This window comes from Musa acuminata, chromosome BXJ2-8, assembly GCF_036884655.1.
Source record: "Musa acuminata AAA Group cultivar baxijiao chromosome BXJ2-8, Cavendish_Baxijiao_AAA, whole genome shotgun sequence".
NCBI classification, from domain to species: Eukaryota; Viridiplantae; Streptophyta; class Magnoliopsida; order Zingiberales; family Musaceae; genus Musa; species Musa acuminata.
In genome coordinates this window covers 29,324,333-29,396,421 of record NC_088345.1, presented here as the reverse complement: position 1 = coordinate 29,396,421, position 72,089 = coordinate 29,324,333, and the positions used below count along the sequence as shown (strand labels likewise).

Sequence of the window (72,089 nt, the reverse complement as noted above, 5' to 3'; positions counted from 1 at the left end):
GGGTTGAGAGAGAAAGAGTTCTCCGGGAGAATCCGATTAGAGCGAGACTCGAGTAGAAACCGTATGGGTCTGACAGCACCATGCTCGATATACGGTCTCTGGGATATTAGATGGATGAGGGACTATAGGTACATGGTAACTGAGGATAGACAGGTCCAATGGATTGGATTCCCCTGTATCGTCTGGGGACTACGGCGTAGTGGCCTAGTACTTCCGTAGTCGATGAGTCGAGTGAATTATTACAGAGATAATAATTCACTGAGTTAGAAGGAGTTCTGACAGGTATGACTCACGGCCAGCTCGATATTGGGCCTAGAGGGTCACACACATATGGTAGGCATTGCGATGAGTAGAGGTTCGGATATGAGATATCCGACGGAGCCCTTGTCTTATTGGATGCAGATCCAATACCCACTAGGGAAAGGACCCATTAGGGTTTTGACACGGGATCTCTATAAATAGGAGGGATTCACAGCCTCATAGGCTAGAGTCTTTGCTTGCCCTTCCTATTCTCCTCTCCCTCTCCACCTCAGAGTAGGCCTGGAGTTTTGAGGAGGAGCGTCGTCGCAACCCTGCTGTGTGGATCACCGCTAGAGAGGAGGACGCTTGACCTCCTTCACCCTATCCTAAGGATCTGCAAGGAAACAGGGATATACGATCTCCCTAGGTAACACAATCAATATACGCAGTTTTGTGTTTTGCGGATTTTTGCGCACCAATCTTCGCACGACGACGAACATTTTTTTGGGAATCGGGGATATTTGTTTTCTTGTTCTTCCGCTGCGCATATGATGTCGCCCCCCAATGATTTCCCAACACATATCACCCACAAATCAACGGCCAAACAAAAATTGTAAATAGGTGCTTGGAGACAGCCCAAAGCCACCCACCAAACTATCCAAGGAGAACTCCAGACCTAGCCAAGTGCCATTATTGATCGACGGATCGTGACTCGACGATGACGACCCACTACTAAAGTGCTAATACAGTGGGTGAACCTACCAACAGAAGATGCCACTTGGGAGAACTATGATGACTTGAAGATCAAATTCCCAAAATTCATAAATCGTTAGCCTTGAGGACAAGGCTGATTTGAAGAGGGTGGGTCTGTTAGGACTCTAGCTAGGAGAGTCCTAATTGAGAGAGATATTCATATAAAACTGTTAGGACTCTAGCTAGGAGAGTCCTAATTGAGAGGGACATTTATGTAAAACCTACATAAGTTGACCCCTATTAAAGAGGCCCGCTAGGGTTAGGAGGTTATTTCTTATAGAAGAATAAGGAGTTGTAAAGGAATAGGAGTCTTGAGTAGGAGTCCTATTAGGAGTTGGTTAGAAGTAGAAGTCTTGAGTATGAGTCATATTAGGAGTTAGGGTTTAGAAGCCCTATAAATAGTCATGTATTCCTCCTCTTTTCATAAGCAATAGATGAATCTTTTCTGCAGCCTTTGAGCAGCAACTTGGAGGGAGGAACCCCTATAGAGTTCCAAGGAGGCCGATCCCCTAAAGAGATCAATCCCAAGTTTAGAATCTGCAAGGGTTCTAACAAAAAAGTTTGCAAAAAACTCACTAGCTTGCATAATGCAAAACTTATTAGCTTGCTTCATATAACACTTGTTAAATTTTCTAACTTACAAATTGCATAATGATAAAACTGGAAATTATGTTTATTATGCAATGATTTGAACTTATATCTCAAACACTTGATAGTTAGTGTTGAATCTCGTATTTTGATGATGAAACCAATTGATAATTCTGTTTATGTTTTAATCTGCATTTTGAGTGACACAGGATGCTTTGATCAGGAAGAGAGAATAAAAGCAGGAAAAATCATGTTGTGCCGAAGGAACATGTTAGAAGATTGCACGTCGGGCCGATGGATCGGTCGACGTATTGACAGAAGGCTTCGGGTCGTGGACTCGGGCATCAGGCCAAGAAGAGTGGGTATTGTGCTAAGGATATCGGAGTTGTGGAGTCAACTGGCCGATTGGGCAATAGGTCGCAGGAGAGGATGATGCGCCGAAGAATCGGACGGAGCGTCGAGGGACCAATGACATGCCGGACAACTTGGTTAATTACTTAGGATTAATTGTCTCGATCGAAGTTTTGTTTTACATATACAGGATTAACTATGATGGAAAAAAGACATGCAGCAGGAGTTACGCCGAGGTCAAGACTATGATCACGTTGGGAGTTTGAGAGTTCGACGGAAGTCTGGACGGTCGTCAGAGGTTCTACGGGAACAAATCCGAGAAGTCTAGGAGCTTGCCAAAAGAAGCTCATCAAAACTCGCCAAGTGGATCGTTGCAAGTCTAGGAGTTTGCCGAAAGTCCGCAGGAGCATCACCGAGGGTTCATCGGATAATCGACGAAAGTTCGCCGGAAGCTCACCGGAAGAAGCAATTGACGCACTAGAGTAAGTTGCAATAAATGTCTTAAGAAATATCGTAGTTAGCACAATGATTAAGTTGGAAATGGGAGGTGTTCCTATTAACTTAATCTTGGGTCAATTGGGCCCTTGATAGACCCAAATTGGGCTGAATGGATCAGTCTATTCGGACCTAGATTTCTTAGTTAGTGGTGGCACCGCTTGGGTCGGTGGTGGCACCGCCCAGGGCTCAGTCTCCGAGCTAAGCTGGGCGGTGCAACCGCCCCTGACAAGCGGTGGAACTGCCTGAGCTCTGACTCTGAGCTCTGCCAAGTGGTGTAACCACCCCAGTCAGGCAGTGGCATCGCTTGGGCTCAATCTCCGAGCGAGACTAGGCAGTGCAACCGCCCTTGTCAGGCGGTGGCACCGCCCAGAGGCTCAATCTCCAAGCTCTGCCAAGCGGTGCAACCGCCCCTGATAGGAGGTGGCACCGCCTAGAGGCTCAGTCTCCGAGCTCTGCCAGGCGGTGCAACCGCCAGACCCCGGAATTCCAGGAGATAATAGTTTTGAGCTCGGAATTCAAACTAGTTTGGGGCCTATAAATACCTCACCCTTTCAGCAATGAAAGGGTAACCAAAGAAACCGAAAATCCAATCTTACTCTGTGATTTTTAGAGCTCAAAAGTGTTGTATGAGTTAAAAGTTCTCCTTCCTCTTTTCTTCCAAATTTTGATCTGTCAAGAAAGGAAAGAAAATTCTGTAAGGGTTGTCTCCTAAGCCCGTCAAAAGGAGTGAAACTGTAAAAGGGTGGTTGGCCTTCGCCTATTGAAGGAAGGCCTCTAATGGACGTTAGTGACCTCGTCGGAGGAGGAAGCCAAAAGTGGATGTAGGTTAAGATTGACCGAACCACTCTAAAATTGCGGTGCTCTCTAGTTTACATTTATTCTTGCTGCTTATCTTACTGCAAACCTCCATATATGCTTTACTTCCTCTTTACTTTTGCTGCACTCCTTTCCGAACTCGCTTTCGAGTTAAGTTTCTGAAAACGATTTTACGTCGAAAACGATTTCATCGTACGAATGCAGTTTTAAACGTTGAAAGTTTTCTGCTGCACTAATTCACCCCCCCTCCCCCCTCATAGTGCTCTTGATCCTAACAATTGGTATCAGAGCCTAGTATTTCTCATTTCGGATTTACACTTGAGAGAAATGGCTCTTCATGGCTTTCAAGAGGGCTTATCAGTTGTTCGTCCACCGTTGTTTAATGGATTGGACTACACTCATTGGAAAACTCGAATGAGAGTTTTCTTGATTTCTATGAATTTGGATTTATGGAATATTGTTGAAAACGGTTTTTAACTTCCCTCTAAACCGATGAACGAATGGTCAGATTTGGAGAAGAAGTATTTTTCTTTAAACGCAAAGGCTATGAATGCCTTATTTTGTGCTTTGGACAAAAATAAGTTCAATCGGTTTCTTTGTGTGAAACGACTTTCGATATTTGGCGCATTCTTGAAATCACACACGAAGGCACAAGTAGTGTAAAAGATTCTAAAATAAATTTTTTGATGCATGATTTCGAGCTTTTTCGAATGAAGCCGAGCGAAACCATTGTTGACATGTACACCCATTTTACGGATGTCATCAATGGTTTAAAAGCTCTTGGCAAATGTTTCTCGAATTTTGAACTTGTTAGTAAAGTTTTACGATCACTTTCTAAAGCTTGGGAATTAAAAGTAACGGCAATACAAGAAACAAAAGATTTAAATATTTTTCCACTTGAAGAACTTATCAGTTCATTGATGACATATGAAATGATGCGCAATGCACATGATGAACAAAACAACCTTCCAAAGAACATGAAGGATTTGAGACATAGAATATTTGAAAACCACTCGAGCATAAGCTCAAGTGATGGTGAACTTAAACTACAAATGAAACAAAAATTAAAAAGTAAAAAGAACGGAACTACTTGCTTTGAACGCAAGAAGAAGAACAAAAATTGGGATGAATCGAGCTCCTCCGAAGATGAGGAGAAAATCAAGAATGGCGAGGTGGCAAACTACGCCTTAACGACATTCAACGATGAGGTAATCAGAATGCCTTTAATTTATTTCGAAATTACATGATATTTTTCATGATGCATTTTCCTTTTTTATTTAGTTTAGAATTAATTTTCTTGAAAATTACATATTTAAAAATAAAAATATAAAAATTATGATCATAATTTTGAAAATGATAATGAAAATTGCATGTTTAATGAAAATGCAAAAATAAAATTGGATCATGCTTACCTTTCTAATGATTTTAAAAATAATCATGAAAATTACATATCTTATAAAAATACAATAAAATGTAATGATGATCTATGTTTTTCTTAAGAAAAAAAAATGTGTATCTTGATTATTTCCGATTTTTATTAAAACCATGCTTGATGTCTTAATGAAAATATTAAGAAGTTTAATATCATGCTAAGAAGTAATAATGTGTATCACGTTGATTTCCATTGTTATTTCTCGATTTTGATTAAATAAAATCATGTTTGATTTGAAGAAATGCATAATGATGTAATATTAAATATTTTGATTGATAATTTTATGCATGAGATTTTAAGTTATACATTATGATAAGCATTTGTTATTTTCATGAGTGTATTTGAAAAACTATGGCAAAAATATGCCCGAATGCATGAACTTGTTAAGATTATTTTTCGGACTTTATTGATTCAATGATCAAATCACTTAATTGCCATGATGATTTTACACTATTACATGCCTTAATAACATGTTGGAAATTATGTGTTTTGGATACAAAAATTTTCATGATCATGAGCATGTTTTATCTTCATGATTGAACTTGAAAATCTATAGCAAAACCTTGTCCGATTGCATGAAAGTGTTAAATTTCATTTTCGGATCTTCTTAATCCTAACAATCGGATTTTCTCGATACATTATTCTCTTTCGGACTTAATAAACAAATGTCATATCGAGTTTGATTCATACCATTGATTTTTGAAATATAGAATCAACTAGCAAATGCATCTCTCATAGACTTATCATGTGAAAAATATCTTTCGAGAAATGGATTTGATGATTCCTTCTTATATCTTTAGAGAAATAGTTTTACGTGCAAGGATTTGATTCACACACATATCTTGATCCTTGTAAAACTGAAGTATGCTTTAATATCTTATCAATTTTAACTTCATTCAAGTAAGCTCACAAGTGACTTTCCTCCATGCAAAAAGATAATAACAAATAAAGAGGAAGAAGTAATGAAAGCTATCTCCATGTCATGTTTTTCTTGAGATGTTGGTATAATTGATATCCTATCACTCATTGTTGAAAAATGACATAAACCTAGTTATGGCATGAATCATTACCGCACTTACGTTTAAAATTTGTTTATATTGTTCTCCTTTTTGTTGAACAAAGGGGGAGAAATATATGAATTGATACTATTAGTATCATATTTGAATTTGAATTATGTTAAGATATCAAGAACTTGCATCATAATTTTACTTGCTGATATCTTGCCATGTGATGAAATGCTATGATTTGTTACTAAAATGATTCATGCAATACTTATGCCTTTTATTATGATGTATGTGATGTATTACATATGATGTGAATCATGATTAAAATTGCCTTAATTTGAATTCAAGGTTCATCTCAATTATGAAATTTTGAAATAAGAATGATTACTCACCTTTGTCATAATTTGAGAATTGATATAAGGGTCTTCTCTTCTTTTTGACAATGGCAAAGGGGGAGTAAGAATTTCTAGCGTAGACATCATGAAAAGAGGCAAACTAGCTAGCTTGCACAATTCAAGATGAAAGCAAAAAATTGTACTTCTCAAAAGAGAAGAAATTGCTATCTTGAACATCACCGATAATTGCTAGCTTGAAATCTCAAGAAGAAGCAAAACATGCTAACATGCACATTTAGCAAACTTGCATATTTCAAGAAGCAAGAGTTGCTTTCTTGAACATATCTAAATTGCTAGTTTCCATGTTCTAAAATGTTGTAACATTGCTAGCTTGCATGATGTAGAACTTGCTATCTTGAACATTACCAAAATTGCTATCTTGTATGCTGTAAAACTTGCATATCTAAAACTTGATAGCTTGAATGTTCTAAGCATGATGTAACACTTGCTAAATTTTCTAACTTCAAAACTACATGATGATAAAACTTGATATTATGTTTTTCATGTAATAAGTTGAATTAATACTACAAACACAAGAATAGTTGGACTTCTCCTTTTTGTTGATGACAAAGGGAGAGAAGTATGATGTTATGCATAAGTTTATGCATAAGTTCATGATGACGTGTTGCAAGTATTCATGATGAATATTGCAATGACTTGAATTCAGTTTGAATTCAAGGTTCTATCAATATGGCATATTGATAGGGGGAGTTTGTTTAAACCCTAGGAGTTAAGTTTAACTCCGTCATCAATTGGTTGTCATCATCAAAAAGGGGGAGATTGTTGAATCTCGTATTTTGATGATGAAACCAATTGATAATTGTGTTTATGTTTTAATCTGTGTTTTCAGTGACAGGGGATGCTTCGATCAGGATGAGATAATAAAAGCAAGAAAAATCATGTTATACCGAAGGAACATGTCAAAAGATTGGACGTCGGGCCGGTGGATCGGTTGACGTATCGATAGAAGGCTTCGGGCCATGGACTCAGGCATCGGGCCAAGAAGAGTGTGTATTGTGCCAAGGATATCGAAGTTGTAGAGTCAATTGGCCGATTGGGCAATAGGCCGCAGGAGAGGACGATGCGCCGAAGAATCGAACAAAGCATCGAGGGACCAATGACATGCCGGACAACTTGGTTAATTGCTTAGGATTAATTGTCTTGATCGAAGTTTTGTTTTACATGTACAGGATTAACTACGATGGAAGAAAGACATACAGTAGGAGTTGCGCCGGAGTCAAGACTATGATCACGTTGGGAGTTTCAGAGTTCGACGGAAGTCCGGACGGTCGTCGAAGGTTCTGCGAGAACAAATCCGAGAAGTCCAAGAGCTTACCAAAAGAAGCTCATCGGAACTCGCCAAGTGGATCGTCGTAAGTCCAGGAGTTTGCCGGAAGTCCGCAGGAGCATCACCGAGGGTTCATCGGATGATCGACGGAAGTTCGCCGGAAGAAGCGATTGACGCACCGGAGCAAGTTGTAGTAAATGTCTTAAGAAATATCGTAGTTAGCACGATGATTAAGTTAGAAATAGGAGGTGATCCCATTAGCTTAATCTTGGGGCAATTGGGCCCTTGACAGACCCAAATTGGGCCAAACGGATCAGTCCATTCGGACCTAGATTTCTTGGCCAGCGGTGGCACCACTTGGGTCGGCGGTGGCACCACCCAGGGCTCAGTCTCCGAGCTAGGCTGGGCGGTGCAACCGCTCATGACAAGCGGTGGAACCGCTTGAGCTCGATCTCCGAGCTCTACCAAGCGGTGCAACCGCCCCAGTCAAGCGATGGCACCGCCTGAGCTCAGTCTCCGAGCGAGACAAGCGGTGCAACTGCCCTTGTTAGGCAGTGGCACTGCCCAGAGGCTCAGTCTCTGAGCTTTGCCAAGCAGTGCAACTGCCCCTAACAGGAGGTGGCACCGCCCAAAGGCTCAATCTCCGAGCTCTGCCAGGCAGTGCAATCGCCAGACCCCGGAATTCCGGGAGATGATAATTTTGAGCTCGGAATTCAAACTGGTTTGGGGCCTATAAATACCCCACCCTTTCAGCAATGAAAGGGTAACTAAAGAAACCAAAAATCCAATCTTACTCTGTGATTTTTAGAGCTCAAAAGTGTTGTATGAGTTAAAAGTTCTCCTTCCTCTTTTCTTCCAAATTTTGATCTATCAAGAGAGGAAAGAAAATTCTGTAAGGGTTGTCTCCTAAGCCCGTCAAAAGGAGTGAAACCATAAAAAGATGGTTGGCCTTCGCCTATTGAAGGAAGGCCTCTAGTGGACGTTGGTGACCTCGTCGGAGGAGGAAGCCAAAAGTGGATGTAGGTCAAGATTGACCGAACCACTCTAAAATTGTGGTGCTCTCTAGTTTGCATTTATTCTTGCTGCTTATCTTACTGCAAACCTCCATATATGCTTTACTTCCTCTTTACTTTTGCTGCACTCCTTTACGAACTCGCTTTCAAGTTAAGTTTCTGAAAACGATTTTACGTCGAAAACGATTTCATCGTACGAATGCAGTTTTAAACGTTGAAAGATTTGCAACCGCCCTAGTCAAGCGATGGCACCGCCTGAGCTCAGTCTCCGAGCGAGACAAGCGGTGCAACTGCCCTTGTTAGGCAGTGGCACTGCCCAGAGGCTCAGTCTCTGAGCTTTGCCAAGCAGTGCAACTGCCCCTAACAGGAGGTGGCACCGCCCAAAGGCTCAATCTCCGAGCTCTGCCAGGCAGTGCAATCGCCAGACCCCGGAATTCCGGGAGATGACAATTTTGAGCTCAGAATTCAAACTGGTTTGGGGCCTATAAATACCCCACCCTTTCAGCAATGAAAGGGTAACTAAAGAAACCAAAAATCCAATCTTACTCTGTGATTTTTAGAGCTCAAAAGTGTTGTATGAGTTAAAAGTTCTCCTTCCTCTTTTCTTCCAAATTTTGATCTATCAAGAGAGGAAAGAAAATTCTGTAAGGGTTGTCTCCTAAGCCCGTCAAAAGGAGTGAAACCATAAAAAGATGGTTGGCCTTCGCCTATTGAAGGAAGGCCTCTAGTGGACGTTGGTGACCTCGTCGGAGGAGGAAGCCAAAAGTGGATGTAGGTCAAGATTGACCGAACCACTCTAAAATTGTGGTGCTCTCTAGTTTGCATTTATTCTTGCTGCTTATCTTACTGCAAACCTCCATATATGCTTTACTTCCTCTTTACTTTTGCTGCACTCCTTTACGAACTCGCTTTCAAGTTAAGTTTCTGAAAACGATTTTACGTCGAAAACGATTTCATCGTACGAATGCAGTTTTAAACGTTGAAAGATTTGCAACCGCCCTAGTCAAGCGATGGCACCGCCTGAGCTCAGTCTCCGAGCGAGACAAGCGGTGCAACTGCCCTTGTTAGGCAGTGGCACTGCCCAGAGGCTCAGTCTCTGAGCTTTGCCAAGCAGTGCAATTGCCCCTAACAGGAGGTGGCACCGCCCAAAGGCTCAATCTCCGAGCTCTGCCAGGCAGTGCAATCGCCAGACCCCGGAATTCCAGGAGATGACTATTTTGAGCTCGGAATTCAAACTGGTTTGGGGCCTATAAATACCCCACCCTTTCAGCAATGAAAGGGTAACTAAAGAAACCAAAAATCCAATCTTACTCTGTGATTTTTAGAGCTCAAAAGTGTTGTATGAGTTAAAAGTTCTCCTTCCTCTTTTCTTCCAAATTTTGATCTATCAAGAGAGGAAAGAAAATTCTGTAAGGGTTGTCTCCTAAGCCCGTCAAAAGGAGTGAAACCATAAAAAGATGGTTGGCCTTCGCCTATTGAAGGAAGGCCTCTAGTGGACGTTGGTGACCTCGTCGGAGGAGGAAGCCAAAAGTGGATGTAGGTCAAGATTGACCGAACCACTCTAAAATTGTGGTGCTCTCTAGTTTGCATTTATTCTTGCTGCTTATCTTACTGCAAACCTCCATATATGCTTTACTTCCTCTTTACTTTTGCTGCACTCCTTTACGAACTCGCTTTCGAGTTAAGTTTCTGAAAACGATTTTACGTCGAAAACGATTTCATCGTACGAATGCAGTTTTAAACGTTGAAAGATTTTCGCTGCCCCCCCCCCCCCTCTTAGTGCTCTTGATCCTAACAGTTGGAACTTCACCCTTTTTGTTGATGACAAAGGGGGAGAAGCATGATCATGTTATGCATGATGACATGTTGTAAATATTCATGATAAAATTTGTAATAAATTGAATTCAGCTTGAATTCAAGGTTCTATCAATATGCCATATTGATAGGGGAGTTTATTTAAACTTCCGTGAGTTAAGTTTAACTCCGTTATCAATTGGTTGTCATCATCAAAAAGAGGGAGATTGTTGAATCTCATATTTTGATGATAAAACTAATTGATAATTATTTATGATTTGATCTACATTTTGAGTGACGCAGGATGCTTCGACCAGGAAGAGACAATTAAAGCAGGAAGAATCATGTTGGGCCGGAGGAAAAAATGTCAGATGATTGGACGTCGGGCCAGAGGATCAGTCGACGTATCGATAGAAGGCTTCATGTTATGTATTCGGGCATCGGGCCAAGAAAAGCGGATATTGAGCTAAGGATATCGGAGTTGCAGAGTCAATTGGCCGATTAGGCAATAGGCCGCAAGAGAGGACGATGTGCTGAAGAATCAGACGAAGCGTCGATGGATCAATGACATGCCGGACAACATGATTCAAGCTTAGTAATAATTGTCTAGATCGAAGTATATTTTTATATGTGTAGAATTAACTATGATAGCAAGGCATAAAGTAAAATGAAGTCCTGGAGTCAAGAACACGATTTCGTTGGGAGTTTGAGAGTTCGTCAGAAGTTCTGTCGAAACCAACCGAGAAGTCCAGGAACTGCTAGTCATAAGTGCCCAGCAAGCCAATCACGTGAGTGATGGCACGTGTGACTTGATACAGAATCTTTTTGCTTATTATATTTTGGCGTATATCACTTTATAACTATTGCATAAATGCATATATATTGTGATGTCCTTGGATTTGTGCAATGGGAATCGGATCGTGATGAGATCACGATAATGAGATCGATTCACCTTTAAACACATATCCTAAATAATCCCGGTCATAGGTTACTCGAGAGGGACATCGTGATAACCGGATAGACTGGTGTGCTGTATACCCGTCCATATGATGGATGCAGCTGGTCTCATAGCTGCTCGTGTAGGGACACTAGGGATACAGTACAGGTGCTCATTGGAGAATGAGTTCACTGATTGATCCGCTTACGGAATGCTGGATGGTTGATGATGCCTTATTGTCAGACAACGATTCCGTAGTCCTAGTGGTGTATCTGGTTCTTAGACTTGAGACACCAAGGATGTCCTGTATGAGTGCTCCACTCTTTGATACCAGACTTATAGGTTTGGCTGTTCCCAGATCTAGTACAGCTGGTCATTGGGAGTGGTAGTCGACCTTACGAGGGCTATTGAGTGTCGATAGAGGATCATCCACTCTCGGTATCATGAGAGGAATATCCCATGTGTTCTTGCTCAGACAAATCCCTGGCCAGGGTCATTCGGGTTGAGAGAGAAAGAGTTCTCCGGGAGAATCCGATTAGAGCGAGACTCGAGTAGAAACCGTATGGGTCTGACAGCACCATGCTCGATATACGGTCTCTGGGATATTAGATGGATGAGGGACTATAGGTACATGGTAACTGAGGACAGACAGGTCCAATGGATTGGATTCCCCTGTATCGTCTGGGGACTACGGCGTAGTGGCCTAGTACTTCCGTAGTCGATGAGTCGAGTGAATTATTACAGAGATAATAATTCACTGAGTTAGAAGGAGTTCTGACAGGTATGACTCACGGCCAGCTCGATATTGGGCCTAGAGGGTCACACACATATGGTAGGCATTGCGATGAGTAGAGGTTCGGATATGAGATATCCGACGGAGCCCTTGTCTTATTGGATGCAGATCCAATACCCACTAGGGAAAGGACCCATTAGGGTTTTGACACGGGATCTCTATAAATAGGAGGGATTCACAGCCTCATAGGCTAGAGTCTTTGCTTGCCCTTCCTATTCTCCTCTCCCTCTCCACCTCAGAGTAGGCCTGGAGTTTTGAGGAGCGTCGTCGCAACCCTGCTGTGTGGATCACCGCTAGAGAGGAGGACGCTTGACCTCCTTCACCCTCTCCTAAGGATCTGCAAGGAAACAGGGATATACGATCTCCCTAGGTAACACAATCTCTATACGCAGTTTTGTGTTTTTTGCGGATTTTGCGCACCAATCTTCGCACGACGATGAACATCTTTTTGGGAATCGGGGATTTTTGTTTTCTTGTACTTCCGCTGCGCATATGATGTCGCCCCCCCTATGATTTCCCAACAGTGGTATCAGAGCCAGGTTGTTCGTGCGAATGATTGGTTTTTTGAACTGCGTGTGTTGTGTTTAGGAAGAATATTGACGTCAAAATCGTTGACGCAAAAGCAAGGAAGGGCAGCAACAGTTGCTGCCCTCGATCTGCATGCCTGCAGCCAGCCGCAGCCGCAGCCGCAGACAGGCAGCACAGCGCCGGCGCATGCGCAAGCGCTGTGCCTGCAGCAGCCGGCCGGCGGTCTGCTTGCAGCAGGCTTGCGGCCGGCGGGGCTGGCAGCCCGCTCGGTAGAAGCGCCTGCGGCCACTGAGCCCGCGGGCAGAGGCGCCGCGGGGCAGCAGCGCGGGCTGAGGCACCGCAGGGCAGCGGCGCCTGTGGCCGCTGCTCCCACGGGCAAAAACCCCGCAGGGGCGGCCGCCAGCGAGACAGCACCACCTGCGGGCGCTGACTCGCGGGCAGAACCGCCCGCGGAGGCGGCGGCGCCCGCGGGGGCGCCCACCTGCAGCGGCAGCGACCCCAGCGGGCGTGCCACCTGCAGGCGAGGGCAGTGCCCTCGCCCTCGCCGCACAGGCCGCCGCCAGCAGGGTGGCGGTGGCGGCGGCGGCAGCAGCAAAAAGGGCAAAGGGTATTAGGGTTTTCTGGGCAAAAGACAATTTTGCCCCTCGGAATTTGAGAAATTCCAGTTTCTGTCTTTTGTCCAAATTACGAAAATACCCTTAGGAATTGAGAAATTCCCTATATATCCCTGATTTCAGAAAATATTAATTAATTAAAAGGTTTAGTTGATTATTATTTTTATTATTATCTAGTAGTCCTACATGATGATGATTATTTATACATGTGATGTATGATGAATGGACGGATGATCATGGACCGTGTGATGTGTGTACTTGTGATTATTATTATTGAGGTCTGCGAACCTCCATTATATTTCTCGTTTATTGTCGGGCCTGCGTGCCTATGATTAAGTTGTAATCACATGAGGAGGCGCAGCGGGAGCGTGGATGCCATAGCGGGACCCACGAGACGGACGATCGTGATGCATGGAGATGCATCAAGATGTCGACAGAACCGACGAGGACGAGATGGACGATCACAAGGCATGGAGATGCACCGTTGCACACATAGATCTTGATGTGAGTGATTAGGCCTACTGGCTCGGGCCTAATCATATTAGGTTGTGGTCCATGATCATCTGGTGTGATTGCTTATACACATACTAGATATGTATATATATTTGCATGCGATGTAGATATATATTAAATATGCATATGTGTGACATGTCATATTAGGAGACCAAATCATAGAAACATCTCTCGATAATATTAAGTCGGTAAACGTGAGGCAATTAGATTGACCCACGTGGCCTTCCATCGTTATGAGTAGGAACCGAATCCCGGTGTAGGTTGAGTTGGTCGAGTCCCTCGAGACTCACCTATATCGCGATTCGCTATCTTGCTTACGACATAGAGATGTCACCGGTGACCTGAGGGCATGATATGCTTGGTCGAGTCCCTCGAGGGTATATCATCAAATCAGACTCATCTTGTAACGAAGGTGTTGACTTAACCGAGCATCATGATTGGTCGAGTCCCTCGAGGCCATGGTGATTCGGAGGCCGAACAGGACGGGAATCACAAGGAGTTGTGATCGACAAGAGTTGTCTACCTTTTAGGCTTAGTGTGATTGGTCGAGTCCCTCGAGGTTACACTAAGACGCTGATTGGATCCTGATCCCCACTAGAAGTCTGCCGGAGACTTCCGTTTCACGTGCTGAGGGTGTCGCGTGACTCGTTAGTAAAATAGTGGGAGCATATTAAGATAGAAGTCCATATCTTGATAGTTTATTTCTTGCAAAATCTGCATGTTATTCATTTTTGCTACATCTTTATTTTCAGAAAATGTCGCTTTCAAATCCCTTACGTGGCATACTTGATGTCAACCGCCTCACTGGTCCAAATTATACGGATTGGCTCCGTAACTTGAGAATTGTTCTCACAGCGGAGAAAATCGTGTACGTCCTTGATACAGTGATGCCTACGCCCGAAGAAGGGGCAAGCGAGGATGAGATCGCTCGCTACGTGAAGTACATTGATGACTCCACTCTTGCTCAGTGCTATATGTTGGGCTCTATGACTCCAGAGTTACAGAGACAACATGAAAAGATGGATGCCAGATCCATTCTCCTACATGTCCGTAAATTGTTTGAGGAACAGGGAAGGACTCAACGATATGAGATATCCAAGAGCCTTTTCCGCGCTAGGATGACTGAGGGGACACCGGTTCAGAACCATGTCCTAAAGATGATTGAGTGGATAGAGAAACTCACAGGTCTAGGAATGGTCCTAGAGGATAACTTGTGTGTGGACATTGTGCTTCAGTCCCTACCAGATTCCTTTTCACAGTTCATAATGAATTTTAATATGAACAAGCTTGAGGTGACTCTCCCAGAGCTCCTCAATATGTTGAGGGAGGCAGAGAGTACTATTAAGAAAGAGAAGCCAGTTCTCTACACTGGTGAGACCAGAAAGAAAAGGAAAGCAGAAAGGTCCCTTAAGAAGGGAAAGGGCAAGGGCAAACAAGGTAAAGCAAAGGTTGCTAAGAAAGACCCAACAAAGGACAAAGGCCAGTGCTTCCACTGTGGTAAAGATGGGCACTGGAAGAGAAACTGCAAAGAGTACCTTGCAGAAAGGGCGAAACAAAAGCTTGATGAAGCTTCAGGTACATTCATGATCAGTCTCCATTTGTCAGACTCTTATGATAACACATGGGTATTAGATACCGGTAGTGCTTATCATATATGCAATTCGTTGCAGGTTCTGGCAAGGCCTAGGAGACTAGAGAGAGGCGAGATGGATCTCAAGATGGGTAATGGAGCAAAAGTTGCTGTATTAGCTGTTGGCGAGGTCGCCCTACATCTGCCTAGTGGAGCTTTTATTGCATTAGATGCATGTTATTTTGTTCCTTCTATTATCAAAAACATTATCTCCATTTCATGTTTAACAGTTAGTGGATATAAATTTGTTTTTGAGAACAATGGTTGTTCGATATTATTAGATGATAAGATCATCACGAAAGGAACATTGCATAATGGTTTATTTATGTTAGACACCACTCCACATATCATGAATATAAATGTGTCCAAAAGGAAACGAGATGAGTTGAACAGTGCATACCTGTGGCATTGTAGGCTAGGTCACATCCATGAAAGAAGGATTCAAAAGTTGCTAAATGATGGATATCTAGATCCATTCGACTATGTGTCATATGCAACTTGTGAGCCTTGCATTCGTGGAAAACTGACCAACTCTCCATTTAGTGGAACTGGAGAGAGAGCCACTGAGTTGTTGGAACTCATACATAGTGATGTATGTGGACCCATGTCAACTCATGCCATTGGAGGTTACTCCTACTTCATTACATTTACTGATGATTTCTCAAGGTATGGATATGTGTACTTAATGAAGTACAAGTCCGAGGCCTTTGAGAAATTCAGAGAGTATAAGAATGAGGTGGAGAACCAGACTGGAAAGAGTATCAAAACTCTTCGATCAGATCGAGGAGGTGAGTACTTAAGTACAGAGTTTACTCACTTCCTCAAGGACCATGGGATATTATCTCAATGGACACCTCCTTATACACCTCAGCTCAATGGTGTCTCTGAAAGGAGAAATCGTACATTATTAGATATGGTACGGTCCATGATGAGTTTCGCTGACCTACCCATCTCATTCTGGGGATATGCCCTAGAAACCGCAGCTTACCTTCTGAACAGAGTTCCAACTAAGTCGGTGGTGTCTACACCATATGAGATATGGAAAGGGAAGAAGCCTGATCTTAAAGTAGTTAAGATTTGGGGCTGCTCTGCCCATGTTAAAAGACACAACCCCGATAAGTTAGAATCAAGGACAGGGCGATGTAAATTTGTGGGATACCCCAAGGAAACTTGTGGGTATTACTTCTATCATCTCGAGGACCAAAAGGTCTTTGTAGCTAAGAGAGCAGTGTTCCTTGAGAAGGAACACATTCTTGACGGAGACAGTGGGAGAATGATAGAATTGAGCGAGGTTGGAGAACCAAGCTCAAGCACCACTCTACAGCCCGAGTCTGTTCAGGTATCTAATACACAAGTTTCAACTTTACGCAGGTCTGATAGAGTATCCCATCCTCCTGAGAGATATGTGGGACATATTAGAGCAGAGGATGTAGAGGATATTGATCCTCAGACCTATGAGGAGGCTATTATGAGTATAGACTCCGGGAAGTGGAAAGAAGCCATGAATTCTGAGATGGATTCTATGTACTCCAATAAGGTTTGGAACCTAGTTGATGCACCCGAAGGTATTGTACCCATCGGTTGCAAGTGGATCTTTAAGAAAAAGATCGGAGTAGATGGAAAGGTAGAGACCTATAAAGCAAGGCTAGTGGCTAAGGGGTATCGTCAAAGGCAAGGTGTTGACTACGACGAAACTTTCTCACCCGTAGCAATGCTAAAATCCATCAGAATTCTATTGGCTATTGCAGCACACTATGATTATGAGATCTGGCAGATGGATGTGAAAACCGCATTCCTCAACGGGAACCTGGAGGAGGAGGTGTATATGATGCAACCTGAGGGATTCGTGTCCAAGAACTGCCCAGATAAGGTGTGTAGGTTGCTTAGATCCATTTATGGACTAAAGCAAGCTTCCCGAAGTTGGAACATAAGATTTGATGAGGCAATCAGATCTTATGACTTCGTTAAGAACGAAGATGAGCCTTGTGTATACAGAAAGGTAAGTGGGAGCGCTATTAGCTTTTTGGTGTTATATGTGGATGACATCCTCATCATTGGGAATGACATAGGAATGCTATCCATAATAAAGGCTTGGTTATCTAGACACTTCTCCATGAAGGACTTAGGAGAAGCATCTTATATCTTGGGGATTAGAATCTATAGAGATAGATCCAAAAGGATGCTTGGCTTGTCCCAGTCCAGGTACATAGAAACTATTGTCAAAAGGTTTGGCATGGAAAATTCCAAAAGAGGTCTCATACCGATGAGACATGGGATATCGCTTTCTACGAGTATGTCCCCAAAGACTCCAGAAGAAAGGGCGAACATGGATATGATACCTTATGCCTCAGCAATAGGGTCTATCATGTATGTCATGCTATGTACTAGGCCTGATATAGCGCATGCTCTGAGTGTCACGAGCAGGTATCAGGCGGATCCGGGCTTGGAGCACTGGAAAGCAGTAAAGTGTATCCTTAAGTACTTGAGAAGGACTAAGGATCTTTTACTAGTATATGGAGGTAATAGCCTTAAGGTTGAAGGCTACACTGACTCAAGTTTTCAGTCTGATGTCGATGATAGCAAGTCGAATTCAGGGTATGTGTACACCTTGAATGGAGGAGCAGTGTGCTGGAAGAGTTCCAAGCAAGATACCACTGCTGACTCGACCACAGAGGCGGAGTACATTGCTGCATCAGATGCAGCAAAGGAGGGAGTCTGGTTGAAGAAGTTCATCACAGATTTGGGAGTCGTGCCGGATAGTGAGGAGCCGATCTCCCTATATTGCGACAACAACGGGGCAATTGCTCAAGCGAAGGAACCTAGGTCTCATCAGAAATCTAAGCATGTTCTGAGGAGGTTCCACCTTATCAGAGAGATCGTGACCCGAGGAGATGTAGCAGTGGAAAGAGTTCCATCCGAAGATAACATTGCAGATCCACTAACAAAGCCATTGTCTCAGATTGTCTTTGAGTGTCACAGGGGTCTGATGGGGATCAGACACATAGGTGATTGGCTTTAGGTCAAGTGGGAGATTGCTAGTCATAAGTGCCCAGCAAGCCAATCACGTGAGTGATGGCACGTGTGACTTGATACAGAATCTTTTTGCTTATTATATTTTGGCGTATATCACTTTATAACTATTGCATAAATGCATATATATTGTGATGTCCTTGGATTTGTGCAATGGGAATCGGATCGTGATGAGATCACGATAATGAGATCGATTCACCTTTAAACACATATCCTAAATAATCTCGGTCATAGGTTACTCGAGAGGGACATCGTGATAACCGGATAGACTGGTGTGCTGTATACCCGTCCATATGATGGATGCAGCTGGTCTCATAGCTGCTCGTGAAGGGACACTAGGGATACAGTACAGGTGCTCATTGGAGAATGAGTTCACTGATTGATCCGCTTACGGAATGCTGGATGGTTGATGATACCTTATTGTCAGACAACGATTCCGTAGTCCTAGTGGTGTATCTGGTTCTTAGACTTGAGACACCAAGGATGTCCTGTATGAGTGCTCCACTCTTTGATACCAGACTTATAGGTTTGGCTGTTCCCAGATCTAGTACAGCTGGTCATTGGGAGTGGTAGTCGACCTTACGAGGGCTATTGAGTGTCGATAGAGAATCATCCACTCTCGGTATCATGAGAGGAATATCCCATGTGTTCTTGCTCAGACAAATCCCTGGCCAGGGTCATTCGGGTTGAGAGAGAAAGAGTTCTCCGGGAGAATCCGATTAGAGCGAGACTCGAGTAGAAACCGTATGGGTCTGACAGCACCATGCTCGATATACGGTCTCTGGGATATTAGATGGATGAGGGACTATAGGTACATGGTAACTGAGGACAGACAGGTCCAATGGATTGGATTCCCCTGTATCGTCTGGGGACTACGGCGTAGTGGCCTAGTACTTCCGTAGTCGATGAGTCGAGTGAATTATTACAGAGATAATAATTCACTGGGTTAGAAGGAGTTCTGATAGGTATGACTCACGGCCAGCTCGATATTGGGCCTAGAGGGTCACACACATATGGTAGGCATTGCGATGAGTAGAGGTTCGGATATGAGATATCCGACGGAGCCCTTGTCTTATTGGATGCAGATCCAATACCCACTAGGGAAAGGACCCATTAGGGTTTTGACACGGGATCTCTATAAATAGGAGGGATTCACAGCCTCATAGGCTAGAGTCTTTGCTTGCCCTTCCTATTCTCCTCTCCCTCTCCACCTCAGAGTAGGCCTGGAGTTTTGAGGAGCGTCGTCGCAACCCTGCTGTGTGGATCACCGCTAGAGAGGAGGACGCTTGACCTCCTTCACCCTCTCCTAAGGATCTGCAAGGAAATAGGGATATACGATCTCCCTAGGTAACACAATCTCTATACGCAGTTTTGTGTTTTTTGCGAATTTTGCGCACCAATCTTCGCACGACGATGAACATCTTTTTGGGAATCGGGGATTTTTGTTTTCTTGTTCTTCCGCTGCGCATATGATGTCGCCCCCCCTATGATTTCCCAACAGGAACTTGCCAAAGAAGCTCATCGGAACTCACTAAGAAGATCGTTGTGAAGTCCAGGAGCTTGTCGGGAGTCCGTTGGAACATTGCCGAGAGATCGTCAGAAGTTCGCCAAAAGATCGCCGGAAGCTTGCAGGAAGAAACCTAGACTTACGGACTTGTTTAGCTTAGGAAATGTCTTAGAATTCATAGTTAGCACATAATTGGGATTGGAATTGGACCAACCCAATTAGGGGTCAGTTGAGCCCATGTAAGAACTATGTTGGGCCTAATGAAAAGGCTCAAACAATGCCCTAAGAGGTGATACCGTCGTGGCATAGTCTTCGAGACTGTGTCAGGCGGTGGTACCGCCAGTCTAGGTGGTAGAACCACCCCTGGCAGAGTGCTAGGCAGTGGTACCGTCAGATTGGGCAATGGTACCACCTAGTACAGTGTCAGTGTCAGATTGACATAGACAGTGGTACTGCCCATACCTAAGAAACCCGAGATAAGATAATTTTAGACTCCAAGTTTGAATCAACTTGAAGCTTATAAATACCCCTCTCATCCCTAGTTAAGTTACACAAGACTTGAGAGTAAAAATAGAAAGAAACATTGCTGCAATCTTGTGTGAACTCATCTCAAAAGTTTTAAGTGTTAGAATAATTTGAGAGAGGAGTAAGTGGGGGTGTAAGGGTTATCTCCTGAATCCGGTAAAAGGAGAATCAAGTTGTAAAAGGTGGTTGGTCTTCACCTATTAAAGGAAGACCGATAGTGGATACCAGTGGCCTCGACGGAAGAGGAATCGACGAAGTGGATGTAGGTCATGACAACCGAACCACTATAAAATTGATGTATTCTCTGATTTGCATTTCTATTATTGCCATTTACTTTACTGCAAACCATTTCATGTGTTTCAAGTTAAGTTTCGGAAATCGATTTTTATCATACGAAAGAATTTTTCGAAACCGACGTATTTTACCGCTGCACTAATTCACATCCCACCCCCCCCCCCCCCCCTCTTAGTGCCAACTCTTTTTCTAACATATAGGGATATACGATCTCCCTAGGTAACAAATCTCCCTTGACACATGCAGTTTTTAGTTTTGTATTTTGTTTTGCGTACCAATCTTCGTATGATGACAAAATCTTTTTCTTTTTGGAAATCTAGATTTTATTTTTCTATTATTCTATTATGCATATGATGCATAATAGAATCTCCCTTGACACATGCAGTTTTTAGTTTTGTATTTTGTTTTGCGTACCAATCTTCGTATGATGACAAAATCTTTTTCTTTTTGGAAATCTAGATTTTATTTTTCTATTATTCTATTATGCATATGATGCCCTGTCCAGATTTTCTAACGTAACTCATGGCTAGCTCAGTATTAGGCCAAGAGGATCATACACTTATGATGGATGACACATCAAATAGAAGATTGGATATGTGATATCCAATAAACACTTGTTTTATTGGATTTTTTGGATGAGACCCAATAAGAGCTTAGAGTGGATAATTGGATAGAGATCCAATTTCTATTAAACAATGGATAATTGGATGGAGATCTAGTATCCAATATGTTATGATAATTGGATGAAGATCCAATACCCAATAGATAAGGATTCAGTAGGGTTAGCAAAAATGGCTCTCTATAAAAAAGGATATGAGACTAAAAGGGTTATAAAGCTGGATCTATTAGCTATCGCTCCCCATCCTTCTCTCCTCGCTTCTTTCTCAGCTAACTGGCCTCCTAGTGTGAGAGAGTGGTAAGACGGACTAACCCTGCTATGTGGAGATGGTGCGCGAAAGCAAAAAAAGAACGCATCGCGAAAGGAGATGAGTCACCACTTTATATGTCATGTGGATCATGCTAGAGAGAAGAACGCTAAATCTCATTCATTTATGGACTAGGATTTGCAAATCAGGGATATACGAGTTCCCTTATATTAGATCGTCTCACATCTTATGTAGTTTTCGGATTTAATGAGTTTTTGCTCCCAATTAATTTTTAAAAAATTAATTTCTATTTTATTTTTTCCTAACAATATAGACTTCAGTTTTTCTAACAGGCATATCATCCAATTTTTGGATATTTTGTCTAATCTTTGGATATTTTGTTTCAACCTCTAGTATGTCACCAAATCCTTTGTCATGTCGACTTCATCATGACATCATATCTTTCAATGCCACGTCAAATCCTCCAACACAATTGACTAGCGCTATACTATGAAGTCTGATCTCTAACACACTGACCAATCTTATTAATTGATATTCAACTTGTGACACAACATTTGACTCTTCAGTAATTGAGTCTAGTGTCCAGGTGCTTCCTACGTCATTTAACATAATATTAATTTTTAAAATTTTTAATTAATTTAGTTATAAAAAATTGGGACTTAGCAATTGCATAAATGTACATGAGTATTGGAGAGACCAAATGATATTACCATTCATTCGTAGATATCATTTCTTGTTTTGAGTATTTTTCATTCTAAGTCTTATATAGACTTAATGATAGCCACTAATAAGATTAATCTTGGTGTACATTCGTCATGATTTATTTTTTTTAAAAGAGGAGAGTTGGCACTGTACAAGGACTTAAACTTTCTCGTACCAAACCCTCAAAGTTTATCCATTTATCTTAGTTTCTTGTCATGTTCGTTTGGACTTATTTTATAAGTGGCATTGGCAACGCAAGGTGTAATATCAATATAATGTCTCTCACGGGTAAAAATTTTGGTGAAGTCTCCTCGAGTACAACATCCGAAGATTTTTCAAAGAGATGCTTGATTATAACAGAGGATCTCCACTAACCTTATTATTCTAAAAAATAATGAGAGCGTATGCTTCACCGCCTACTTGAAGCTCTCTTTTGAGTTCAAGGGAGAATATGCTTCATTGCCTACAATAAGAGCATATGATTAATTGCCTATTCAATCTACTAGCAACTATCTTCAATACATAATCATTAACCATACATCATGCTTACAACTTATATGAACAAAAATATCATTTTATAAATAACAATCTTTATTTCAAAACTTCTCGTTATAACATATTCTTACAAAGTTCTTTTAAATTTTAAAATACCTTAAAATATCTACAAATAATGAGGATGTAAATCTTTCAAATATCACTAACAAATTACTATATTTAACATTATCGTCTCGCATTAAATTAGCTTTCAAAAATTCATAGCTGTCGAATGTATAACTCATTGATGACTTCATCTACATTCAGATACAAAATTAAAGTATTAATGTTAAAATCACATTCTTTCATCAACTTATCCTATAGGAAATTCTCAACCATACATGGATTAAATTGGATATGCTCATCAATAACATCATGGATAGTATACAAATTATGATTGATATTTTGTTTGATTTCCTCTGCTATATTTTACTCGACCCATTCATGTTCAAATACCTTCTCATGACTGTTTCTATTTTCATCTATTACAAATGTCTTACTTAAATCAAAATTATGAGTTTGAAATTGTGCAAATATAGATCTTTCAATTTGGTTTTATACTATACAAGTAAGAAAGACAAAGCATATATTCCAATTAAACTCTTCATCTCATCTAAAATATCATAATTTGTTAAGTATTAGTATTCAAATGAAATTAAAAATCTCTAAGGGAAAGAAGAAACATTAAAAATTCTTTTGACCTACTCGAAATATGGATTTTCCTATATTCTTTATATTATAATCACTTGATAGAAGTAGGAGAGACAAAGCAGATACTTCAATTAAGCTCTTCATCTCATCTAAAATATCATAATTTGTCTGGTATTAGTATTCAAATGAAATTAAAAATCTCTGAGAGAAATAAAAAAATTGAAAAATTATTTTAACCTACCCGAAATATGGATTTTCCTATATTCTTTATATTATAATCACTTGCTAGAAGTAGGAGAGACAAAGTATATATTTCAATTAAGCTCTTCATCTCATCTAAAATATCATAATTTGTCTGGTATTAGTATTCAAATGAAATTAAAAATCTCTAAGAGAAAGAAGAAAGTTTTAAAGTTATTTTAACCTACTCGAAATATAGATTCTCCTATATTCTTTATATTATAATCACTTCCTAGAAGTAGGAGAGACAAAGTATATATTTCAATTAAACTCTTCATCTCATCTAAAATATCATAATTTGTCCGGTATTAGTATTCAATCTAAAATATCATAATTTATCGGGTATTAGTATTCAAATGAAACTACAAATCTCAAAGAGAACGAAGAAAGGTAAAAAATTCTTTTGACCTAGTCGAAATAAGAAATTTCCCCAAGTACTTGGAGATTGATGGCTTTGGCCATCCCATCTGTGATAGACCACAACTGTCACCTTAACACTGTGACGAAACATTTTCCACTATTTTGGAGTGATAGGTGGAGGGGAAGATGAGTTTGACGATCCACAAATACGGATTGAAGGCTTCGATTGATTGGTGTCCAAGGACAACTCTCAGTTCAAAATCATAACATAGCCCTTTCAAAATTTTAGGCTACTTGCTCGTGTGGATGAAGAGTCCGACGACCAACAACCCTCCATGTTTTATTGGACGAGGACACGATAATGTGGGCTAATTTAGGTACTATATTGGGAAGCTGCAATTCTGTTGAACTCGATCGAATCGGTTCATGCAAAAATTCATATAATGAAAACTAAGTTATTTTAACCAAACGAGTGAGGGTCTCATCTATTTTTGCGGAAAAAAAAAAATATTCTTAGTAAATTCTGATTAGTGTCAAAAATAAATAGTGAGATCAGTAAATTGCCTAAACAGGCTGACCTCCACGAGAAATATTTTATTTATATGTTGTTTTGAGGTTGGATCGCAAGGGAGCTTTTACTGCACGTGCGAATTCTCCGCTTCCGCGGCGTTGAGATAAAAAAGAGCGGTCGAATCCGCCACGTGATCTCCTTTCCTCTCCACACGGACTATGGACACGATTTTGTTGTTCAACTCCGGGGCCCTGATGCCCCGGTCAGCGCCCTAATATTGGTCGGCGACGACAGTTACATCAACCTTACCGAGAAGCAACCCACTGATGTACCCCCTCAGCGAAGCGCCGGCCCCGCGTGGTAGTCGCCATTGGTTTCTTTCTGGGTTAGGAAAAGACGTTCGTTTAACATGTGCTTGCTCGGTGGAGAACTTAACCCGTCTCTCGCCTCTCGTATTCTCCTCGTCGTCCATCGACGGCATACGCAAACCCTAACTACCACGCGCCGCCGCCCAATCTGAGGGAGATCGAATTTGAAGCCTTAGCCTCCTTCCAACCGCGGAATCAGCCGCCGGATCGCCGCCGCACGTAAGTTCGTCTCTTAAGCTGAACGATTCTTCGAGCCTTCGCCTTATTCTATTTAATTGTCTGGAACCGACCTCCATATCCTTCGTGTTTCTTTTTCAACTTTTCCGAATTCAAAAGATTTTTCTTCCTATTGTTTGATTGATGGGTTTCGTGACTGATTTTCAACTCAAGGATGAATTTTTGATTATCGAATGCCATTTGCTATCTTTTCTCGGTTGGCGTTAAGTCGTCGTTCTCTGACCTTTCGGTTTTCTCACAGTTGAAGCGTTTTCTGTTGCGGATTATGGAATATTGTTGAAGAAATATATGGTTTTTATCAAGGTAGATCATGTATTGGTAATCTCGGGGAGCAAAAAATAGTGAGTCCCGTTCGGTACGAATCTTCATGGGTGAAGATAGTGTTAGGCATATTGGAATATCCTCCGGATTGGCTGTTCTACTATCCGATGATAAACCAAAAGGTAATCCCCAAAAGTCCCGCTTGATTTCTTATTGTGATAGCATCGGTGATCATTCGGTGGAAAGGACTCTGGAACATATTTTTGATCTACCTCACAAATCAGTTCGTCCCTCTAGTAGTTTAATTGATGTTGATTTCATCCGGTCAATCTTGAACAAACAACTGCCAAGATTTCAGCAGGAAAATGATTCTGATTGCTATAAAAGAGATGGTCTATCCATTCTTGACGGTGGTTCTGCCCCAAATGCTGTTGTCATAGACAACGCTAGCACGCGTGGAGATATCAAGACCATAAGGAAACCATTGCTTGTAGAAAGCCAGACAGTGTTCAGTAGTGCCCGAGCAAACGCATGTGCATGGAAGGGGAAATGGATGTATGAAGTGACGTTAGAAACTTCTGGAATCCAACAACTTGGATGGGCTACTGTTTCATGCCCATTTACAGATCGGAAAGGCGTGGGTGATTCAGAAGATTCATATGCATTTGATGGAAAGAGAGTGAGCAAATGGAACAAAGATCCTATGCCATATGGTCAGTCGTGGGTAGTGGGCGATGTCATTGGTTGTTGCATAGACTTGGACAGTGATGTGGTCTCCTTTTTGAGAAATGGGGTTTCTCTTGGAGTTGCATTTGACAGGATCCAGAAAATGAGCCCTGGGATTGGATATTATCCTGCAATTTCTCTTTCTGATGGTGAGCGTTGTGATCTGAATTTTGGTGCTCGCCCATTCAAACACCCTGTTGATGGGTTTCTTCCTATTCAGGCTCCTCCAATCTCTAGATATTATGCTAATTACTTGCTTAGTTGCTTGACCAGGTTACTGGAGGTACGATGTTTGGATAAACCTGACTCAGCATATTTTGAGAAATTGAGGAGGTTTAGGAGGTTTGCACCCCTTAAAGAACTGTTTTACCCTATATCTCATGGTATCCTAGAAGAATTCTTTAATGTGATTCAGTCAAGTGAGGGGAGCTTTGAATATATTGCGTGGGGTGCACTTCCATCTTGTTTTTTAGGGATATTTGGTATACATGAACCACATGATTATGCAAGTTTGGATCAGGTTCTCGATTTATTTCTAGAATTTCCAGGATCCGATCCATTGTTGCAGCATCTAATTGTGGCACTTTCATGTAGTTGTAAAGTGGCACCACTTGTTCTGACAGAGTGTCCTTACTCTGGATCGTACCCTTATCTGGCACTTGTCTGTCATATTCTCAGGCGTAAAACTATGATGGTTCTGTGGTGGAAATCACCAGATTTTGAATTTTCACTTGAAGGATTTCTCTCAATGAAGAGGCCAAACAAGCAGGATTTACACTGCCTTATTCCATCTGTTTGGTGGCCTGGTTCCTGTGAGGATGTAGGCTGTGAAAGTAGCATGATGTTAACTATGACTGCACTATCTGGTGCTATGAACAAGGTAACTGTGCCTCTTTGGTTCATCTCTATTATTAGCTGCTAATTGTGTATGTTACATGTTAATCCTTAAATCTGCTTGCCACATGTCATTGAAAATAGGAATTCTGTGAGTAAGTTTATATGATGATCTGTAAGGTACAATGTGAATCACATTTTGCTTTTATGGTAATTCTTCAGCAACCTGAACTCACTTTAGTGATTTTCATAGCATGATCTGTATAATGATTTGTTGATTTGCTTTGTAACTGCTTATTTGTACTTTGGGTGACCAGATTTGGTTTAGACTATTCGTATGTATGATCTAAAATGATAATATGGTTGCGTTGCTTGTTCATGGGTGCATGTGGCATTTAATTATTTTATTTAATTTAATGCACTGGCTAATTGAATTTCATTAATGCCCTTCAATTTTGGTCATGCTTGAACCACACTTTCTGAAACACTGAAACCTGTCTGAGCTCATGAAACTTGTACAATTGTGATCACTGCTACATACTGGCTACTTCAATTGTCAGGCCACTCTGATTGTGGATCATAATGGAGTGTCAAAACAGCAAATTATCATATAGCAACTTACTTACACTTGTCTGAGTATTTTCACAGAAATAGTTTGCTTGTTGTTGCATAATTATAGAACTTGAGGGCAGGTATATGACTTGTATATTGTCATTATATTTTATGGAATTGTTTTGGTCTAGAATTGAATATAATAACCAAATGAGAAATTATTCTATCATCTAACAGAGTTGAGCTGTGATAGCTAATGCTATGTCGGTTTCTTTGCCACAGGTCTCTTAACATCCTTCTTGTCATACTTATTTGTTGCATGAGTATCTGTGATATGTTACTGTTTCTTATGTTTTTAGGAAGATCATCATTTCATTTGCTTTTTCTCTGTTGGTAAACATATAATTATCAGGATAGGGAAGTAGTAAGAGATTCCTTTGCATTTACATCTCTTGTGATCAGTAATTACAGAATAAACCATGGTTCGCATTACTGGTCCGTATCGGTATACTGACCAACTGTTGGTACGGTACATATTGAGCTGTACCGAACATACCAACACATGATACATCAGAGTGTACCAATGTACCACTCATATCGTCCTCTGTCGGATTGGTACATACCCGCCCATATCGAGCGATGTACTTCGGTACGTCAAACCTTGGAATAAACAATATTGTAACATCATTTTTTAAATTTATGCATTCCTACCCTTTTGCAAAAAAAGAGAAAAAACAAGAATTAAATTATTATCTCACAAGTTTAATTCTGTAATTTCTTTCAACCACGCAAATTTTAACTTACTTTTTTCATTTTTACATGATAAACAGTTACTTGAAATTCAAACTGTGGTTTTTGTGATGGTTTTTGCCTTACTGTATCTACTTAATACAAATTTGCAAATTCTGCTATCAATTTGTCTTATTAATCAGACATTTATAATTAGTTTACAAATGCTTATGGGGGAGTTGTTATTTGATACAGTTTCTCTACTGTAAATTATTTTATAGAAAAGCATGTTTAATATGCAGATTGAGGAGATGCACCAGCGACTTTGTAGTTTGGTCATACATTTTGTGCCTCGGGCAGCCCCCTGCCAGCCACCTGGTTCTGTGTTTAATACATTCTTGCAGAATTTCATCTTGAAGGTCAGAGGTGCAGAGCATAAGATGACTTCTTCCAATGTATCAAATAACTCAGTTGTAGTTTCTCTGTACACAGTAATCCTACGTTTCCTATCTGAAGGTTTTCCTGTAGAGGGCATATCTGGGTTCGTGAAAGGTTCTGGAGTGAATCTTGGAGCCAACGTTGGATTTCTTCATAGGGGTGGAAAGCGAAGATTTCCTGTGGAGTTGTTCTTCACAGGTGATGCAAATTGTGCTGGAGCCCGTAGAATAGGAGGTTCTTTAAATCACCTAGTTAACTCTCAACTATTTAATGAGGAACAAACAAAAGAAGTACAGTGGATTGAAGGCTGCATGGATGATGAAGAAACAACAGTAACACATTCTACTATTCAGAAGCCATGTTGTTGTTCAAGTTCTGATGTTGATGATATCCAAACAGTAGAAGATAGCATTGGATATACATCTAGAGGTTTGAAGGGTTTTTGTATTCCTATTTCTGAGAGATCACTTAATGTGGTAACATTGTGCAATTCCAGAAGTCTAGGCGATGAAATTGTCGATAAACCTAGTTCGAGCAATCAGTCAGATGTTGATACTGGATGCCGATCTTTGCCGTGTCCAGAGAGCATAGCAACAACTAGTGAATTATCATTGGAAGTACTAAGAGAGGAAGAGCTGCTTGATATGATGCTATTTCTGTACCATTTAGGTGTTGCACCAAACTTTAGGCAGGCAAGTGAATTCAGCTGTATTTGTCACACTTAGAATTACCATTTTGCAATATTCATTAATTTAAAGGAAATGGAACATCAGTATCGAAATTTGTTTTCTTTTGGTGACTTCATGAAATGAGAGTGTGAATCTTATATAATCCAAGCATCAGATGTTTGGCAATCAGATATAACTGTAGGCTTAAAATGCTACATGATTTCATACTGTAGCACAAGCTAACCTTGAAAACTTGGTTCCAATGTGGGGAATACATCATCCAATTTCCTTATCAACAGAATTCACCATTACCTGAAACAGGAGATGTTCTAACACTCCTGCATTTGGCAATGTTAGAGGGGCATATCCTTAGTCAAGGGATTTATTTGTCGATGTGCAATTGGTATTCTTAGCTGCCACATTTTCTCATTATTATATATAAAATAAGCAAATGTCAGTATAGTTTAGTTTTTGTTTGTTTAAATATTTAAACCATTTCATTATTATTATCTTTATTTGTATGTGTCTAATCAGTTTGTTTTCTGTAAACATTAAAATGAACTTTTCATGAATTCCTTAATTGCAGGCGTTTTATTACATGTCTCATCAGTCACAATCAATTTCTCTCTTAGATGACACGGACAAACAAATAAGAGAAAGATCCTGCATTGAGCAGGTGAAGCGTTTGAAAGAAGCACGTAATGTATATCGAGAAGAATTGGTTGATTGTGTCAGGCAATGTGCATGGTAAGTCTGCTATCATAGAACCATTTTAAAAAGTTGCAATTCTTTTCTTTAGCTAGGCACTAAAAGAATCCATTATTGTTCAAGAAAGAATGCATTCTTGTTATACGATATCTGTAAATGAAATTGAAACAGGCTTTTCTTATTGGATTTCTCATTTGAAATTTGAAGATTCTTTCTCTTTTTTGTCTGTTCTGATTGTCATTGTAAGATATTATCTCTTGTATGAATGCTTTAAGAATATAGGTGACAGTCCAATGCAACAAAGTGACCAGTTGCTTACTGTATAAAGAATGAAGGCCATTACTAGCAGATGCGTTATATACTATTTAAGAGTCTAGTGAAGTTATTAGGTCACTGGTCTCTAGTTATCTTTTAATCCTTCATGCAGCGAGTTAATAGGTTTCTGCATTCTATGGTTCTCTCAACTTGCTGGAAACAATAGCCTGTCGGCTGCTTCTGATAAAATTTAGACGTAAGAGCTCCATCCACTGCACAGATCTGATTCAGTGCCGTCCTTGGAACCATTGCTTTATCAGGACTGCATTGATTTATTTACTTGTTTTTCTCCCATTCTATTCACAAGCTGAAGTGTTTTTCTTTATATCTTTTGTCTACTTTTATATTAATCAATATATTCTTATGACAATTTGCTTGGTCAATAATATGATTTATTATTAAGATTTCTAAAATTTAATGTGTAGCCAACTGTATACATGTTCCATGTCTTGGATGGAAATTTTATTTATATGTATGGAACTGGAAATGCTCGATAAACATGATGTAGAAATGTCATAATCAATAAAGTGATGAAATACCAGTTTTACTATTCTTTGCTTCTGAAATGTTTACTTTGATTATCCACAATTAGTGTAAACTTGTGGTTCATAGCTGCATATGTGGTATCACATCTGTGTATTAGAGTTTATCTGATGCTTTAAGGCAGTCGAAATCTTGAAAATCGGTCTGTCGAGAAAAAGAATTTGTAAGATGAGCTTGCAGTGAGGGACCATTACTGTATGTTATTTCACTTTAATAAATTAGGTTTACTCTATTGTCAGTACTGGTATGGAAAGTTGTCGTTTATGTGGTACTATTTTTGTTTTTATGTTTTACAATAAATCTCAAGATTACTTGCAGATGGGTTCTTGTGGAAGTGGTATATACATGTTAACTATTTTTTATTGTTTGTTTTTTTTATATCTATTCCAGTTTGTCTTATCAATTTTGGCACTTCCTTTCAAATACTGCAGGTACCGCATCTCTCTATTTTCTCGTTGGAAGCAAAGAGGAATGTACGCAACATGCATGTGGGTTGTGGAGCTGCTTTTGGTTCTAAGCAATACTGATTCTATATTTTGTTTTGTTCCTGAGTTTTATCTGGAATCACTGGTAAATGTTATTTTGTTGTATATTGCTATTTTTAGGTAATCAAGTAGTTTATTGGTGATACATTGTTAATGTACATTTTATTGTAACCTTTGCAGGTTGACTCTTTTCATGCATTACGGAAGAGTGACCCTTCATTTGTTTCTTCTGCTATTTTTATCAAGCAAGGCCTTGCTTCATTTGTATGTATCAAATGTGAAAACTACTCTTTTTTAGAAAAAAATTATGGTGGAATTTGTTAGCATGTTCACATATGAAAGAGAACAATACTCTGAGAAAACAGTAACATTGTCATGCATATGCACTAACAAATAGCATGAAAGCCTTGTGACATGCATTTTTTTATTTACAGAATACATGCTAATTCTCTCCTTTATCTCTTAGATTGTTATTCTGAATTTTATAAAACATATAATTATTTACTTGATGTCAGTAATGATATATTGTTTTATATGAACCGAGAGAAACTTAGTAGCCCTAGAAGTAGGTTTCTGATGGAGATGAAGAGTTTCGGTTGGAACTGGAGGTATCTTGATTCATAGGCACAAATTAACATAACTTTGGTTTTCTTTAAGGTGAGAAATGACTGGTTCTTGCTTTAATGGTCTTGTTGTGGATCCTGTCATAGTCAAAATATTTTGTAGAACAATTTGTCTTCTAGTTTTCCAATTGGTCTGTCCATGAACTATGTCTGATCTTGTTCTCACTATTTGGATCAGAGCAATCATAGGTATACCGGCTTAAATGTGCTGTGTTTAGTTTTACAAGTCTTACAAGAATCTAATAAGAGAGGAGGAAAGACAGATGCCAAGCATGTTACTGCTTATTCAGTAAGCTGTATTGCTGACTGAATTTTGGTTTAAAAATATTTTGAGCTCTCATTTCTTGTCTGATTGCATTAGTACAGAACTGCTCTAAAGATTGTAACCTGAAATTGTAGAAGGAGATTGACTAGAGTTGGATATAATGACATAAATGAATTATTTGTGCAAGATGTTAAGTGAAGAAATGCAATTTATAAAGGGGCCTTTTAGGAAGGGATACACACCAAACCGATAGCTGTTGTGTTGGGCAAACTTAATGTAATTAATTGCTAATTGGAGCCTGACTAATGTAGTTTAGGATTTTATGAGGGTTCCAATTCTATTTAGGATCAAATTTACTGATAAAATTGTTATTTAAGTCTGTTAAATATTTAAATTATTTTTATTAGCTTTATGTATCTCTTTTAGGGTGTTTTGGTCATGAAGGGAGAAGACATAATTCTGATCCAACCAGGTCCCTGATAATTGTTTGGATGAAGCTTTAGGTATCCCTTTAGGTTGTCTTGGTTGTGAAGGGAGAAGACATGGGGATGATTCTGATCCAATCAGGTTTCTATTACTTGAGAAAGAATTGATCTGTTACCAAAGAAAGTTTGAATAATAGGCTATTTTCCAATCAAAATAGCCGCAGGGATAGTGCATGAGACTTCTGCAATGCTGGATTTAGGGAACTCAGCGAGTAGATGGTCAATGTATGCAAATGGGTGTGCATATTCTTTACTCAACTTCCTTTCCCATATTCATACTTATCATTTAAGAAATCCAACCATAATTGACCTTTTTATTTTGCCAGATTGCATCTCAGAAATGCTAAAAATTGAGAAGGGATCTGATTGAAGTTTACAGAAATATGAGGAAGAAATTGTCCTATTTCCAAGTTATTTGATTTTTGGCTCAAGGATACCCCTTTTCCTTTATGAATTTCTTTATGTTTGCTGACGCTACAAAGAAAATGTGCAATTTTGTTTCCTTGCGAAGGTATACATAGTAAATTAAGCATGCTCTGATCCTTCAGGGGGGTGGCCTCTCCTGCATGTTTCATTGGCTCACAAAGAGGCCTCTTGTTGTTGCTTATATTAAACACCAAACTTTCCTGTGCTCTAAGAAAATAACATTCTGGTTTAGGAGAATCAACATCATGTTGAAATTTGATAAATTACCACCAGGGAAAAATTAGAAATTTATATGTATGCTAGTGACTATGATGAATCATGGCCCTGATTATAGGCTCGAAACCTCCTGTAATGAGTATCATTCAGAAGACTATGACTATTATACAGTAGTAAATAAGAAGCAAAATTTTAGGGTATAACTGCAAACGTAGTAGTTGGTGGCCAAAACATTTGAAATCTGATATTGTAAATTGCTAGATTTGGTTTTATGCAAATCTTAGCTTGATTGATGCCTAGATAGTTGGCATAAGAATATTCTAGCAGTGGTATGAAAAAAATGATTGACAACCTTGGCTGCACGCAGCTATGAAATCAATTTTAGAGTGGGTTTTGTTTGCTTCATTCTCAACGGCTGTGCTGAGTTGGAGAATTCTGTGATCTGTGATACCAGATCATAACTGGACTACTGCATTTTGGGTATGTCTATTCTTAAATCCATTAGAAAGAGGGATGTTGAACTAAGGGGTGGAAATGGAATTTGCAACAACCATTTGTATTTTACAACAATTGGATTTACTTATGATTTTTACATGCTTTATGTTTTCCACATATCTATTGTTCTTTTCAATTGTTTGATTGTTAAGAGATTTAAACTCATTTTGTAAGCAATCATTTGTTTGTTTTTCCTAGTCTTCAATGACCCGATTATTCTTACACCGTGTTTACTTGGGAAACTTTTGGAGGTTCACATTGGTACATAGAAATATATGCCTTACTGAAATTCTTACTACACCTGATTGAACTGGTCCACTCTGGTGTTTGTTCCATGAGGCAGTTTAATTAGATTGCGAAAATTCATATCTAACAATTATATGATCCTAAAGAAATAAATGTTTTCGGGGACAATGTGCTCATTAGAAATATGTGCAGAGTGCAGTTGTATTTGTTATTTAAAGTACCTTTAGATTGTTTACGTGGATAAAAACCTGAAGGAATGCATATTTCTTGAATGTAAGTGAAGTATTGTTTTGTTTGTAGCAAGTCATAACAAATTAAAATAATTATTATTCTGTTATTAGGTCACGTTTGTTGTCAAGCACTTCAATGATCCACGGATACTAAGTGCTGACATCAAAGATCTTCTTTTGCACTCCATATCATCCTTGGTACAGTGCAAGGACTACCTAGTTGCTTTTGAGGACAACAAGGAAGCAATTCAGAGATTGCCCAGGGCATTGCTGTTGGCATTTGATAACAGATCCTGGATTCCGGTTGCAAACATAATTCTCAGATTATGCAAAGGTTCTGGATTTAGTTACTCAAATCATGCAGGATCCTCATCATCGGCCCTTTTCCAGGTTAGAATGCCATTAATATCTGACTCCTGGTTGATTATAAATGTGATGCTATTTGTCATAGTCTGTTATTTTGCATCATGAAGGTACTATTTCGAGAGGCTTGTGTCCATGATGAAGCTCTATTTTCTTCATTCCTCAATCGTCTTTTTAACACACTTAGTTGGACTATGACTGAATTCTCAGTGTCTATCCGAGAGATGCAAGAGAATTATCAGGTGTGTTTTCTTTTAATTTGTAGATAATTTGATTATTATTATTTTTTATTTCTGTAAAGATATGAGGAATTCTGTTATCAACCATCTTTTTTCTCCATAAGTGCTCAGTTTGCTCTGAGAAATTTAAATGAGCATTTTGCTGCTCTTATGTGAACAATATCTTATAATTTGAACTACTGATCTCCTATGATTTTGTTGAAGATAATCATAGTAATAAAGAGAAGACTTCTTTGTATATAATTTGGATGGCTAAAAGCTTCATAGATGTGTAAGGTTCAAATTTTTGTGGTCTTGTGCTTTCAACCAGCCCATATAGTCTTCACATTGAAAAATTAGGGATCATACTCTCTTTGTTGACCACAGATGGGATCACAAGGTGGTCAAAGGCCTTTCTAGCTTCCAGTGGCCAAGGTGATTCTGTGGTCTTCAGGAGATTGAAATCTATCTTATTTTTCAATTGTTCCCATGTGGAATTTACACAAGTTTGGGGTTCAGGAATCATCTATGTTATCTGGGGGTTCCATGATAGGCCACACCTGGGTTGTTTGGCAGCTCTAGCAGTTCTCCAACTGACATCACTGTTCCTATCCATTTTCACCTTAATAGAGCTCTTGTAGTTCATTTTTCTTGTTGCATAGGCTTGTCTAGACAAGAAAAAACCTGAACTTTGGAGTAGGGTTCTGGGTCTCACTTGGGTGGGCCATTGTTGTACTCACATTTATTGCCTCCTTTGGAACTTTGTAATTTCGTATCGTATTGATGTTTCGAGCTTTGCTCGGTATGGTACGGTACGGGCGATCGAGCGGTACGTTAGGATCTATCGTTCTGTCACGAACGGTCGTTGCGCACCTGCAACAACTCCGTTCAACGAACCGTTCGTCGCTCTCGTCTACATGTACAGTCACTTGGTAGCCTGTTTTGCCTTGGTTTTGAGTTATTTTGCTTGTAAAAATATAAGTTCGAACAAGCTACAGCGTTACAAAGCGACCGCTCACCGAACCGAGCAAAATAGCCCCAAAACAGCCCAAAACAGCTCCGTTTTCGTGTGCCGTAGTGACACAGACTTAGCTGGTTTTGCCTAAGTCGTGCGGCACCCTCGCGCGTCCGTTCGCAAAGGTCAGCCTCCCCGAAGCCTCCCATTGTCCCTTAGGACCAACCAAAGAGAGAACGGGTTAAAGAGAACGCCTCAATCGGGATCCACAAGCAAACATGTCCGAAAAACACTTCATAGACATTGCAAATTACAAACAAACTTTACAAGCTCTGAACAGTGGCACAACAAAAGGGGTAAAATGGTCCATTACAGACCGAAAAGCTCTCGCACGTGTCCACATGACACAACCTTTATTTACAAGCCTAAAGAGGCCACCAACCCAACTAAAATGGGACTATTATGCCTTCGGCCGCCCCTCTACATGTTGTACAAGGCATGAACATGCCAAAAGACACGGACATACATAAGCATTACATCAAACACCCTGTTTCGAAGTTTGTCCGTGACATTCTCCCCCACTTATCCCTTCGACGTCCTCGTCGAAGCCTTTGTGAACACTGCAACTCTTCGCCTTTGCCGAGTCTTCAATCTTCTGCTCCAGCTACAATGCGCCTCCTGGCTCCCAGCTGCTCTCCGCTGCTATTTTTGAGTAGTCGAACCTTTGATCCGCCATGCTGCTTCAACTCACCAATGACTCTGACTTTGGTGTGGGGTTGGCTGAGTTGTGTTGATCCTCGTTGATTCCTGCGGATCCACCAAATGAAGGAAAAGACCATTCTTACTGCGCCAGTCTCTCAAAATTCCACATGCTGCTTGAACTGGGTGGATGCTTGTTGGAGCTTTAACGAGCATCGTCTCGCAAACTTCTAAAGTTTTGGGTCTTTCCTCCACAAAATTTGCTCATTGACTATTCTTTCAGTTAGTTGTCACATCCAAGTAGGTTCGCATCACTTCCGCTTTCGATTGGCATTTCGTTGGGAAATGAAGCGGACAATCTACTCTCAGTAGCACTGATCACCGTTGGTGAGGATTTGACAACTATTGTCTTCCATTATCTTCGAAGGGTCTTTGAACTTTTGCAGAGCTCCTCTGCTGGATAGATAAGAGAATTGGGGTACTCGGTTTCGCCCATCCTCTTAAGAATTGAGAAGGCAAAGGTTACTTGACTTCGCCCGCCTCCTCGGGGTTGTACTTCATGCATCGAGCTAGTTATTGGCCTTCGCCTGCTCTTTGCTCACACTTCTGAAGCACTTGAAGTGTTTGCACTCCTTGCGTTGAGTTAGCTACTGTGATTCACCTTCTCAATGCCATTGAACTTCTGGAATGCAGGAAGTTTTCACCCCAACTTGGAGTAATTCTCTGATAGATAAGGTCGCCTCTAGGATTGTATCGTCTTCTCCATCAACCTTGCTGCCTACTCCACTGAGTAGCAAAGGTACAGCACCGCGTACTGCCTGCTTCGTTCCTTGGTCGTGCACTCTTGCATGACCCGAAGTCCTTCACTTACGGTTATCTTGATGAGAAACTTGTTGACACCGGTCTTACGAAGTTTCTTGGCCTTTGCCCTTCAGCCTTGTCTCGGTACTTGGAGATTGCCTCTGCATGCTCCACCTCCTCGGCCCCTTTCACGATCAAGCGCTCTCCCTCCGTGAGAGCAAGGGATCAATGACTTTCACGGAAGTCCCACCTCTGCGGTACCATGGCGCTGTCATGCCCATGGCCCTACTATCCGTCTCCTCGCATCTGTATCCCTTTTCTTCACGATCAGTAGATATGTCTCCGTGGCACTCCTCTGAGTCCACCTCCATTCTGACTGATGCTTGATTTTAGGTAGCTAAGTCCCTCTGGACTCGTCGTCGCTTCCTCGCCCCTTTCGACCTCCTGCTTCAACACCTCTGTGTTTTCCAAGCAATCTGTTTGGTCGATGGAAAGACATACTACAACTCCCATGCATGGCCTCTGCCATCACATTGTAGGGTTTGCACCGATTCTGTTCTCCTTAGCTTCCTTGGTAGCAACGTTCGCTTACTCGACGTTGTCCTCTGACTTGTCGGGCTCCCTTAAGCGAATATGAGCTCTGGAGCAGTCCAACTCTCCAGCTGCTTCGATCATACCTCTGCATGATCAAGTCCCTCTCATGGGACTCACTGGTACTTGCATCCGAACTCTTCCCTTGGTGGAACCCAGCCCCCATATGCTGATGACCAAGGTTTTCATCCGATGCACACACGGAAGACCCGCCTCTGCGGTACCATGGCCTTCACTCCTTGAATCCATAGCCCTTCTTGCCGTCGTGTTGTTCACCGAAGTGGAGCTCCCAGTAGCTCCCGATCATACCTCCATATGATCTAGTCCCTCCCGGGACTATGTCGTGTGTGTCGCATTGCCACGAACTGTTCCACCACGATCCGTTGCACCATGTCGCCTCCTGGTGACATCTCCAGTGCATTCTGATTCTTGTGGAATAAACTCGAATTGTGAACCCTCCATATGTGGCCTCTGCCAATACATCGCAAGGTCTCCTCCACCATCGATTTTGTTCGCTCCTTTGGCAATCGATCTTCATCCACCCACTCTTGGGTCACACCTAGATGAAGCACCGCTCTAGGACAGTCCGTCGCCTAGTAGCTCCCGAAGTCCACCGACTTCACTGTAATTTGTGCACCATTATCTGGATCCTAGGCCTCTGCCCCTACCAGCACAATCTCCGCTGCGCACCGCTTCCTTCATAGCAACTCGAATGGCAACACTGTGGCATATTCTTCAAGAGTACCCGCCTCTGCGTCCTCTTGCCCCGTGCTAAGGCCTTCTGAACCCAACTTCGCCTCCGCAAATTGAGTCACCTTAGTTCCTCCATCAAATGCTTCTCCGAGATAAGGTGCATGTGCCCCGAAGCTCCCGTCGTCTTTGGCACCATGCAAGATGAGTCCGCTCCGTCAGAATGAAGGACCCATGGAACAACATGATCCTACTATTGCCTCTGCAAGAGTTCATATCCTTGACCTCTGTCTAAGGAAAGCACTGTGCCTCTGCTCCACGTTCCAACTTCTATGCTGGCTCCCTTCATGCGGCTTGGGTACTTCGCCAAGTTACACCCAAGTTGCTCCGTTCCTCGTTTTTGCATTGAGTCGATGGTGGCCCTCGTGCCCACCATTCCACGGGTTAGCCCTCCCTTGAGTCCGATCTCCATATCGACTCCAAGTGTGCCTTCATTTAAGTTGCTTTAGGTCGCTCCCCCACTTGATCTCGCAATGCATCCACCAATGCATTCTCTCGAGCGAGATCATGCGACAACTCCTCGCCGCTTGCTCAGTCCATCGAGCTTCGTGGAGTTGTTGTTTGTTGAGGTACTCCTCAACATGTGAGGTCCGTCTCACATGATTCTCCCTCTGGAGAGCCAGGACTTATCCCTCCTGGATAACTATCATGTTGGAGCAACATCTCTCTTCGTTTCGGAGACCACCATCCCCTTGGACTACTCCGATCTGCTGAACAAACTGTGCACTGTTCTGCCTCCTGCAAACGCACTTGCTAGATTGCGACTCCATGTCAATACAGCCCCCGCTGCACCCCTCAAGGCCTAGCAACATGCTGAACTCGTTGCACACTTTAGCCTCCGACGGACGTATCCTTCACATGTCGAAGAGAAAGTTTCAATGCTCCATGGCGCCGAGTTTCGGTCGCCTTGGGATGGCCACGAACATTCCGTCGTCCACATACAAGCCCATGCATGAGTACCAAATTCTTCGAGTTAGCAATTCCACTCACCTCTGTGAGCTTTGCATAACTCTTTTGGTCGTTGAGCAACTCATTCCACCTTGTATGGTCTCATTCTTGCCAAGCGCCTCGCTTGCCTAGAGCACCATCAAGTATAGTTGTCAACGTTGAGCTGTAGCTAAAACTCAGTCATCCTAACCTTTGTGCGTTCCACATTCTTCCAAGCTTGTTTGTTCTCGTGGTGCCTCTTGCGCGAAGGGTTGGCCATTCCTCTGAATGCCAATCTCAGATGCCCGCTCCTCTGAGTGACTCTTTTCCCTACATCTCCATGCCCGTTTTCCCTCAAACGGTCGCGCGTGTGCTGACTGCCCTCAACGCAGCCCCGCTAGGTCCCCCACGTTTGCATGTCAAGTGTTTCTATGAGTGCTTGTCCCGCTCTGATACCATATGACACAGACTTAGCTGGTTTTGCCTAAGTCGTGCGGCACCCTCGCGCGTCCGTCCGCAAAGGTCAGCCTCCCCGAAGCCTCCCATTGTCCCTTAGGACCAACCAAAGAGAGAACGGGTTAAAGAGAACGCCTCAATCGGGATCCACAAGCAAACATGTCCGAAAAACACTTCATAGACATTGCAAATTACAAACATACTTTACAAGCTCTGAACAGTGGCACAACAAAAGGGGTAAAATGGTCCATTACAGATCGAAAAGCTCTCGCACGTGTCCACATAACACAACCTTTATTTACAAGCCTAAAGAGGCCACCAACCCAACTAAAATGGGACTATTATGCCTTCGGCCGCCCCTCTACATGTTGTACAAGGCATGAACATGCCAAAAGACACGGACATACATAAGCATTACATCAAACACCCTGTTTCGAAGTTTGTCCGTGACAGCAGGTTGATTTCTGGAATCTGCCTCCGCTCACCAAAACGTCAACCATCTCAGCCCCTTTGAACCCCCCGGGTGGCACAGGGCTGGATGGGGCTTCGGTATAGTACCGGGCGTTGAACACTCATTTACAAGTTCGCACGTTGCCTTGACGGGAACTTGTTGTCGCGCCCGGGACTCGGTGAGTAGCTGTTTGTGGGCTTGCAGCTGTTCGTTCAACCTTCTAAAGCCCTTGTTTTCCCCCTCTCCCTCTTTTCTCTTGTGCACGCAAGATGCTCGCTGAATTGCTTGTAAAGCCTCCCCTATTTTCACGAGACGTCGGGACTTGTCCGTCGCTCGTTCTTTCGAACTAATCAACTTTCTCTTTTACAGGTCCTTCGGGACCTGCGAGAGGTTACAAGTGGGCTGATCTTTGCAGAGCAATATCGCAAGGGCGAAGCGCGACTTAGGCAACGCAAGCTAAGTTCGCGTCTTGGCCGCAAGGGTGCCTCACGCCTTAGGCAATTCCAGCTAAGGCCGTGACATTGTGGTATCAGAGTGGGCAAGCACTTCGAGCGAGCAGCGAAGGAACTTCACAATTTTGTTATGGCAAAGCATTGTGGCGAATCCAGCAAGACGGGGCAAGCCGGACCCTTGCCCCAAGCAGCCGCAGGTGGGCTGCATGTGCACACTCGCTCTTATGCTGTTGGAGTCGCTCAAGAGGAGCGCGGCAGCGAACATGATGAGCGAGAAGTTGGCTACTCTCCGCGAGCGGAGGAGGCGCAATCTGGAGCGCCAACTGGGAAAAAGAGTCACAAGGAGAGACTCACAACGGCGGAAACCCGCCTGGATGTTCTTGAAGAGAGCGTGGAGGAACTCTACCATGGCCAACAAAGGCTTGTTGGGGTAGAGAGCTCGTAAGAGGAAGAGGAGTCCAGGATCGACAAGGTCGAGGCCCTAGTCGACCGGCTGTCTGATGACACCAAAGACTTCATGCAACACTTACAGGATGTTGTGGCGGAACTCACTTCAAAGGTGGCCATGCCCACAAGAGCACTAAATGCGGGAGGAAGCAACACCCGCGTTGCACCACCACAAAACTTGATCTATAACAACAATGTATCTGAACGGAGATGCGAAACTTTGGTGGCGAACCCGTTGGGAGGAGATCCAACAAGGTCGGTGTCGGGTTGACACATGGGAAGACTTGAAGTGGGAGTTGCGAACTCAGTTCCTACCTGAGAACACAGAGTTCGTCGCAAGAAGGAAGTTGAGACAACTCCGCCAGAGTTCCACCATTCGAGACTATGTGAAACAATTTTCTGCACTAATGCTGGACATACAGGATATGTTCGAGAAAGACAAGTTGTTCAGCTTCCTCGATGGTTTGAAGCCATGGGCTCAACAGGAACTAAATCGAAGGAATGTCACCGATGTGGTCGGGGCAATTGCTGCTGTAGAAAGGCTCACCGACTTTGTTTCCTCCGAAGACGCAGGGAGAAGGAAACAATCTTCAGGCAATCGCCCTCCAAAACATTCTCGAGGGAAGGATCTCGGGGGCGAACAAAAGAAGAAGAGTTCCCACAAAGGGCCAAGCCCGAAAGGCAAGGCCTCGAAACCTGGCGGATGCTTCTTGTGTGGAGGGCCACACATGGTGAGGGAGTGCCCACAAAAACAGGCACTCAATGCGCTAACAACTTCCATCCACCCGCCCAAATCAGACAAGGGCAAGGCTGTCGCCCTTAGGTCGAGTAGTTCTGAAGCCAGCAGCGACGATGAGGAGTCGCAAGGACCCCGGATGGGAGCCATGCGTTTGTTGAACGCCATGCGGGGTCAAGTGGGGGAGAACCCGAAGATAAGGCAACAAAAAGCTGGAAGTGGCGAGCTAATGTATGTTGACATCAAGCTCAATGGCCAAAAAACTCGTGCAATGGTGGACACGGGTGCTACCCACAACTTTATAGTCGATCGAGAAGCAAAGTGACTTGGGTTGATCTTGGAGAAGAGCCCAAGTCGAATGAAGGCGGCGAACTCGGAGGCCAGACGAATCTCTGGGTTGGCGAAGGGAGTCCCCATTAAAATCGGGACATGGAGCAGGAACACCAACATGATGGCAGTGCCATTGGATGACTTCCAAGTGATTCTTGGAATGGAGTTTATGCACGCGGCGAAGTTGGTGCCAATGCCGTTCTTGAACTCCCTATGTATGATGGGAGGCGACGATCCCTACGTGGTTCTTGTCTCTCGGAGAGGAACCAAGGAACCGCAACATATATCGGCGTTGCAACTAAAGAAAGGGGTGCGAAAAGGTGAATTAACCTTCGTGGCTGCGATGAAGCTAGAGCCACTTGACGAGAAGGCCATTCAAGAACCTACTGTGGTGGCGAACGTCCTGAAAGAGTTCAATGACGTTATGCCACCCGAGTTGCCGAAGACTCTTCCACCACGCAGGGGCGTGGATCACAACATCGAGCTGGAGCCAGGAGTGAAGCCTTCAGCGAGACCACCATACCGCATGCCCCCGCTAGAGTTGGCAGAACTCAGGAAGCAGTTAGGTGAACTACTAAGCGGTGGTCTCATCCGTAGCTTTAAAGCACCTTTCGGAGCTCCAGTTCTCTTCCAGAAGAAACAAGATGGGAGCCTCCGATTATGCGTCGACTACCGAGCTCTCAACAAAGTGATAGTGAAGAACAAGTATCCCATCCTGCTCATTGCGGACTTGTTCGACCAATTGGGCAAAGCCAAGTATTTCTCAAAGCTCGACCTTCGGTCGGGGTATTGGCAGGTGCGCATTGCTGAAGGCGACGAAGCGAAGACTACCTGTGTGACCAGGTATGGAGCGTTTGAGTTCTTGGTGATGCCTTTTGGCTTAACCAACGCTCCGGCCACGTTCTGCACTCTCATGAACCAGCTATTCAAGGAGTATTTGAATAAGTTCATGGTCGTCTACTTGGACGATATCGTCGTCTACAGTCAAACGCTTGAGGAGCACGTCAAACACCTTCGGACAATTTTCAAGGTTCTCAGGGAGAACACTTTGTTCGTGAAAAGGAAGAAATGCTACTTTGCTCAAACTGAGATCTTATTCTTGGGACATCGAATCGGTGATGGCTCCATTCGGATGGATAAGTCGAAGGTGCAAGCGGTTGCGGAATGACGAACTCCAAAGAAGGTGATAGAGTTAAGATCCTTCCTTGGTTTCGTCAACTATTATCGACGCTTCATAGCGGGATATTCGAAGCGTGCAACCCCACTAACGGAGTTGCTGAAGGAGCAGCCTTGGAAGTGGTCTGACAAATGTGAAATAGCATTCCAAGATCTGAAGGCTGCTGTTATGGAAGAACCAGTGCTTAAATTGCCAGACTATGGGGAGCCTTTTGAAGTCTATACAGATGCTTTGGACTTCGCTATTGAGGGAGTACTCATGCAGGAGGGTCATCCGGTGGCCTACGAAAGCCGCAAACTCAACGAGACCGAGCGGCGGTATCCAGTACATGAGAAAGAGATGACAGCGGTGATCCACTGTCTACGAGTTTGGCGACATTATCTCCTCGAATCGCGATTTGTGCTGAGGACGGACAACATCGCTCTGAGCTATTTCCAAACTCAGAAGAAGCTCTCCCCAAAGCAGGCGCGTTGGTAAGACTTCCTGGCTGAATTTGATATGGCAATGGAGTATAAGCCTGGGAAGGCAAATGTCGTGGTCGATGCATTGAGTCGGAAAGTGGAGCGTGTGAATGCTGCATAATTGGAGGGTGGAGGCCAAACAAGTCAGTTGCACTCCAACTTCTTTTCCAGGATCAGGGATGGACTGTACAGTGACCCCTAGGCAGTTATCCTGATGCAGCTCATCAAAGAAGGCAAGGCACGACGATTTTGGGTCCAGGAGGGACTCGTTTATACAAAAGGGAATAGGGTTTATGTTCCCCGAGTAGACAATTTGAGGCGTGAACTCTTAAAAGAGTGTCACGATTCCCTTTGGGCTGGTCACCCAAGTATTCACAGAACGTTAGCTCTCGTGGAGAGGGCCTTCTACTGTCCGAAGATGGGGACTGATGTGGAGGAATATGTTTGAACATGCCTTACTTGCCAACAAGACAAGGTGGAGCAGCGGAAGCCGGTGGGACTTTTGGAGCCGTTGCCCGTACCAGAAAGGTCGTGGGAGAGCATTTCCTTGGACTTCATATCAAGCTTGCCGCTTGTAGGGAGACTTGGATCGATACTCGTGGTGGTCGATTGGTTTTCAAAGTATGCAACTTTCATTGCTGCTCCCCTACACTGTTCAGCAGAGGAGGCGGCCAAGCTGATGATGAAGGATGTGGTGAAGTATTGGGGAGTCCCGCACAATATCATTAGTGATCGAGACGCTCGGTTCCTGGGACGATTCTGGACCGAGCTATTCAAATTGTTGGGGTCAAAGTTATACTTCTCTACAAGCGTCCACCTCCAAACGGATGGCCAGACTGAATGGATAAACTCGCTCCTGGAGCAATATCTTCGGCACTACGTGAGTGCCAACCAACGAGATTGGGTGAAGCTATTGGACATTGCCCAATTCTCCTACAACTTGCAGTGGAGCTCTGCATCCAACAAGAGCCCCTTCGAGATCATTACCGGACAACAACCGTCGACTCCGCACACCATGGCCATTGGGTATACTGGGAGTTGTCCGTCAGCCTACCATTTCGTAAAGGAGTGGCATCGAAATGCAGATATTGCGCGGGCTTACTTGGAGAAGGCGGCAAAAAGGATGAAGAAGTGGGCAGACTTGGGAAGGCGATCGCAAGAGTTCAAAGTTGGAGATTTGGTGTTGGTAAAGTTCCAACCAGCATCACTCCAATTCTTTAGGAACAAAGTCCACAAAGGATTGGTGCGCAAGTATGAAGGGCCCTTCCCAATTATCAGCAGGGTAGGCAACGTCTCTTACAAGTTGCAGCTGCCGGCGTGGTTCAAAATTCACAACGTTCTTCACGCCAGCAACCTAAAAGCCTACCACTCGGATCCGCAAGATGCTTCCCGAAGTGTTCCAACTCAGCTACCTCCCATCACAGCCTCTTATGAGAAGCGAGTTGAAACCATTCTGGCGGACCGAAAGATAAAGCTACCCAACGGAGTTGAGCAGACAGAGTACTTGGTGAAGTGGCGAAAGCTTCCCCGAATTGAAGCCAGTTGGGAGCCTGAAGACGCCCTGCGACATGAAGAAGAGATCATCAACAACTACCAACAAGCGTCGACGAGGGCGTCGACAGTTTAAGTGGGGGAGAATGTCACGAACGGTCGTCGCGCACCCGTAACAACTCCGTTCAATGAACCGTTCGTCGCTCTCGTCTACATATACAATCACTTTGTAGCCTGTTTTGCCTTGGTTTTGAGTCATTTTGCTTGTAAAAATGTAAGTTCGAACAAGCTGCAGCGTTACAAAGCGACTGCTTACCGAACCGAGCAAATCAGCCCAAAACAGCTCCGTTTTCGTGTGCCACAGGCTGATTTTTGGAATCTGCCTCTGCTCACCAAAACGTCAGCCATCTCAGCCCCTTTGAACCCCCCGGGTGGCACAGGGCTGGATGGGGCTTCGGTATAGTACCGGGCGTTGAACACTCATTCACAAGTTCGCACGTTGCCTTGACTGGAACTTGTTGTCGCGCCCGGGACTCGGTGAGCAGCTGTTTGTGGGCTTGCAGCTGTTCGTTCAACCTTCTAAAGCCCTTGTTTTCCCCCTCTCCCTCTTTTCTCTTGTGCACGCAAGGTGCTCGCTGAATTGCTTGTAAAGCTTCCTCTCTTTTCGCGAGACGTCGGGACTTGTCCGTCGCTCGTTCTTTCGAACTAATCAACTTTCTCTTTTACAGGTCCTTCGGGACCTGCGAGAGGTTACAAGTGGGCTGATCTTTGCGGAGCAATATCGTAAGGGCGAAGCGCGACTTAGGCAACGCAAGCTAAGTTCGCGTCTTGGCCGCAAGGGTGCCTCACGCCTTGGGCAATTCCAGCTAAGGCCGTGACAGTTCGGTACATATATATTTATATATATATATAAAAATAAAAAATATAAAAATTAATATATAAAATATATAAAATATATAAAATATATAAAACATATAAAAAATAAAAAAAGGAGGTATATGCTACCTTGGTGATGTCACCTCCTTTTCTTCTCTTCATTGCATCAAACGAGGAGAAGAATGCGGTCTTCTCCTCATCTGTGGCATTCGGCGAAGACGTGTGACGTCTTTGGCCTTCGACGAGGGTGAGCGGCGCCGGATCTGGATTCGGATCGTCGAGGGATGGCGGCGCCATATCAGAAAGCGTCAAGGTTCTCCTGATTCTCCCTCTTTCCCTTGACACTTCTTCTTCCCTCGCCGTAGCCAGGCCGCAGCCAGGTTGATACCACCCGGTAGCAGGCAATCCGCGTATCGGTCTGCTGGTGAGTTGATATGTATTGCTCAGGCGGTATCATTCGAAATTAAAATCCTTGATTATAATCCATGAATATTTTATAGATTTAATGGTAGAGAAATATGAAGTTAGAGAGTTATGAAATATGAATGACTTTAGAGGTGAGATATAGGACAGAAGCTGGGAGTGAACTCATTGGAGGGAGAAAAGAGATAATTAAGGCTAAACATAAAGAAAACATGTTTACTAAACAAATTGACTACAATCCCTGTGTCATCAAGCAGGTCAGAGTCTTTATATCGTTTACAAGGCTTCTTGTTCATTTAGTAAAAAGTTTTACAGAAGTTGGAAATCTTGTATATTTAAAATCTTCCTAAACATATTAATCTCTCAAAAATTGAACCAACTCATCCAAACTAAAGTATATTTAAATAAGACTTTGAAGTAATTACCTGACCAAGTGACAACTGAGATGACTTATCTTATATAGCCACTAAAAATAATCACAAAATTTATTAGATCTAGAAGTCCTAATCTAAACTATGTTAGATTTAACCTAGATGCTAGCTGGACTCAAACTTGATCTTGGCTCAAAACCAAGTTACATCATTTTATCTGTGTAGTTTTTCTTTTCTTTCTTCCTCATCTTTTATGCAATGATATCTTTAATTATGCTAGTTTGCTTGACACACTTAGTACAGTAATTTGTTTCTTTGGTTTGAATATTGTTTTTCATATGATAGATGGGACAAGATTGTAAGATCAGTATTTGAGTTTTAAATCTTCATGGACTGTATTCATAACTATTCCATGTTAACGTTTTCTTCACATTCACATTATTATATTTGACAAACTTGATGCATTCTGAAGGCAATAAACATTATAAATTTGATGCATGATATTACTTTTCCTTTTTTAAAATAACTAGTAGGATGGTTTTGCTTTTGCAGATTGGTGACTTGCAGCAAAGAAAATGCAGTGTTGTTTTTGATCTGTCATGTAATCTCGCAAAGATTCTGGAGTTCTGTACACGTGAGATCCCTCAGGCATTTCTCTTGGGGCCTGATATGAATCTACGGCGGCTTACAGAATTGATCATATTTATTTTGAACCATATAATTTTCACTTCAGATTCTGAGTTTTTTGACATGTAAGTTTGAAAATAGTTAAGCGATTCTAGTTGAGACCACTTTTATCTCTTTCCAAATGTTGATTAATTAGGAGGTTTTATGTCTTATGACACAAGCTTAGCAAAAACAAGAATGAGTTGCTTCATGATTAAAATAGAAAATTATATTGTTTATGATCAACTTAATTAATTGGAGTTGCATCAATTGGAATTGGCCAGTAGGAAACAGGTATATGGGCATTACAAAGGACAAATCCAATAGGAACTTTCTTATCGAGTCTTAAGCTGTTAGCAGGGGTATAGTAGCAAGATGCCTATTAATTTGATTAAACCTTAAAGTTGTAAGTGAATGCCGGAGAAGTTCCTGTTGACAGAATTAGTAGTAGTGTTTGCAATGAAGTAATTGGTGAAGAATGTTTGAATCTAACCTAATAGATTCAAAGTTAACTTGATTAAAAGAGTTAATTGGATACTAAGTTTTGTGCTGAAACAACTTCTGTTCATAATGAAATTCATGCTGAGGCTGAAGTTTACATGAAACAAGTTTTATTAATGAATGGAAGCAAATTGAAGATGAAAAATAACAAATAAGCATAATAATAAGTAAAAGATAATAGAAGAGGAACGGCATACAGGATCTTTAATAAGGTGGCCACACAAATAGAAACAAATATAGAAAAAGTTGTAGAGTTGGAATAACTCAACAAAGGAAGAGCAAAGAAGCCGATGATTTAGCGGCCATGGAGAAGTTTTTTTTCATTGATGAGATTCCATCACATAATCAATTAATCCAAGGTTTCCTCTTTAATTTGACTCAGCTAGCCCCTATGATAGAGAATATAAAGTATAATACAGCAGAAGTGTTTCAGAAAACAAAAAAAGGTGATTTACACACCCTGGTGATATCTTATGGTACTTTGCGTGGATTGTTACCCATTGATGCCTTTATGGCTACAATAACAATTTTTATCTGCTTTGAGGAGGTCATTTAGTACATAAGGCTACTATAGTATTTATTGCTATTAAGGAGATATAAAACAGGTTCCTGAGTTTGTAATACTTCAATATACAAGAAATCTCTTTTGGTCTATCTGCCCTTTTATTATGCATTTCGTTTTGTACTTTAGATAGCTTAGGTTTCCTTCTGACTTCTTTTTTATATATTTGTATCTACAGGTCAGTTAGGCGACCTTGCCAATATCAAGAGAAAACAAATCGAGCCATTATCTTAGCACCTCTTGTTGGTATTATAACCAGCTTAATGGATGCTCACACAAATTTGGAACAAATGGACCTGAATGATGTTGTAGGGGTGTTTGTGAGCATGGACTGCCCTGCTACTGTTTTTCAATGCTTGTTGGGCTACAATTGGGTTAGATTTTTTTTCTATCTTGAATTTTTATTTCCTTATATTTGAATTATTCTCTTGGTAGAACAACAGGAAGTATTCTTGAGAAAACAAAAATATAACTCAAATATATTGATCTTTTACAATCACGGGACTGAATTTTGAGTGAATTAACGAATGACTTCCTAGTTGGAAGATTAAAGAAATTTCTTTTCGAAATTTAGGATCTCATTTAGACATCTATGGTGTTCTACCAATAGACTTTTGACACATTGATCCTAGAATAGAGTTGTAATTGAGCAGAAGTTGCTTACTCCTAAGCTGCTCACAGTTTAGAAAGCAGGTTGTCTGAGAGAGGAAACATTTTCATTTGATGTGTGATTAATAACCGATGTAGAATATTTTGGCCACAATACCCTAACAATTGAACTACATCTTTGGAGGTTGAATTTTGGTGGGCTTGTTTTGCTAGGATCTGCTTTTTTTCTTTTAATCTATAGCTGCATAGTTATTGCCTTGGACATATATGATTTCATTTTGATAGTGCTCATTCTTCTCTCTACCCCTCCAGCTACTCGATGTAATCTCCATATAATTTTGCCGACTAATGCTCGTCTCTATGCTTCTGAGCACCTCCTAACTTTATTGGTGTTGTTGATTTAATAATCAGAATTTTGAGAATTGCATAATAAACTTGCTGAGTCTGTCATGAAGTGTTTCTTGAATCTGCCTCCCATTGCTTTACCAAATTAATATTATGAAATATTTTAATGTTCTGCTGAAGACGATTCCCATATGCTTGGAACCTTGAATTTACTTAGCCATGTCCATTTTGTTGGTTGTTAATTACCAACTGCTGTGAAGTGAAACCTGGGATATATAATGGCTCCTGGATAAGATATACAATTATAGTGCTTTGACTACACAAGGACTTTCTACAGTATACAGATAGCAGTTATGAATTTATGATTTTTCTTAAAAGCTTTTTTGATATCAAATCTTTGAATCACATAAAACAAAAGCAAGACTTCATAAAATAAAGAAATCAAGGAGTCACAGTTAATTGTTGTCTAAATCTCATTTCACCATCTTTGCAGAGTAATGTCCTTAGAGGGGATGCTTCTCTTGCAAAGCTAGCAAAGCTTGAGGAATTTTCCAGTAACCTGAGAAGAAGAACAGAGGCCATAAAAAGGACAGAGTCATGTGTCAGAACTGGCGACGACGAAGCAGAAGACTGCTGTTGCATCTGCTATGCTTGCAATTCAGATACCATGTTTGAGCCATGTCATCACAAGTCATGCCATGGTTGCATTACACGGCACCTATTGAATGGCCAGCGATGCTTCTTTTGTAATGCGATAGTCACATCTGTGGTGAAGGTGGAACCAAGGAACTGAAGTTGGGAGACCAGAGGTTGGTTGTGATTACTGATTTCTGCAACCTGGTGGCCTAGGTCATTGGCATTATCTGTGTCGTAGCTGTAAGGTAGTCAAGGGACCTTTTTTTCTTTGGGATCACCACCATCACTGTACAGTTGTTGCAACAAAGTTGTCAATGCAATGGAACAACATACGTAAAAGAAAAGATATTACCCATTTATATAAATCCCTGAAGCTATGGGTTGCATAGAAGTACTGGGAGGGATCTACAAAAGGTGAATTTTGTAGAGTCTAGGCATTTTATTCTGTATATATGAGAATGTAATTCAAGGAAATCTTCTATCTCCAGCTGCTATTAATCTAAAATAAGGAGAGATTGTTTAGGTGCTTTGCCTTGTTTCCTTGATTCTGTTTGATGTGCCTGTGCCAGCTGTTGACAAGCTTATGTACTAGGAACTAAAAAAAAGGATGATTCATGAAGTTATCCTACTCTTCACTGTTAGCCGAGGCTCCGAGAAATATAATGGTACGTACATGTTCATGTTACCTTTTTCTCTTGGAAACAAACGCCTATGATTTAGGATCACATTGGCAAATGTCTTCTGGGAAGGACCTGCTGGATTGTGACTTTCATATCAGTTGGGAGTTCTTGTCAAGCCCACGCCATCACGGCCAAGTTCTGTTGTATGAGACATGAGATTACCCAGTTCGTTTTAGTTCCATGAAACAGTTTCACGTCGAAGAAAAGGATTTATAAGATCGGATTTACATTGAGAGCTCGATACATGGAGGCCTTACATGTTTCTTCATCAAGATTCAGATCATGAACTTGTAAATAAGCTTGAGGCCGAGATGAAAATTAAAAGACAGATGGGATGACGACTGTACCTGCAAATAAGGTTAGGTCGACAATCATAGCTTAGACTTGAATGATTCATTTGTGACGAAGGTGATGAGAGTGATGAAGTCTTTGAAATGAATGAGCAAAAACAAGATTAGATGAAGTTGCAGATGACATTGACCATAATATTTGTATTGCATTAGATACTATTGGTGGTTGAGTTGTGTCAAGTGATGATATATATCTTTACAATATTGAAAAAATGCTGGTTGAATACTATGACAGCGAAGATGATGGTTTGTTTTTTAATATCATAGTTCTTTGTGCTGAAGATGATGAATTTGTTTTGAACGATCTTTTTGTTGGTCAGATATAGACCATATATATGATTTTCCTAATTATTTTAATTTCTAAAGTGGCCTATTTATGATATATAATAATATTTAACATAATTTGAAATTTCTATAGGTATTTTGAGATTAAAAAAAAAATCAAGAAAACCTTGAAAGATATGCAATTTGAAGAAATTTTGAAATCAAGCATGTTGCAACTAATAGTTATAAATGTATAGTTTTCATTTGCAAATAAATGATAATAGCTCATGGTGGAACCAAAAGTTTCAAAATTATGAAGTTTACTAAAGAGAATCGATGTAATTTGTCAAGCTTAATAGAAAACATAAATAATACATTAATTATTTCATTACAGATCATATTAAAGATCAAGACTTGACATTATATTTCAAAGATAATTATTATAGATATTTAAAAGAAATTAAAAGTTATTATATTTAATAAAAAGAATTATTTTGCATGTGAGATTATACTTAACTAAGTGGTGACCTCATATTTGAAATGGTAATTACATCAAAAAATCAATTTCAACGATTTTTTGGCATTTCAAAGAAATGCCTTATAAGTTTTGTGAGATATATGTGATATATTTTTGATGCCGCATATTTATTGGGCAAACATTTTAGTTCTTTGACGATGGCTACAACTATTAATGGTGCTAATTAATTATTTTCAATTGCATTTATTACGATCCGGATAAGTAGAAATTTATGGAAATGGTTCCTATATCATTGGAAAGTAAGGGTTGTTAATTGTAAAAACTTAACCAATTTTAGTGATTGTAGCATAAGAATTCTTTCAGTTACAAAGGAGATATACCCAAAAGCAAATCATGGTTATTAGATGATTCATGAACAATTTATGAGATAGAAATAGTACAAATATCTTTTAGGTTGCTACTAGGGCTACTACTATATATAAGTTTGATGAATACATACAAAATTTTAAGTTTTAAGAAAATTATAACGAAAGTTTCAATTGAATATCTAAACTTAAGGACAAATGGACAATCATGTTTTTCTTTAACCATCACCATACTATGCTAATAAAAAATGGATCAAAAATTATCAAATGATTTTACATCTGTTGTCAAATAGCCAACAAATTAAAATACACTATGACAAATATTATAAGGGAAGAAGGACGATACTTAAGAGTTTTTCTTGATGTTAATATTAAATTATAAATTTAAATATCCTTTGAGGTAGTTATAGTAGATTTGGAGAGAAAAAAGTTGTTCGTGTCATCATTTTGATTTTTTAAGATTTCTATACTCTGGTGGCTATTAGGTATCATAATGTTACTACTCGTTAATTTTGTGAAGAATATTATATAATTGAAACTTCTAAGAAAGCTTACAATGATAAAAGGATTTCCCATAAGGATTAAATAGTATGGGATACAACCAATGATGATCGCATTGTTTAATCTTTTAGAAGCATGGTGCATATCAATATTGTTCAATGTGATAATAAATTGGGTGTTAAGGTTCATTTTGACGCTTGTGGTTTTAGTCATGGACCACTTAAGCCCTTATGGTTTACTCGTATATAAAATAACCCATACATTTTTAAAAACGTAGTATATAAGTCCCTTCTATCAAGTATGAGTTAACAAATATTAAAGTCTACTTATGTGACATGCTGACTCATAATAAATTATTAATATAATGATATATATAATTTAAATTAAAAAAAGATCTATTTTAGCCCATGTGATTTTGGTCATGGACAACTTAAGCCTTTATGATTTTATTTGTGTCTAAAATAACTCATACATTTTAAAAAACGTAACATATAAGCTCCTCTCATCAAGTCTAAGTTGACAGATGTTAAAATCTACTTACGTGGAATGTTGAGTCACAATAAATTATTAATATAATGATATATAGTTTAAGTTTAAAAAAAGGGTTTATTTTGTTGAGGAAAAGGTGTTGAGAAACCTTGGATAGCATTACCTGCGTAGTAGAAGAATAGAAAACAGAAATCTTATATTTTTCGTAGAAAAATGTTCTCATCATCGTGCGAAGATTGGTGCATGAAAAACCCACAAAACAAAAAAACGCATATGTGAAAGATATATTATTAGGGAGATCATATATCCCTGAAAAATTCTAGATCTATAGGAGAGGATGAAGGAGGTTAGATGTCCTCATCTCTAGTGGTCATCCACATAACAGATGCGGCGAAGACGCTCCTCAAATCATTGCACGATCTTCCTCTCCATATGCAACATGTGATCAAGAAGGGGTCGACCTTTCCTGATCTCCACACGGACCCAATTGGGGCTGTTGACTAAGGAGGAAAGAGAGGGAGTAGTGCTAGTCAAAGGTGCGCAAGCCAATCACGTGAGTGATGACACGTATGACATGATACGTAGTCTTTTTGCTTATTATTATTATGATATTTTTTACTTTATATTTCTTGATGCATAAATATATTGTGATGTCCATGGATTTATGTAATGGGAATCGAATTGTGATGAGATCACTATAATAAGACTGATTCACCTTTAAACACAAACCTTAAATAATCCTGGTCATAGGTTACTCGAGAGGAACATCAAGATAACCGGACAGACTAGTGTGTTGTATACTCATCTATATGATGGAGGCGACTAGTCTCATAGCTGCTCTTGTCGGGATACTAGGGCTATAATGTAGGTGCTCATTGGAGAATGAATTCACTAATTGATCCGCTCACGGAATGCTGGATGGTTGATGATACCTTATTATTAGATAGTGATTTTGTCATCCCAATGGTGTACCTGGACTTTAGACTTGAGACACCAAGGATGATATCATGTATAAGCACTCCATTCTTTGATACCAGACTTATAAGCCTGGAAGTTCTAGATCTAGTACAACCGGTTATCGAGAGTGATAGCCTACCTTACGAGGGCTATTGAGTGTCGATAGATTATTCGCTCTCGGTATCATAAGAGGAATATCCCATGTGTTCTTGCTTAAACAAATCCTTGGCTAAGGTCATTCAAATCGAGAGAGGAAGAGTTTTCCAAGAGAATCCGATTAAAGCGAGACTCGAGGATAAGCCGTATGGGCCTAACAGCACCATGCCCGGTATACGGTCTCTAGGATATTAGATAGATGAAAGACTATAGGTAAATGATAACTGAGGACAGATAGGTCTAAAGAATTGGATTCCCTTGTATCATCTAGGGACTGCGGTGTAGTGGCCTAGTACGTCTACAATCGATGAGTCAAGCGAATTATTATGTAGATAATAATTCACTAAGCCAGAATGAGTTCTGATATGTATGACTCATGGCTAGCTTGATATTAGGCCTAGAGGGTCACACACATATGATAGGTGTTATGACGAATAGAGGTTTGGATATGAGATATCCACCGAAGTCCCTATCTTAATGGATATCCAATAAGCCAATGAATTATTGGATCCTATGGATGAGATCCAATAAGAGCTACAAGAGAATATTGGATAGAGATCCATCAATCTAAGAGGCTTGGATAGTTGGATGAAGATCCAATACCCAATAGGGTAGGATATATTAGGGTTAAGATGACAGGGGGCCTCTATAGATATGATAGAACTAAAGAGTCATAGGCTAGGTCTTTTTGGTTACCACTTCCTATTCTCTTTTCCTCCTCAACCAATAGGTGCGAAGATTTGGGTAATAATTTGAGGAGCATCTTCACAGCCTCTGCCATGTAGATCACTACTAGAGAGGAGGATACTTGACCTCTTTCATCCTCTCTCATAGATCTGTAGGATTTCAGGGATATATGATCTCCCTAGGTAACACAAGTATCTCAAGCATAGTTTTCAGTTTTGTGGGTTTTTACGTACCAATCTTCGTACGATGATGAACATATTTTGGGAAATTCGAGAATTTTGTTTTATGTTCTTCCATTGCACATGTGATGTCACCCATAGATTTCTCTACAAGGAGAATAGGTGGTGGCAACCAAAAAAGGTCTAGCCTATACACATTTGGTTCTCTCCTATTTATTGAGGTTTTTGTTAACTTAACCTTAATGGATCCTACTTTATTGGGTACTAAATCTCTATCCAACTATCCAAGCCTCTTGGATTAGTGGATCTCTACCTAATAATCTCTTATTAGCTCTTATTGGATCTTATCCACAATATTCAATAATTCAGGGGCTTACTGGATATCCAATAAAATAGAGGCTCTAGTGGATATCTCATATCTGAACCTCTACTCATCGTAACATCTACCATATGTGTGAGTTATACATATCATAAGTATTAGGATCGTAAAGGCACTAAGAGGAGGGGAGGGGGGGGAGGGGGGGGGGGGGGGTGGGTGGGGGGGTAAATTAGTGCTTTCAAAATAAAACTCCGATTTAAAAATTTCAATCGATGAAACCTGTACCAATAATGCGTTTAACTTAGAATGTGAGTAACTAAATTAGATAGTAATAGCAAGAAAAAGCACAAAGAGAGTATTAGGACTCTAGCTAGGACAGTCCTAATTGAGTTTCATTGAAAGGGGTATTCATGTAAAACCTACCTAGCCGACCCCTATTAAAGAGGTGAAGCAAAGGTTAGGATTAGTTTGGAGGTTACTTCTCAGAGAAGCACTAGGAGTTGGTTAGAAGTACGAGTCTTGAGTAGGAGTCCTATTAGGAGTTGGGGTTTAGAAGTCCTATAAATAGTCATGTATTCATCCTCTTTTCTGAAGGAATAGATGAATCTTTTTAGCAGCCTTTGAGCAACCTAGAGGAAGGAACCCCTATAGAGTTCCAAGGAGGCCAATCCCCTAAAGAGATCAACCCCAAGCTTAGAATCCGCAAGGGTTCTATCACTTGGTATCAGAGTAGCATTCTTGGCATCTCACTGCCCTTCTATAGCCATCCATTAGCCCTCCAAAGCCACCTAAAGCAATTCCCACAATTGCCTAAAAGATCGTCACTGAATTCCGCCGTCATCGCCACCACCGTGGATCATCCTTTGATCTCCCCGTGAATTGCAATAGGTTCTAGTTTCCTACCTTACTGCTATTACATATTAGTTATCCTTATTCAAAAATCCAAAAAAAAAAAATGTTCCTATATTGCTGCATAAACTTTTCATCGTAAAGTTTTCATCTCTACGACGAAAGATGCACTATAGAATTCTAACCGCATAGTATAGATTATTTGATCTTGCTACTACGATTTTTCTGTCTAAATCTCTACGAAATTTTTATAACAACTTTGACACTTCCTAAGAGCATATTTTCCTTTAGTTTTATCAAAAAATTCTTAATATAAACCACTGACCTTTGACGTCCAAACTGCTACACTTTAGACGTAAAAATCTACTGTAGTACCTTTCCGTGATTCTCAATGTTTTTGAACCTTCCACCACCCCATGCCATTAACCTGTGAACAGAAAAAAGATAGGGACATCTATGATCTATAGGCATATGCTATGGCTTCTCAAGATCCAATTGATGCCAAATTTGAAGCATTGGAATCTTAGATTGAATCGCGGCTTGAATCGCACTTGGAGGACAAATTGCGTGCTTTGTTTGTAGAATTTAGAATTAGACAACTGCCGAGTCCAACCAAATTTCAATAAGAAGAGATTTCAGAGAGGCCTCTAGAGAAGGAGGAACATCCCTCAGACATGCTTCAACCATGCATGAAGGTGGACTTCCCGCGATAGGAAGAAGGAGACCCGGCGGGATGGATTTCGCGTGCCGAACGTTACTTTCACTACGACCGAATGTCGAATGATGATATGGTGGAAATTACTATCATCCACCTTGAAGGAGATGCTATTCAATGGTAAAATTAACTTGAATACAATCATGGGGCTCCGACGTGGAATCAATTTAAAAACGCATTGCTGAATCATTTCGGACCAACGGTGTATAAAAATATCGATGGCCAACTCGCAAAGATTTGACAAACCTCTACGATTCAAGAGTACCAAACCAGGTTTGAGTAGCTATCCTACCTTGCTCGTGATTGGACTGACCATCAATTGTTAAGAACATTCATCGAAGGACTCAAGCTAGAGATAAAAGGGTAGGTTAAGGCACGATAGCCCCGTACCGTGATAGCTGTGATTTCTTTTGCTCGAATACAAGAAAAATGACTCAACCAAGATGCTCAGAGGATGAGAAACTCTCTTAGGCCCATGGTATATAAACCTCCTTCTACTCTCAGCCATTCTTTGCTTCCAAAAAAATTAACAAGAGAAGAACTACGTGACCGATCAGCAAAGGGTCTTTGTTGGCATTGCGACGAGCTATGGAACCATGATCATCGCTACAAAAGGGGCCACCTCCTACTGATTGAACCTCTTGACGACATGAAGGAGGAGGTCCAGGAGCATGAGGAAGTGGTCACGGATGAAGAACAATAGCCGGTCGAATTATGATGCATGCCCTTGCCGGTTACGCAAACCCACAAATGATGAAAGTGGGAGGACTTATGAAGCAACAACATATCACCATTCTTATTGACACCGGGAGCACTAATAATTTTATGAACAACAAGGTTGCTGTTTGGATGGCCTTACCTATCGAGAATTACAGCAGGTTTGACGTTAAGGTCACCAACGGACGAATTTTGAAGTATGATCATAGGTGCTCGCGGGTGAAACTGTTGCTATAGGATCAAGAGATAATTGCAGATTTCTTCCTCCTCCCTCTTGATGATTATGAGGCTATGCTTAGTATCAAATGACTGATGATATTAGGTGATGTTTCCTGAAATTTTATGAAACTAATTATGAAATTTTATAGTAAGGAGAAATAGGTGATATTGCATGGGAAATGTGGGGGTGGCATAACGACGATTTGCACACAACAAATGGAGAAGGTTTTGCACAAAGCATGCAATGGCTTTTTGGTACAACTTGAGCAGAAAACTAAGGGAGAGCCAACATAATTTGAAGATCTAAATCTGCTTCCTTTTCTTGCTGAATTTTCAGATATATTTGACGAATCGCGCAACCTACCTCCTACCTGTCAGCATGATCATTGGTTACCGATTTTTTCGGGCAAACCTCCAGTAAATACTCGAACATATCAGTATCCATATCTCTAGAAGGATGAAATAGAAAAGGTTGTAAAAGAGATGCTCAAAACATGAGTTATTCGGCCAAGTTTCAGCCCCTGCTCTTCACCGGTGCTCCTCATACGAAAGAAGGATGGAACATAGCGAATGTGCATTGATTACCAAGCTCTCAATGACATAACCGTCAAGGATAAAGACCATATTATAGTAGTAGATGAATTGATTGATGAATTAAAGGGAGCACAAGTCTTTACAAAGCTGGACCTTCTATCTAGGTATCATCAAATACGAGTGTGCGAAGAAGACATATCGAAAACCATCTTTCAAACATACAATGACCACTACGAATTTCTGGTAATGCCCTTTATTCCCACCAATGCTCCCTCTGCTAGTCATAGGTGCCCAGTAAGCCAATCACGTGAGTGATGACACGTGTGACTTGATACAGAATCTTTTTTGCTTATTATATTTTGACATATATCACATTATAACTATTGCATATATATATATATATATATTGTGATGTCCTTGGATTTGTGCAATGGGAATTGGATCGTGATGAGATCACGAAAATGAGATCGATTCACCTTTAAACACATATCCTAAATAATCCCGGTCATAGGTTACTCGAGAGGGACATCGTGATAACCGGACAGACTGGTGTGTTGTATATCCGTACATATAATAGGTGCAGCGGGTCTCATAGCTGCTCATGTAGGGACACTAGGGATATAGTACAGGTGCTCATTGAAGAATGAGTTCACTGATTGATCCGCTTACGAAATGCTGGATGGTTAATGATGCCTTATTGTCAGACAACGATTTCGTAGTCCTAGTGGTATATCTGGTCCTTAGACTTGAGACACTAAGGATGTCCAGTATGAGTGCTCCACTCTTTGATACCAGACTTATAGGTTTGGCTGTCCCAGACCTAGTATAGCTAGTCATTGGGAGTGGTAGTCAACCATACGAGGGCTATTGAGTGTCGATAGAGGATCATCCACTCTCGGTGTCATGAGAGGAATATCCCATGTGTTCTTGCTCAAACAAATCCCTAACTAGGGTCATTCGGGTTGAGAGAGAAAGAGTTCTCTAGGAGAATCTGATTAGAGCGAGACTCGAGTAGAAACCGTATGGGTCTGACAGCACCATGCTCGATATATGGTCTCTAGGATATTAGATGGATGAGAGACTATAGGTACACAATAACTGAGGACAGACAGGTCCAATGGATTGGATTCCCCTGTATCGTTTAGGGACTATGGCGTAGTGGCCTAGTACGTTCGTAGTCGATGAGTCAAGTGAATTATTACAGAGATAATAATTCACTGAGTTAGAAGGAATTCTGACAGGTATGACTCACGGCTAGCTCGATATTGGGCCTAGAGGGTCACACACATATGGTAGGCATTGCGATGAGTAGAGGTTCGAATATGAGATATCCGACAGAGCCCTTGTCTTATTGGATATCCAATAAGCCCCTAAATTATTGGATCCCATGGACAAGATCCAATAAGAGCCCATGAGAGATTATTGGATAGAGATCCACTAATCTAAAAGGCTTGGGTTATTGGATGCAGATCCAATACCCACTAGGCGAGGATCCATTATGGTGTGATAGGGGGCCTCTATAAATAGGAGGGAATCAAAGCCTTATAGGCTAGAGCCTTTGCTTGCGTCTCATATTCTCCTTCCCCTCTCCACCTCAAAGCAGGCTTGGAGTTTTGAGGAGTATCATCGCAGCCTTGTTGTGTAGATCACCGCTAGAGAGGAGGACGCTTGACCTATTTCACCCTCTCCTAAGGATCTGCAAGGAAATAGGGATATACGATCTCCCTAGGTAACACAATCTATTATATACGTAGTTTTTCAGTTTAGTGGATTTTGCGTACCAATCTTCGCACGACGATGAACATCTCTTTGGGAATCGGGGATTTTGTTTTTCTTGTTCTTCCGTTGCGCATGTGATGTCACCCCCAAAGATTTTCCCAATAGTGGTATCAGAGCCAGGTTGTTCGTGCGATAGATTGGTTTTAAACTGCGTGTATTGTGTTTTGGAGAAGCTTTTGATGCCAAAATCGTTGACGCGAAAGCGAAAAGGGCAGCAACTGTTGCTGCCCTCGCTGCCGTCGCAGATGGCACCACTACCATCTGCGTGCAGGCAGGCAGCCTGCAGTAGCAACCGCAAGGGTAGCGACGCCTACGGCCGTTGCTCTCGCATGGTGACGTGTCGCAGGGCAGCGACGCCTGTGGCCGCTGCTCCCGCGGGCAAAAACCCAGCAGGAGCGGTCGCCCAGCGAGGCAGCACCGTCGGCGGGCGCTGCCTCACGGGTAGAACCGCCTGCGGGCGTTGCCTCGCAGGCAAAACCGCCCGTGGAGGGGACGACGCCCATAGGGGCGCCCGCCAATGGAGGCGACAGCGCCCGCGGGGGAGCCTAGCTATAGGGACAGCGCCGCCAGCGGGCGTGCCGCCTGCAGGCGAGGGTAGTGACCTTGCCCTCCGCCGCACAGCCCGTCGCCGACAGGGTGGCAGAGGCGGCGGTAGTAGCAGCAGTAGGGGAGGATGAGGGAATTAGGGTTTTCTGGGTAAAAGATAGTTTTACCCCTCGGAATTTGAGAAATTCTAATTTTTGTCTTTTGTCTAAATTATGAAAATACCCCTAGGAATTAAGAAATTCTCTATATGTCCCTGCTTTCATAAAATACTAATTAATTAAAAAGTTTAGTTGATTATTATTTTTTATTATTTTCTAGTAGTCCTAAATGATGATGATTATTTATACATGTGATGTATGATGTGTGGACGGATGATCATGGACCGTGTGATGTCTGTACTTGTGATTATTATTATTATGGTCTGCGAGCCTCCATTATATTTCTCGTTTATTGTCGGGCCTGCGTGCCTATGATTAAGTTGTAATCACATGAGGAGGCGCAGCAAAAGCGTGGATACGATAGCGGGACCCACGAGACGGATGATCGCGATGCATGAAGATGCATCGAGATGTCGACGGAACCGACAAGGACGAGATGGACGATCACAGGGCATGGAGATGCATCGTTGCACACATAGATCTTGATGTGAGTGATTAGGCCTAATGGCTCGGGCCTAATCACATTAGGTTGTGGTCGATGATCATCTGGTGTGATTGCTTATACACATACTAGATATGTATATATATTTGCATACAATGTAGATATATATTAAATATGTATATGTGTGACATATCATATTATGAGACCAAATCATAGAAACATCTCTCTCGATAATATTAAATCGGTAAACGTGAGGCAATTAGATTGACCCACGTGGCCTTCCATCGTTATAAGTAGGAACCGATTCTCGGTGTAGGTTGAGTTGGTCGAGTCCCTCGAGACTCACCTATATCGCGATTCGCTATCTTGCTTACAACATAGAGATGTCACTAGTGACCTGAGGACATGTATGCTTGGTCGAGTCCCTCGAGGGTATATCATCAAATCAAACTCATCTTGTAACGAAGGTGTTGACTTAATCGAGCATTATAGTTGGTCGAGTCCCTCGAGACTATGGTGATTCAGAGGCCGAACAGGACGGGAATCACAAGGAGTTCTGATCGGTAAGAGTTGCCTACCTTTTAGGCTTAGTGTGATTGGTCGAGTCCCTCGAGATTACACTAAGACGCTGATTGGATCCGGATCCCCACTTGATGTTTGTCGGAGACTTCCGTTTCACGTGCTGAGGGTGTCGCGTGACTCGTTAGTAAAATAGTAGGAGCATATTAAGATAGAAGTCCATATCTTGATAGTTTATTTCTTGCAAAATCTGCATGTTTTTCATTTTTGTTGTATCTTTATTTTCAAAAAATGTCGCTTTCAAATCCCTTACGTGGCATACTTGATCTAAACCACCTCATTGGTCCAAATTATACGGATTGGCTCCGTAACTCGAGAATTGTTCTCACGGCGGAGAAAATCGTGTACGTCCTTGATACAGTGATGCCTACGCCCAAAGAAGGTGTTGGGAAATCTTGGGGGCGACATCACATGCGCAGCGGAAAACAAGAAAACAAAATCCTCGATTCCCAAAAAGATGTTCGTCGTCGTGCGAAGATTGGTGCGCAAAGTCCGCGAAACTTAAAAATGCGTATAGAGTAAATTGTGTTACCTAGGGAGATCATATATCCCTGTTTCCTTGCAGATCCTTAGGAGAAGATGAAGGAGGTCAAGCGTCCTCCTCTCTAGCAGTGATCCACACAGCAGGGTTGCGACGACGCTCCTCAAAACTCCAGGCCTGCTCTAAGGTGGAGAGGGAGAGGAGAATAGGAAAGGCAAGCAAAGGCTCTAGCCTATGAGGCTCTGAATCCCTCCTATTTATAGAGGTCCCCTATCAAACCCTAATGGGTCCTCCCCTAGTGGGTATTGGATCTGCATCCAATAAGATAAGGGATCCGTCGGATATCTCATATCCAAACCTCTACTCATCGCAATGCCTACCATATGTGTGTGACCCTCTAGGCCCAATATCGAGCTGACCGTGAGTCATACCTATCAGAACTCCTTCTAACTCAGTGAATTATTATCTCTGTAACAATTCACTTGACTCATCGACTACGGACGTACTAGGCCACTACGTCGTAATCCCTAGACGATACAGGGGAATCCAATCCATTGGACCTATCTGTCCTCAGTTACCGTGTACCTATAGTCCCTCATCCCTCTAATATCCCAGAGACCGTATATCAAGCATGATGTTGTCAGACCCATACGGTTTCTACTCGAGTCTCGCTCTAATCGGATTCTCCTGAAGAACTCTTTCTCTCTTAACCCGAATGACCCTAGCCAAGGATTTTTCTGAGCAAGAACACATGAGATATTCCTCTCATGACGCCGAGAGTGGATGATCCTCTATCGATACTCAATAGCCCTTGTAAGGTCGACTACCACTCCCAATGACCAGCTGTACTAGATTTGGGACAACCAAACCTATAAGTCTGGTATCAAAGAGTGGAGCACTCATACAGGACATCCTTGGTGTCTCAAGTCTAAGGACCAGATACACCACTAGGACTACGGAATTGCTGTCTGACAATAAGGCATCATCAACCATCCAGCATTCCGTAAGCGGATCAATCAGTGAACTCATTCTCCAATGAGCACCTGTACTGTATCCCTAGTGTCCCTACACGAGAAACTATGAGACCAGCTGCATCCATCATATGGATGGGTATACAGCACACCAGTCTGTCCGGTTATCATGATGTCCCTCTTGAGTAACCTATGACCGGGATTATTTAGGATATGTGTTTAAAGGTGAATCGATCTCATTATTGTGATCTCATCATGATCCGATTCCCATTGCACAAATCCACGGACATCACAATATATATATGCATTTATACAATAGTTATAAAGTGATATACACCAAAATATAATAAGCAAAAAGATTCTGTATCAAGTCACACGTGCCATCACTCACGTGATTGGCTTGCTGGGCACCTATGACTAGCAATCTCCCACTTGACCTAAAGCCAATCACCTATGTGTCTGATCCCCATCATACACCTGTGACGCTCAAAGACAATATGAGACAATAACTTTGTTAGTGGATCTGCAATGTTATCTTCGGATGGAACTATTTCCACTGCTACATCTCCTCGGGTTACGATCTCTCTAATAAGTTGGAACCTCGTCAGAATACTTCTGATAAGACCCGGGTTCCCTTATTTCAGTAATCGCCCCATAGTTGTCGCAATATAAGGAAGTCGTCTCCTCGCTATTCGGCACGACTCCCAAATCTGTGATGAATTTCTTCACCCAGACTCCCTCCTTTGCTGCATCTAATTCAGCACTGTACTCCGCCTCTATGGTCAAGTCAGCAGTGGTATCTTGCTTGGAACTCTTCCAGCACACTACTCCTCCATTCAAGGTATACACATACCCTGAATTCGACTTGCTATCATCGACATCAGACTGAAAACTTGAGTCAATGTAGCCTTCAACCTTAAGGCTATTACCTCCATATACTAGTAAAAGATTCGTAGTCCTTCTTAAGTACTTAAGGATACACTTTACTGCTTGCCAGTGCTCCAAGCCTGGATCCGCTTGATACCTGCTCGTGACACTCAGAGCATGCGCTATATCAGGCCTAGTACATAGCATGGCATACATGATAGACCCTATTGCTGAGGCATAAGGTATCATATCCATGTTCGCCCTTTCTTAGAATTTTCATGCCAAACCTTTTGACAATGGTTTCTATGTACCTGGACTGGGACAAGCCAAGCATCCTCTTGGATCTATCTCTATAGATTCTAATCCCCAAGATATAGGATGCTTCCCCTAAGTTCTTCATGGAGAAGTGTCTAGATAACCAAGCCTTTACTGTGGATATCTTTCCTACGTCATTCCCAATGATCAGGATGTCATTCACATATAACACCAAAAAGGTGATAGCGCTCCCACTTACCTTCCTGTACACACAAGGCTCATCTTCGTTCTTAACGAAGTCATAAGATCTGATTGCCTCATCAAATCTTATGTTCCAACTTCGGGAAGCTTGCTTTAGTCCATAAATGGATCTAAGCAACCTACACACCTTATCTGGGCAGTTCTTGGACACGAATCCCTCAGGTTGCATCATATACACCTCCTCCTCGAGGTTCCCATTGAGGAATGTGGTTTTCACATCCATCTGCTAGATCTCATAATCATAGTGTGTTGTAATAGCCAATAGAATTATGATGGATTTTAGCATTGCTACGGGTGAGAAGGTTTCGTCGTAGTCAACACCTTGCCTTTGACGATACCCCTTAGCCACTAGCCTTGCTTTATATGTCTCTTCCTTTCCATCTACTCCGATCTTTTTCTTAAAGATCCACTTGCAACCGATGTGTACAATATCTTCGGGCGCATCAACTAGGTTCCAAACCTTATTGGAGTACATAGAATCCATCTCAAAATTCATGCTTTCTTGCCACTTCCCAGAGTCTATACTCATAATAGCCTCCTCGTAGGTCTGAGGATCAATATCCTCAACATCCTCTCCTCTAATATGTCCCACATATCTCTCAGGAGGATGAGATACTCTATCAAACCTGCGTAAAATTGAAACTTGTGTATTAGGTACCTGAACAGACTCAGGTTGTAGAGTGGTGCTTGAGCTTGGTTCTCTAACCTCGCTCAACTCTATCATTCTCCCACTTTCTCTGCCAAGAATGTGTTCCTTCTCAAGGAACACTGCTCTCTTAGCTACAAAGACCTTTTGGTCTTCGAGATGATAGAAATAATACCCACAAATTTCCTTGGGGTATCCCACAAATTTACATCGCTCTGTCCTTGATTCTAACTTATCGGGGTTGTGTCTTTTAACATGGGCAGGGCAGCCCCAAATCTTAACAACCTTAAGATCAGGCTTCTTCTCTTTCCATATCTCATATGGTCTAGACACTACCGACTTAGTTGGAACTCTGTTCAGAAGGTAAGCTGCGGTTTCTAGGGCATATCCCCAGAATGAGATGGGTAGGTCAGCGAAACTCATCATGGACCGTACCATATCTAATAACGTACGATTTCTCCTTTCAGAGACACCATTGAGCTGAGGTGTATAAGGAGGTGTCCATTGGGATAATATCCCATGGTCCTTGAGGAATTGAGTAAACTCTGCACTTAAGTACTCACCTCCTCGATCTGATCGAAGAGTTTTGATACTCTTTCTAGTCTGGTTCTCCACCTCATTCTTATACTCTCTAAATTTCTCAAAGGCCTCAGACTTGTACTTCATTAAGTACATATATCCATACCTTGAGAAATCATCAGTAAATGTAATGAAGTAGGAGTAACCTCCAATAGTATTAGTTGACATGGGTCCACATACATCACTATGTATGAGTTCCAACAACTCAGTGGCTCTCTCTCCAGTTCCAATAAATAGAGAGTTGGTCAATTTTCCACGAATGCAAGGCTCACAAGTTGCATATGACACATAGTCAAATGGATCTAGATATCCATCATTTAGTAACTTTTGAATCATTCTTTCATGGATGTTACCTAGCCTACAATGCCACAAGTATGCACTGTTCATCTCATCTCGTTTCCTTTTGGACACTTACATTCATGATATGTGGAGTAGTGTCTTGCATAAACAAACCTTTATGCAATATTCCTCTCGTCAGTCTCCCCTCGGCTTTGCTAGAATTTACAATAAATTATAGATGTGATAAGAAATACTGGTATCCAATACCAATGCACTATCACAAAAATCCGACAATTGGAGATTGATCATGAATGTACCTGAAGCTTCTCCAAACTTCTATTTCGCCCTTTCTGCAAGGTACGCTTTGTAGTTCCTCTTCCAATGCCCATCTTTACCATAGTGGAAGCATTGGCCTTTGTCCTTTGCTGGGTCTTTCTTAGCAACCTTTGCTTTACCTGGTTTGCCCTTGCCCTTTCCTTTCTTAAGGGACCTTTCTGCTTTCCTTTTCTTTCTGGTCTCACCAGTGTAGAGAACTGGCTTCTCTTTTTTAATAGTACTCTCTGCCTCCCTCAACATATTGAGAAGCTCTGGGAGAGTCACCTCAAGCTTGTTAATATTAAAATTCATTATGAACTATGAAAAGGAATCTGGTAGGGACTGAAGCACAATGTCCACACACAAGTTATCCTCTAGGACCATTCCTAGACCTGTGAGTTTCTCTATCCACTCAATCATCTTTAGGACATGGTTCTAAACCGGTGTCCCCTCAGTCATCCTAGCGCGGAAGAGGCTCTTGGATATCTCATATCGCTGAGTTCTACCCTTTTTCTCAAACAATTTGTGGACATGTAGGAGAATGTATCTGGCATCCATCTTTTCATGTTGTCTCTATAACTCAGGAGTCATAGAACCCAACATATAGCACTGAGCAAGAGTGGAGTCATCAATGTACTTCACGTAGCGAGCGATCGCATCCTCGTTTGCCCCTTCTTCGGGCGTAGGCATAACTGTATCAAGGACGTACACGATTTTATCCGCTGTGAGAACAATTCTCAAGTTACGGAGTCAATCCGTATAATTTTGGACCAGTGAGGCAATTGATATCAAATATGTCACGTAAGAGATTTGAAAGCGACATTTTCTAAAAATAAAGATGCAGCAGAAATGAATAACATACAGATTTCGCAAGAAATAAACTATCAAGATATGGACTTCTATCTTAATATGCTCCCACTATTTTACTAACGAGTCACGCGACACCCTCAGCACGTGAAACGGAAGTCTCCAGCAGACTTCTAGTGGGGATCAGGATCCAATCAGCGTCTTAGTATAACCTTGAGAGACTCGACCAATCACACTAAGCCTAAAAGGTAGGCAACTCTTGTCGATCACAACTCCTTATGATTCCCGTCCTGTTCGGCCTCCGAATCACCATGGCCTCGAGGGACTTGACCAACCATGATGCTCGGTTAAGTCAACACCTTCGTTACAAGATGAGTCTGATTTGATGATATACCCTCGAGGGACTCGACCAAGCATACCATGCCCTCAGGTCACCGGTGACATCTCTATGTCGTAAGCAAGATAACGAATCGCGATATAGGTGAGTCTCGAGGGACTCGACCAACTCAACCTACACCGGGAATCGGTTCCTACTTATAATGATGGAATGCCACGTGGGTCAATCTAATTGTCTCACGTTTATCGACTTAATATTATCGAGAGATGTTTCTATGATTTGGTCTCCTAATATTACATGTCACACATATACATATTTAATATATATCTACATCGCATGCAAATATATATACATATCTAGTATGTGTAAAAGCAATCACACCAGATGATCATGGACCACAACCTAATGTGATTAGGCCCGAGCCAGTAGGCCTAATCACTCACATCAAGATCTATGTGTGCAACGATGAATCTCCATGCCCTGTGATCGTCCATCTCGTCCTCGTCGGTTCCGTCGACATCTTGGTGCATTTTCATGCATCATGATCGTCCGTCTCGTGGGTCCCGCTATCGCATCCACGCTCCCACTATGCCTCCTCATGTGATTACAACTTAATCATAGGCACGCAGGCCCGACAATAAACGAGAAATATAATGGAGGCTCGCAGACCTCAATAATAATAATCACAAGTACACACATCAATCAGTCTATGATCTTCCGTCCACACATCATACATCACATGTATAAATAATCATAATCATGTAGGACTACTAGATAATAATAAAAATAATAATCAACTAAACCTTTTAATTAATTAATATTTTCTGAAATCAGGGACATGTAGGGAATTTCTGAATTTATAGGGGTATTTTCGTAATTTAGATAAAAGATAGAAACTGGAATTTTTCAAATTCCGAGGGGCAAAATTGTCTTTTGCCCTGCTGCTGCCGCCGCCGCCGCCACCCTGCTGGCGGCGGCCTGTGCGGCGAGGGCCAGGGCGCTGCCCTCGCCTGCGGGCGGCACGCCCGCTGGCGGCGCTGCCGCTGCAGGTGGACGCCCCCGCGGGCGTCGCCGCCTCCGCGGGCAGTTCTGTCGGCGGGGCAACTCCCGCAGGCGGTGCTACCCCTGCAGGTTGGCGCCTCCGCGGGCGGTTCTTCCCGCGAGGCAGTGCCCGCAGGCGGTGCTGCCTCGCTGGCGGCCGCCCCTGCGGGGTTTTTGCCCGTGGGAGCAGCGGCCACAGGCACCGCTGCCCTGCGGTGCCTCAGCCCGCGCTGCTTCCCCGCGACACCTCTGCCCGCGGGCTCAGCGGCCGCAGGCGCCTCTACCCGTGGGCTGCCAGCCTGCCGGCCGCAAGCCTGCTGCAAGCAGACCGCCGGCCGGCTGCTGCAGGCACAGCGCTTGCGCATGCGCCGGCGCTGTGCCGCTTGGCTGCGGCTGCGGCTGCCGCTGCAAGTGGCTGCAGGTATGCAGATCGAGGGCAGCAACTGTTGCTGCCCTTTCTCGCTTTTGCGTCAACGATTTTGACGTCAAAATTCTTCCTAAACACAACACACGCAGTTCAAAACCAATCATTCGCACGAACAACCTGACTCTGATACCACTGTTGGGAAATCTTGGGGGCGACATCACATGCCCTGCGGAAGAACAAGAAAACAAAATCCCCGATTCCCAAAAAGATGTTCGTCGTCGTGCGAAGATTGGTGCGCAAAGTCCGCGAAACTTAAAACTGCGTATAGAGTAGATTGTGTTACCTAGGGAGATCGTATATCCCTGTTTCCTTGCAGATCCTTAGGAGAAGGTGAAGGAGGTCAAGCGTCCTCCTCTCTAGCGGTGATCCACACAGTAGGGTTGCGACGACGCTCCTCAAAACTCGAGGCCTGCTTTGAGGTGGAGAGGGAGAGGAGAATAGGAAAGGCAAGCAAAGACTCTAGCCTATGAGGCTCTGAATCCCTCCTATTTATAGAGGTCCCCTATCAAACATAATGGGTCCTCCCCTAGTGGGTATTGGATCTGCATCCAATAAGATAAGGGCTCCGTCGGATATCTCATATCCGAACCTCTACTCATCGCAATGCCTACCATATGTGTGTGACCCTCTAGGCCCAATATCGAGCTGGCCGTGAGTCATACCTATCAGAACTCCTTCTAACTCAATGAATTATTATCTTTGTAATAATTCACTTGACTCATTGACTACAGACGTACTAGGCCACTACGTCGTAGTCCCCAGACAATACAGGGGAATCCAATCCATTGGACCTGTTTGTCCTCAGTTATCGTGTACCTATAGTCCCTCATCCCTCTAATATCCCAAAGACCGTATATCAAGCATGGTGCTGTCAGACCCATACGGTTTCTACTCAAGTCTCGCTCTAATCGGATTCTCCCGGAGAACTCTTTCTCTCTCAACCCGAATGAACCTGGCCAGGGATTTGTCTGAGCAAGAACACATGGGATATTCCTCTCATGACGCCGAGAGTGGATGATCCTCTATCGACACTCAATAGCCCTCGTAAGGTCGACTACCACTCCCAATGACCAGCTGTACTAGATCTGGGACAACTAAACCTATAAGTCTAGTATCAAAGAGTGGAGCACTCAGGACATCCTTGGTGTCTCAAGTCTAAGGACCAGATACACCACTAGGACTATGGAATCGCTGTCTGACAATAAGGCATCATCAACCATCCAGCATTCCGTAAGCGGATAAATCAGTGAACTCATTCTCCAATGAGCACTTGTACTGTATCCCTAGTGTCCGTACACGAGCAGCTATGAGACCAGCTGCATCCATCATATGGATGGGTATACAACACACCAGTCTGTCCGGTTATCACGATGTCCCTCTCGAGTAACCTATGACCGGGATTATTTAGGATATGTGTTTAAAGGTGAATCGATCTCATTATCGTGATCTCATCACGATCCGATTCCCATTGCACAAATCCAAGGACATCACAATATATATATATGCATTTATGCAATAGTTATAAAGTGATATACGCCAAAATATAATAAGCAAAAAGATTCTGTATCAAGTCACACGTGCTATCACTCAGGTGATTGGCTTGCTGGGCACCTATGACTAGCAGAAGGGGCAAGCGAGGATGAGATCGCTCGCTATATGAAGTACATTGATGACTCCACTCTTGCTCAGTGCTATATATTAGGCTCTATGACTCCTGAGTTACAGAGACAACATAAAAAGATGGATGCCAGATCCATTCTCTTGCCTGTCTACAAATTGTTTGAGGAACAAGGAAAGACTTAGCGATATGAGATATCCAAGAGCCTCTTCCGCGCTAGGATGACTGAGGGGACACCGGTTCTTAACCATGTCCTAAAGATGATTGAGTGGATAGAGAAACTCACGGGTCTAGGAATGGTCATAGAGGATAACTTGTGTGTGGACATTGTGCTTCAGTTCCTACCAGATTCCTTTTCACAGTTCATAATGAATTTTAATATGAACAAGCTTGAGGTGACTCTCCTAGAGCTCCTCAATATATTGAGGGAGGTAGAGAGTACTATTAAGAAAGAGAAGCCAGTTCTCTACACTAGTGAGACCAGAAAGAAAAGGAAACCAGAAAGGTCCCTTAAGAAGGGAAAGGGCAAGGGCATACCAGGTAAAGCAAAGGTTGCTTAGAAAGACCCAACAAAGGATAAAGGTCAGTGCTTCCACTATGGTAAAGATGGGCACTGGAAGAGGAACTACAAAGAGTACCTTACAGAAAGGGCGAAACAAAAGCTTGATGA

At 41.8% G+C, this 72,089-nt stretch overlaps 1 protein-coding gene across 2 annotated transcripts; it reads left to right on the top strand.

Moving 5' to 3' along the window:
- The first annotated feature begins 24,856 nt into the window (after positions 1–24,856).
- Positions 24,857–51,094, top strand: LOC103973458 (E3 ubiquitin-protein ligase RKP). 2 transcript variants are annotated; one of them, XM_009388026.3, is made up of 11 exons: positions 24,857–25,015; positions 25,275–26,900; positions 28,438–29,265; positions 29,828–29,988; positions 31,239–31,377; positions 31,473–31,556; positions 34,390–34,668; positions 34,752–34,883; positions 47,806–48,005; positions 49,161–49,356; positions 50,430–51,094. In XM_009388026.3, exons 2-11 carry the CDS (start codon positions 25,401–25,403, stop codon positions 50,727–50,729), a joined length of 3,819 nt encoding a protein of 1,272 aa, XP_009386301.2. In that variant the 5' UTR covers positions 24,857–25,015; positions 25,275–25,400; the 3' UTR covers positions 50,730–51,094. The 2 variants fall into 2 exon arrangements, with proteins under 2 accessions (XP_009386301.2, XP_018676963.2); XM_018821418.2 differs by lacking the exon at positions 28,438–29,265.
- The last annotated feature ends 20,995 nt before the right edge of the window (positions 51,095–72,089 follow it).

Bases quoted from the DNA above. Each gene is read 5' to 3' on its own strand.
- LOC103973458 (XM_009388026.3), top strand. From the start codon at position 25,401: ATGGGTGAAGATAGTGTTAGGCATATTGGAATATCCTCCGGATTGGCT. The intron at 31,557-34,389 runs GTATGTATCAAA...TTCTGTTATTAG, and splicing joins AGCAAGGCCTTGCTTCATTT to GTCACGTTTGTTGTCAAGCA. The intron at 34,884-47,805 runs GTGTGTTTTCTT...TTGCTTTTGCAG, and splicing joins AGATGCAAGAGAATTATCAG to ATTGGTGACTTGCAGCAAAG.